Here is a 72,089-nt window from a genome sequence, read left to right on the forward strand (position 1 = left end):
GCTACCATCATGTTCACAAGTAAAATGGTGTAATACACATAAGCTTAAGCTTTGAAGTTGTGAGGTACTTGTGAGATGCTTAGTGCGCTGGAACGTGAAGATAAGGACCCTGGCATGGTCATCTTGGAAGGGAGGCCAACATTGCTAAATTAATTTTTCTGCTGTCTAGTTCTTCATGTATAGTTTATCAGAGCTGTATATGTTAATAAATGTGCTTAACATGAGCCATCAGGTTATGCTAGACATATTGATCTTAACCCTTCTATCCCTGTCTTCTCACCCCAGGTCCTTACACTGGTCACTCCACTTTGGGGGAAGGAGTGGCTAATTGTTGGTATTTGGTGTCATAGACCAAGCTGCTTTTGTGTGTGTGTGTTTCCTTGTCTGTCCTGAGACTCTCTGTAGATTGGGTTTAAACTTTTGATGTCTTGTTTTCACCTCCCAAATGCTGGCATGATAGGCCTCTGTCACAATAGAAAGCTGGGGAAATGTTAATAATGTCTTGGCTACCAATATGCAGGGGAGAGAGGTGTGATCAATCCTAGGTGTGCCTTACTGAAGTTGCCGATGCTTGATGAATAGCAAATTTTATATCCAATATTAAATTTGATCTAGGTGGGCTAGGTATCCTTAGCTGTAAGGCATGTGAATCACTCCACTGCACATTGTTTAATAATCCTTGTATTGTATCCTAGAAATCCTAAGCCTACAAGGAGACGTGCCTACTGAGTGCAGGGACAATGCAGGGGACAAGTTCTACTGCAATGTAAGTCTCTGCAGGTCTGGGACAATTCTGTGCTTAAGATGGAAGCTGGAGCACATCACATGCTTCCCTCCCTCCCTCCCCTTCTTCTCTCCTTCCTTCTTTCCTTTCCTCCTTTCTTCCTCTTTCCTTCCTTTCTTTTAATGTGGCTATGATTTTTGAAAATTATTATTCATTTTGTCTATAAGAGTGTTTTACCTGCATGTATGTCTGTGCACCACCTGTGCATTTGGTGTCTTTGGAGACCAGAAAAGGACATCAGATCACCTGGCACTGGAGTTAAAAATGGCCGTGAGTCTCTCTGTGGGTGTGGAAATCAAACCTGGGTTCTTTGAGAGAGCAGCCAGTGCTCTTAATTGCTGGGCCATCTCTCCAGCTCCATCTAGAAGGTCAGTTTAGAAAGGGCTTTCATAGATGATCCTTGTGATGGTGTCATGAGAACCACTGGGCTGTTAGACTTAAGAGAACTGTGTCGCTAAGGTAGCTGCTCCTGTCACTCAGCTCTCACCATCCAATCAGGACCTCTAGAAGGACCGTCACTTAGAATGGGGAGGGTACTTCCGGTCCGCCATGCTGGAGGCTAGGATACAGTGCTGAGAAAGGGGCTCCTGGTCTTGCGTGCTACACTGCTACCCATTGGCGGGAGCTGAAAAGAGAGTGGGGAGAGCTCGGAATCTGCGCCATGGTGAGAGGGGCCGCCATCCCCATACGGGGAGGAGTCGCGGGAGCCCGCATGGCGTTCGTTCAGGGGTGCGCGAACCGGCAGCGAGTCGGTGCCCGGTGAGGTCCCGTGAGTTCCGTGGGGTCCCTGCACCTCCCAGACCAGAGCAGATCCTGAACGACTTCGATCAGCTGCCTGCGCCTGCGCAAAGAATGGGGAGCGGCGCCTTTGTGTGAAAACATCCTTGTTGACGTCACCGTGCAGCCAGTGCCTCTGCTGCTTTTATTATTGCAAGGGAAGGTAGATTTGCTAACAGGCAGAGCCCTAGTTCATCTAGCATCTTCTAGAAGTTCTGCACTTGGCACTTGACATTCGGGTGTAGGATCCGTCTGCAGTTAACTCTGCGCCGGTGTAAAGTCTATGCTATTAACACATTCGCATGTAGATGGTTCACAGTAGTCCATCCCAGGGGTTCCTTCCTGTGGCATAGAATCCCATTCTACAGTTTTTCCTGTTTCCCCAGGGCCAGAATCTCTTTAAAGGAAGTTTTCTGTAAGCCCCAGTTTTAGAACCTACCCCTCCCCTTTAAATGGAAACTCCCTTCTTTTTGGCAACTAGGGGGCTCAGCTGCAGGGCATACATAGAATTATAAACTCTTATGTCCCTATGACAAAAGACAAACCTCCATATCTTTCCTTTCTATAATACAGCTATACATTTAAAGTGGGCATCAGCGAGCAAAGGTCAAAATGAATATTGGTTGCTGGTCTGTAGGTATATTAGGTAATACCTTCCCTGTATCTGTCTTAGTTCCCAGGTTGGGGAACTAAGCCTGAGGGGTTGGACCTGAGTTAGGGTTGGACCATGACTCTTATATTCATATCAAACATAAGACTTGGGTGGAGGGGCAAGGAGTGGAAGGTACTGGAGAACAGATGAAACTTTAATTTTAATGGGTCCACACTCAAGAGACAGTCATTTGGCAGCATTTGTGGCATCCAGATTTTGGTCTGGATGTGGTGGATCCATGGTGTAATACCAGCTACCTTCATGGCCACCTCTTAGGGTTCGCCCAGGTTAGTTCCAGTGTCCCTTTGGCTGCTCACTTGACTCAGTATCGTTGGACTGCAACAAGGGCAAACTGGTGGTGGATACGGAGGTCGGCTGTTTCTCTCAGGTAGTCCCGTAGTCTTTATGGAGGACTGGGGTGCCTGCAGGGATTTGAGAAAGACTGGTTGGGAGAGTTCTGCCACCTGCAGTCTCTGAGCCTGTAAAAGAATGTAGAATGTATTATGAACAAAGTCTCATAGTGGAGTACATCCCCCGTTACACGGGGTGCAGCTGACTAAAGCAAAGGAAGAAGGCCTGTCCATACTTTGGAAGACTCTAATGAGAGTTTTTCGGTTTTTTTTTTTGTTTTGTTTTGTTTTTGTTTTGTTTTGTTTTGTTTTTTGTTTTTTAGTGTCCTGTTTATTCTTTTTAGCTGGCCAGAACTCTGAGGTCTATATGCAGAATGAAGTTTCAGTCTGTGTCTAAAGCTTTAGCTGTTAATTGAGAGATTTTGACTGGGTCATTGCTGGATCCCATTTCTGGGGGAGGCCAAATCAGGGGACCAGTTCCTGGGGGAGTTTTTAAAGGAACCATGTGAGTAGTTTTAGTGCAGGTGGGAGACATTTTTACTGGAAAAGGTATGTATAAAAACTAGCAAGTACTTTTATCCTCCCCGGTCAGTCCAGATCTTGGTTAAGTCAGTTTTCCCAGGGCTCTTTGGGACTTTTCCCCTCATTTGGACCCTTTTCTGGGTAAGGGCTCTTTGATTTTGATTCATCTGAGCACAAACCAGGCATCTGGCTGAGACATCCCATGCCAGGCTGTCCGGTATAATATACCTTGGTCTGGTCAGGATCCCAGATGGGTCGTTCGCGGTGAAGGTTAGTTGCCGGCAGTCCTGTCAGTAGTTTTTGTGAGAATGGCCTTTTGATGTGGTTTCCTCCATCAACCTGTGGGTTTGAGCTGTGCATTTCTTCTTTATCATGGAGTCTCAGGCAGGAAGGGGTCCTGGCATATCATCCGAATATCAACAGGCTCCATTGGTCTTAGGCCCTTTTGTGTGGCAGCTAGGTCAGAAGTCCAGGAGTGGAGGACAGCAATTTGTAAGGGAAGCCAAATAGCCTGTAGGAGGGCCATGGTTTTTAAATTTCCTTTTCCTCAGTGCTGAGAAGCCCTTTTTCTCTATAGACCATACTGTGGACATGTGTGATAGTAAAAGCATCGTGCATTTGGTGGTGGACTTTCCTTTTCCCACCTGAGAGCCTGGGTCAGACTGCTCAGACCTGCTTGCTGGGATGAGTTGCCTGGCTTGGACCCAAATTATTTGAGTTCTAGTAACTGCTGCAGTTCCTGCTTACTTGGTTTCATCTTTTATTGCCGGACCGTCATGGACTAGCACCTCTGATACTAGACAACAGGGTAGCAGAATTTTTGGCTGTGGGATTCTTAAACTATACTGTAGTGTGTGCCAGAAGTAAGACCTGGTATTGGGTCACACAGCCATTGACAGGCCGTGTCTGGTGATTCCTGGGGAGGGGCTCACCAGGTCACGTGGTGCTATAAGATCCTGACCTGGTTTGTTTTCTTAAGTATAAATGTGTCTCATCAGAGAAGGTAATGGTGGCTTTGAGTTATGCAAAAGGTCTTGTCCCGATAATCAGTTTCTTTTGTTAAATAGCTCTCGAGCCACCTCCAGCAGCTCGTCTTTTTTTCTTTTTTAACTCTTTAATCTTTTTTCTAATATCCAGAGAGCCAATTGGTGACAAAACAAAACAAAACAAAACAAAAAAACAAAACTTTTTTAGCAACTGTGTTTAATCTTTCTAAAAAGTACTTAGTGAACTTGCTTAAAGTCTCCTTGGTCAGTGTTGGACAGACGGGAACATTTGTTCTGTCCAGGCTGTGTTGCCTGGCAGCAGTTTCCCTGCCCAGAGCAAGGGCAGAGGAGATTTTACCTTTTTCAGAGAATGGTGGGTTTTATGGATCACTTGTTGAAAAGGAGACATAAATTAGGAAAGTGAATGGCTTACCTCAGAAGAGCAATTTCCCCTCCCTAGGACTCTGAGAGTGAGCAGAATGGAGGGAATGACTTCTTGGGGAAACTATTTCCCTCTCCCTGTGTTAACTGAAGTATATGAACCCAAAACATAGTTTGGGGGCTTAAAAACTCACCCTGAGAAAGGCTCAGCACTACGTTGTAGAAAGATTTTCTAGTGGCTTAAACCCATGCCCTAGCAATCTTCTCTCGATAAAAAGCCACAACATTTGTGGAATTCCAGCTAATACCCAAAGACTAGCCCTGGTATCTCTTAGAGGGCAGAATGATACAAAGGTCAGGAGACTCCTAAGGGATACACAACCTGAGCTATTCAAGGTCCTCAGGACTTCCTTTGATAATTGGCTACAAATGCTCCAGAGGGATCTGAGGCCCCTACCGGAAAGGGGAAAATTAGAAAGTCACCTGTTCCATTGGTAACTCTGTTTGAGGTGCCTTCTGTTTGGACACATAGGAGACAAATAGGACAGTGGCTGATCCAGTGTCCTGGAACCATGTGAGATGTCAGTGGATGTCTGTCTGGTTCAGGTGTATGAATGTGTGACGACCATATCTGTCTCTCTCTCTCTGTGTCTCTATCTTTTTACATGTTTCTATCAGTTTTGTTTTCTGTGTTGATATGTGGTATTCTCTGGTGTGAAACCCTCCTCCACGTGGTCCCTCCTCCATGTGGTTTAACACCTATGTTCCCTCCTGTTTGGACTCAAATCCTACTGGCTCTGCCAGGTCACCCAAAGGAAGAGAAGGGGAAAGGAGTAGAGGGGAGGGGAAGGAAGAGGAGGGAATTAAAGAGAAGGGAAAAAAAGGAAAGGAGAAGAAAACTGTCCATCTGTTCCACTTCAAGAGCAGGGTCACTTGCTTTTTGTTGTTGTTGTTTCTAGACTCCTGCTCACACTCAGGGTTGGTCCCTGTGTGGAGGTGAGGAGAGGCCAGGCCTCTTATCCAGGCCAAACCCAGTACCCTACCCCCCAGGCATGTATCAATACACCAGTCTTGTCTTTCTGGGTCTAGATGACCTCACTCAGGATGACCTTTTTCAGTTCCATTCACTAACCTGCATATTTCATGATACTATTGATTTTAGTGAACTGAGTAATTCCTATTGTGTAAATTTACATTTTCTTTATCCATTTTTTAGTTGAACGATATCTAGATTGTTTCTCGTTTCTAGCAATTATGAATAAATGAACATAGTTAAGCAAATGTCCTTAAGGTATGGTAGAGCATTCTTTGGCTCTATGCCCAGGAGTGGTATGGCTGTGTCATGAGGTAGACCTGCTCCCAGTTTTCTGAGAAACCACAAATCGATTTCTGAAGTGACTTTGCCAGTTTGCACTCCGACCAGCCTTGGAGGTGTGTTCCCCTTGCTCTACAGTCTTGCCAGCAGGAATTGTCACTTGAGGGGTTTTTGTTTTTTGTTTTTAATCTATTTTTTTTGTCTTAGCCATTCTGAAGGGTATAAGGTGGGATCTCGGAGTTGTTTTGATTTGTAGTTCCCAGATCGTGAAGGGTGTAGAACATCTCTTTAAGGGCTTTTCAGCCATAAGAGAGTCCTTCTTCGAGAATTCTCTGTTTAAGTCTGTATCCCATTTTTAAATTTGGTTATATGGTTTGTTCACGTCTAGTCTTTTGAGTTCCTTCTATAATTTTGACATTAGCCCTTTATTGGATGTGGGGTTGGAGAAGATCTTTTTCCATTCTGTATGCTGCCATTTGACAGTGTCCTTTGCCTCACAGAAGGTTTTCAGTTACATGAGGTCCCATTTATTAATTGTTGACCTTAGTATTTGCCTGGTTGGTGTTTTGTTCAGAAAGTTTTTTTCTGTGCCAATGTGTTCAAGGCTATTTCCCATTTTCTCTTTTATCAGGTAAAGTGTAGCTGGTTTTATGTTGCGGTCTTGATCCATTTGGACTTTAGTTTTTACAGGCTGATGGATGTGGCTTCATTTGCATTCTTCCACCTGTAGACATCCTATTGGACCAGTACCATCTTTTGAAGATGCTCTCTTTTTTCCAGTGTATAAATTTGCTTCTTCCTCAAAAATCACGTGTCCATAGATGTGTGGATTCACTTTTGGATTTACTTCAACTCAATTCCATTTATCAACGTACCCCTTTTTATGCCAATAGTATGTGTTTTTTATTACTGTTGCTGTGTAGTGCAACTTGAAATCAGGGATGGTGATACCTGTTGAAGTTGTTTTATTGTACAGGATTGTTTTAGGTATCCTAAGTTTTTTTGTTTTTGTTTTTTGTTTTTTTTTTTTTTCCTATAAAGTTGAATATTGTTCTTTCGAGATCTGTAAAGAATTGTGTTGGAATTTAATGGGATTTAATTCATTGCATTGAATCTCTAGATTGCTTTTGGTAAGATGGCCATTTTTACTGTATTAATTCTACCAATCCATGAGCATGGGGGATCTTTCTATCTTCTGAAATCTTCAGTTTGTTTTTTTTTTCTTCAAAGACTTGAAGTCCTTGTCATACTAGTCTTTCACTTTCTTGGTTAGAGTTACACCAAGATAGTTTATATTATTTTTCTGACTATTATAAAGGTTATTGTTTTTCTAATTTCATTCTCAATCTGTTTATTATTTGTATATAGGAGTGCTACTGATTTTTTTTTTTTTATGAATTAAGTTTGTATCCAGCCACTTCACAGAAAGAGTTTATAAGCTGTAGGAGTTCCCTGAAAGAATTTTTGAGGTTGCTTATGTATACTATCTTATCGTCTGTGAATAGTGATCCTTTGACTTCTTTCCAATTTGTATTCCCTTGATCTCTTTGTTGTCTTATTGCTGTAGCTAAACCTCAAGTACTATATTGAATAGATACAGTGAAAGTGGGCAGCCTTGTCTTGTCTCTGATGTTAGTGGAGTTGCTTTTAGTTTCTCTTCATTTAAATTTGATGTTGGCTATGGGCTTGCTGTATATTGCCTTTCTTATATTTAGCTATGTGCCCTTTATCACTGATCTGTCCAAACCTTGTCATTAAGGGTTTTTGGATTATGTCAAAAGCTTATTCAGGATCTGATTATATGACTGTTTTTTCCTTTCCATTTGTTTCCAGGATGGTTTACATTTATTTGTATGTTGAACCATCCACACATGCTGCATCTATTTTCAGGCTTGCTCCTGAGAACACCTGGAGCTACTGCTCTTGTTCCACTGACAGACCACTGGGTGACGCTCTCGGGGAAATTGCCAGCCAGCAACATGGCGGCAGTTGTTCTCGGAGCATAGCCAGGAACTCGGGGCTCCCAAGAAAGAATAATCATGTTTTTGAAATTACACACAACACGTGCATCTCTGGCCGGATGCCTCCTTGATCATGGTAGATGATCTTTTTCATGTGTTCTTGGATTTGGTTTGCAAGTATTCTATTGAGTATTTTTCATTATATGTACTTACATAATTTTTTAATCCCAATTGCAGCCCACTCCTCTCCTCAAAGTATCACCCTTACAAATCTCTCCCTCCATTACCTCCTTCCATTCTCCTCAGAGAAGGGAATGTCTCCCTTGGGTACAACCCGCCTTTGGACATCTAGCTTTAGCAGGACTAAGCACTGAAGCAGTCCAGGTAGAGGAAGTGGATCTAATGCAAGCAACAGAGTCAGAGACAGTCCCCCCCCCCCCCCCCGCACTGCAATTGTTAGGGGACACATATGAAGACCATACTGCGCATCTTCCACAGATGTGGGAGGAGGGGCTAGCTCCAGCCTCTTCATGCTCTTTGGTTTATGGTTCAAGTCTCTTTGAATCTCCATGGCCCCAGATTAGTTGATGCTCTAGGTGTTCTTGTGGTGTCCTTGCCACCTCCTGTTCACTCAGTTTTGTCACCCACTCCTCAGCCCCAATCTCCACCTGCCATTTGGCTATGGGTCTGCATCTGTTTCCATCTGCGGCTGGATTAGTCCTCTCAGGAGACTAACTAGATTCCTGGGTGCAAGCACAGCTGACTATCATTAATAGTGTCAGGGCTTGACTCTCTCCCATGGGATAGATCATATGTTAGGCCAGTCATTGATTGGCCGTTCCCTCAGTCTCTGCTCCATATTTATCCTTGCACATCTTGTCAGCAGGAAAAATTTGGGTTGAAGATTTTGTGGGTGGGTTGATGTTTTTTTATTGTATTTTATTGAGTATTTTTAGTTTATAAGGGAAATTGGTCTGTATTTTTTTTTTTTTTTGAATCTTTGTGTCTTTTGGGTATAATGTTTTCTGAGATTCCATAAAATGAGTTTTGTAATGTTCTTTCTGTTTCTATTTTGGGTAATAATTTGAGGAGTATTGGTATTAGCTCTTTGAAATTCTGATAGAATTCTGTATAAAAATCATTTTGCCTTGGGCTTTTCTTGATTGGGAGATTTTTTTTCCCCTTTTGAGTTTTTTTAAATTTTTTTATTAGATATTTTCTTTATTTACATTTCAAATGTTATCCCCTTTCCTAGTTTCCCCTCCAAAAATCCCCTATTCCCTCCCCCTTCCCCCTGCTCCCCGACCCACCCACTCCCATTCCTGGTTCTGGCATTCCCCTATATTGGGGTGTAGAGCCTTCACAGGACCAAGGACCTCTCCTTCCATTGATGACCAACTAGGCCATCCTCTGCTACAAATATAACTAGAGCCACAAGTTCCACCATGTGTTTTCTATGACTGGTGGTATAGTTCCAAGGAGCTCTAAGGGTACTGGTTAGTTCATATTGATGTTCCTTCTATGGGGGGCTTCAGTCCCCTTCAGCTCCCTTACAGCTATATCAGGCTCCTGTCAGCAGGCTCTTGATGGCATCTGCCTAGTGTCTGGGTTTGGTGGTTGCTTATGGGGTGGATCCCCAAGTGAGGCAGTCTCTGGATGGTCATTCCTTCAGGCTCTGCTTTGAACTTTGTCTCTGTAACTCCATCCATGGGTATTTTGTTTGGTTGGGAGATTTTTAATGACTTCTCTTTTCCTTGGGTGTTAATAGGTCTATTTCAATTGTTTATCTGGTCTTGTGTTAAGTTTAGTAAATATTGTCTATCAAGAAAATAATTTTGTTTTAGATTTACCACTTTTGTGGAGTACAGGTTTTTAAAGTATGACCTAATGATTCTTTGGATTTCCTCACTGTCTGTTGTTATGTCCTCCCCCCTTTTGCTTTTAAAAGTGAGATAGGGTCATGTGATGGTGGTGCACACCTTTAATCTCAGCACTTGAAAGGTGCATAGGTGGAGTTCCATGCCAGTCTTGTCTACAGAGAGATTTCCAGGACACAGAAATCTTGTCTTAGGAAAAAAAAAAAAAAAGAGAGAGAGAAACTAAAGAAGAAAACAAACAAACAAAAACCCCCAAAACCAAAAATGGGACAAGAGGTGTAACATTGTTTCTCTACTCATTCAGGCGCAGTGATGTCCTGGTGTCTTTCCCTGTGCTATGGATGCAGAACTGATGTTGTGTTTCTTTTCTTAAGGGTGTAAATATCACTAAGGTTTGTGGGTATTTTCCTGCACGTATGTGTGCATATGCCATATGTGTGCAGTATCCTGAAGAAGCCAGTGCTCTGAACACGATAAAAATCCCTCCACCCCTTTATTCAGATACTTAATATGTAATTTTGTTCCTAGGGTAACTTGGGAGCTAAAGTTATGAAAAAAAAACCATTTAATTTCAGGCTGGTTTGAAAACTTAACTTCTACCAGGCCTGGAGAGATGGCTCAGCAGTTGAAAGCACTGGGTGTTCTTCCACAGGTTTGGGGTTTAATTCCCAGCACCCATATGGTGAATGTCAGCTGTTTTTAGTTCTGTCCCAGGAGATCCAACAAGCCTTTTCCGATGTCCAGAAGCACTTCAGAGATGGGGAGGAAGGATGCACATGCAGGCACAGTACTCATGAAGAAACACTCCCCTTCCCTACTCAGTGCTCTTAGTTTCCAGATGTCAAAGGAGCAGGGCTACGAGTACAGCAGGCCTGGGGAGAAGGCAAGGTATCACTTCACCTACCAGGCAGGAGAGGCACCCCTATTTGACTTACCTGCAGAGCCCTCAGGAAGGGGTGGCTGGTCTTGGGCTTTACAAGTCCAAAATCTGGAATCTGTAAGACAGCACTACATGATGATGGTGGTAGGGGGTGAGACTCAGAACTGCAGAGTAGGGTCCTTGTCAGATAGAAAGCATGAAGGCAAACCCTCTGACACTTGTGCCACATCTATGGAATACCATGTAGGAGGGTAGATGTGTTTGGTAGTAATCTACCAAGCACCTACCTATGTGGAGATCTTAGTAGCATGTATAAGTGACCCAGGACAGCAGTGTGAAGCACTTCTAGCACCTTAGCCTCTGGTCAGAGTCACTACCCAGATGTTTGGTGAACTGCCCTCGCTTGTGGACCCAGATTCTCAGAGAGGCCCACAATAAACTGTTCCTGTCACAAAAGAGCTCAGTAATGAGCTGATAGTTGTGGAGGAGACTCAATCTTCAATCTGGATACTGTGTATGCACTGTCTTAGCAGACCTGAAATAAAGTCTAGACCACACAGGCAGACCTTGGTTCATATTGATAATAATTTGATTGGGCAGACCCTATTTCATAATTCTTACTCATTTTATCACAAATTTCTTTGCTTTCTGCTCTGTTTCTCCTTTCTTCCTCTGCTTTTGTTTTTCTTTGCCATCTGAGAGTACAGTTAGCTGTTTGATCCAAAAGAAAGTGCTTAGGAGATAATCATTTCCATGAAAAAACTTGTTAATTGTGCCTGTTTTAGTCTAAGGAAGCTGTGTGGAGATACCTTTTGGTAGGAGGTAAACTGAATGCTTTGCTTCCTGTTGTCATCTTGGCAGTGTGGTGAAAGGAGATCTATTTTGGTCAATGGTTGTACTACCACATAGCTAGCTAACTTGTTGAATTTTTAGGTTTGGGTGAGTTTATGTTTTCCTTATTGTTTTTCATCTTCTTTATAACATTCTGAATTTGAGCCTTTGAGATATTTGTGAAGGCATACCAGAGCACATCCTTGAAGGTCAAAGTTCAAGTTGGAGGAGTGGATTCTCTCCGGGGTGATGACCACAGACTCCCAGAGTTGGTTCCAAGTGCATTTACTCACACAGACATGTAGCCCGCTCTTTACTGCTTTCCCTTCTAATCCTTCTATTTCAGTACATTGGTTGTATATACTAGATATACAGTGTGTGCCTCAGACCTGCTCAGGCAGTGTTTACACAGCATTCAGCCTGAAGACTGTGTCTGCCTTATGGTCATCATCTATCTTATTGCCGATCTCTCTTGCTATAGGAAGTTTATTGTGGCCACTTTTCACTTGTGAGAATCTGGGAACACAAGAGTGGTTCACCTCACATGTGCCATTCAATTTTCATTTTGGGGGTTTGATACTTGGCACATCTTTGTGTAGCAGACATCTGTCCACTGAGCCTTAATCAGATAGTTATTTTCAGGCAGGGTGTGCTTATGAGCCCAGGATTTTTGTCAACTCAGAAGCTGTACCCTAGTGAGTGAGAGGCCACAGTCTCCTCATGAGGAAAAGCCACGGGAGAAAATATGGGTTCCTTTTTAGGACAGGTGGGAAGAGTCAGATATACTGCATTTCAGCAGTCCCGTGAGGTCTCATGCAATGCCTGGAGGTCTGCTGAGGTCCTGTGAGAGGTGTCTGTAGCTCCCAGGCAGAAGCAGGACCTGTGAATGACTCTGCTCAGCTGTCTGTGTCTGTGCAGAGCACTGGGAGCAGGAGCTCTTGTGTGGAATCATCTTGGTTGCTGATATCAACATGCAGTGACCACACTTCAGAGCCTTTCATTGCCCCCATTGAAGTACTTGTCAAGCTTTAGCAGAGGGTGTTATTCTTCAGACCATGATGGCTTGCATCCATAACCCTAGTACTGATCTCCTGATTCACTGAGTTGCAGTTATGTAATATTCTCCCTATATTTGTGTATATTTCTACTAATTTTTAATTTCTGAGATGTGTATGGCACTTTTGCATCTATGTGTTTATGGATCTGTACCACTTATGTACTGCTGTTTACTGAAGGCCGAAGAGAGCACTAGATTTCTTTGACCTGGAATTGGGAATGGTTAGAGCCTCCAGGTGAGTGCTGGAGATTGAGCCAGGTCTTCTTCAAAAGCATTAGGTGATCTGATCTGTTGATGCATCTTTAGGATACATATTTCCCATACTAATAATTTTGAGAACCCTTTGATCTATAACTTATTAAAAATAGATTCCTTTGTAGGAATATCAGATTAACTTTACAGTTTAAAAGGGATAACTCCAGGTTTTGATAAATGAGTACAGAATTAGAGGGAATGTTTTAAATCATTGGAGGAAATTCAAGTGAGCCCCTGTTACTCCCTATCTTTTTTGCTTTGTTTGTTTGAGGCAGGGTCTCATTATGAACATGGCTATCCAGGAAATCTCTACATAGATCAGGCTGTCCTGGAAATCACAGTTTTACTTTTTATTTTCTCCTGCAGTTTGGGATTAAAGGCATGTACCACTGAGTCCAAACTGTCCATTCCTTTTTGAAGTTAATAATTTTGATTCAGTTTTGCTGATGTTTACTAGATAGTGTTGCTCTGTTTGTATGTCTCTATGCATATGTTATTATGCATTTCTCCTGCAATGCTAAATCCTATTCCGTTGGCATAGACAGCACCATCCTCAGTTTTTATTTTATTATATACTTATGAGTTGGTGACTGCATTTGAAATTCTATTACATGGAATTAATATGGCTAGAAGGTAGAATTATGTAAACTTTTCTCAATGAACTATACTTTTACAACACACTAAGACACCATTTCTATTAAGTATTTGTATGGCATATTTTAGGATCTAGTAACCTATGAAGATGTGCGTGTGAACTTTACTCGAGAGGAATGGGCTTTGCTGGATCCTTCCCAGAAGAGTCTCTACAGAGATGTGATGCTGGAAATCTGCTGGAACCTCACGGCTATAGGTAAGAACGTGAGTTTTCACCTGCTTTTTTACCTTAAGGAGACAAGCCTTTCTTGGAGATTGGTACTCTTGTATGGTTTTAACCTTGAAAAAGGAAGAGTTTGATAAATTAATCAGGAATTGATCCGAGGTTCATTGAAGAGAGTAATTTCAGTTTTGCATAATTTTCATTAATATACATTTTCTGGTACTGTATTTTAGGCTATAAATGGGAAGACTTCAATATTGAAGAACATTGTAAATGTCCTGAAAGACATGAAAGGTAATTTTTATATGTAAGCTGATATGTATATATGTATGTGTGTGTGTGTGTGTATGCCCTGAAGTTTTTAAAATTTATTTTGTCATGAAAAATGGTTCTTGAAGTGATCATAATTTTTTACTAAATTATTTTACTTATTTATAGTCCAAATATTGTCTCCCTTCCCTGTCTCCCCTCCCAGAGTTCTTCACCCCATTCCCCCTCCCCTTTGCTTCTGAGAGAGTGCTCACACTCCAAACACCCACACCTACCTCACCCTCCCCAGCATCCTCTTTCCCTGGGGCATCAAGTCTCTACAGGATTAGGCACATTCTCTCCCACTGAGGCCAGACAAGGCAGTCCTCTGCTACAAATGTGCTGGGGGCCACTGACCAGTCCTCTTTGGTTGGTGGCTTAGTCTCTGGGAGCTCTGAGGGCTCCTAGTTAGTTGATACTTTCGTTCTTCCTATGGGGTTGCCATCCTCTTCAGCTCCTTCAATCCTTCCCCTGTCTTCAGTAGGGGTCCCGACCTCCGTCAAATGGTTGCCTGTAAGTATCTGTAACTGTCTCAGTCAGCTGCTAATAGAGCCTTTCAGGACAGCCATGTTAGGTTCCTGTCTGCAAGCACAACATGGTATCATTAATAGTGTCAGCATTTGGTACGTGCATATGGGATGGATCCCAAGTTGAGCCGGTCACTGGATGACATTTCCTTAAGTCTCTGCTCCATTTATATATTTTCTGTATTTCCTTCAGACAGGAACAATTCTGGGTCAAAAAATTTGAAGGAAGGTAGGTGGTCCTATTCCTCTGGGCCTTTGTCTGTCTTTTCAAGTTCCATCTCCTAACTGTTCACCATTTTGGCTAAGGTCAACCCTATTGAGTCCTGGAAGCCTCTCATATCCCAGGTCTCTGAGACTTTCTAGAGGTTGCCTTTGTGTGCCCACCTCCCCCACCCCCACCTCCCATCAACTGCATATTTCCATTCATTCTCCTGGCCCTCTGGGCTTCTCTCCTGTCTCTCTCCATATGTGATCCTCCTCTTCCTCCCTCTGCCTCTCATGATTGTTTTGTTCCCCTTTTGAAGTGAGATTGAGGCATTCTCACTTTGGACTTCTTTCTTGTTAAACTTTATACAGTTATACAGTCTGTGAGTTGTGTTGTAAGTATTCTGTACATTTTGGCTAATATCTACTTATCAGTGAGTACATACTACGCATATCCTTTTTGGTATGGGTTACCTCACTCAGGATTATATTTTCTAGTTCCATCCATTTGCCTGCAAAATTCATGATGTCCTTGTTCTTCATGGCCGAATAATATTCGATTGTGTAAATAAACTACATTTTCTGTATCCATTGTTCAGTTGAGAGACATCTGGGTTGTTTTTAGCTTCTGACTATTGTAAATAAAGCTGCTATAGACATAACAGTGGGACATTTTCCTCTCCTTTGTGTTTTGTGGAGCATAGTTCAGGTAGAACTATTTCCAATTTTCCAATTCTGAGGAATGGCCAGATTGATTTCCAGACTGTTTGTACCCAGTGCAATCCCACCAGCAAAGTGTTCCTCTTTCTCCACATCCTCACCAGCATGTTCTGTCACTTGAGTTTTTGATGTTAGTCATTCTGATTGGTGATGTAAGGTGGAATCTCAGGGTCATTTTGATTTGTAGTTCCCTGATGACTAAGCATGTTGAACATTTCTTTAAGTGCATCTTGACCACTAGAGATTCCTCTGCTGTGAATTATCTGTTTAGCTCTGTACCCCATTTTTAATTGGTTTATTTGGTTTTTGGAGTCTAACTTCTTTAGTTCTTTATATATTTTGGATACTAGCCCTCTGTTGGGTGTAGGGTTAGTGAAGATCTTTTCCCTATCTGTAGGTTGCCATTTTGTCCTATTTTGTGTATTTGACAGTATACTTTGCCTTACAGAAGTTTTATAGTTTCACGAAATCCCATTTATCAATTGTTGATCTTAGAGCCTGAGCCATTGGTGTTCTGTTCAGGAAAATTTCCCACATGCCAATTCGTTCAAGTCTATTTCCCACTTTCTCTTCTATTAGATTCAGTGTATCTGGTATTATGTTGAGGTCCTTGATCCACTTGGATTTGAACTTTGTATAAAGTGATAAATATGGATTAATTTGCACTCTTCTGCATGTAGACCACCAGTTAGTCCAGCACCATTGGTTAAAGATGCTTTCATTTTGCTACTGTATGGTTTTGGCTTCTTTGTCAAAGATCAAATGTCTCTAGGTATGTGGGTTTATTTCTGGGTTGTCAATTCTATTCTATTGATCGACTTGTAGGACTCTGTACCAATACCATGAGATACAGCTTGATGTGAGTGATAGAGATTCTCCCAGAAGTTCTTTTATTTTTTAGGATTGTTTTGGCTATCTTGGGCTTTTTGCTTTTCCATATGAAGTTGAGAATTGTTCTTTCCATGTCTTTGAAGAATTGTGTTGGAATTGTGATAGGGATTGCATGAAATCTGTAGATTGTTTTTTGTAAGATGGACATTTTTCCAACTTCTGATGTCTTCTTCAATTTCTCTGGGACTTGTAGTTCTCGTCATACAGACCTTTCACTTGCTTGGTTAGAGTTACATGAAGATATTTTATATTATTTGTGGCTACTGTGAAGGGTGTTGTTCCTCTAATTTCTTTCTCAGCCTGTTTATCATTTGTATTGAGGAAGGCTACTGATTTGTTTGAGTTAATCTTATATCCAGCCACATTGCTGAAGTTGTTTATCATCTGTAGGAGTTCTCAGCTTCTTTTTTGGGTCACCCATGTATACTATTATATCATCTACAAAAAGTAGTACCTTGACTTCATTCTTTCAAATTTGTATACCCTTGATCTCTTTTTGTTGTCTAATTGCTCTAGCTTGAGTTTCAGGTACTATATTGAATAGATAGGGCAGCCTGCCTTATGCCTGGTTATACTGGGATTGCTTCTGTTTTCTCTCCATTTAACTTGATGCTGGCTATTAGTTTGCTGTGTGTTGCTTTTACTATGTTTAGTTGTGTGTTATGAACTCCTGATCTCTCCAAGATTTATAAAATGAAGAGAGGTCAAAGGCTTTTTCAGCATCTAATGACATGATCATATGATTTTTTTCCTTTGAGTTTGTTTATATACTGGATTACATGGATGGAATTTTGTATATTGCACCATCCTTGCATCCCTGAGATGAAGCCTACTTGATTGTGGTGAAAGATGGTTTGGGGGTGATCTTATATTCGGTTTCCAAGAATTTTTAAAGTATTTTTGCATCTGTATTTATTACATCTGTAAGCAAAATTGGTCTGAAGTTCTCTTTCTTTGTTGGGTCTTTGTGTGGTTTAGGTGACACAGTAACAGTGGCTCTATAGAAGGAAGTAGGTAGCATTCCTTCTGTTTCTGTTTTGTTGAATAGTTTGAGGAGTATTGTTATTAGCTTCTCTTTGAAGGTGTGATTACATTCTGCAATGATCATTGGCTGGATTTGGTTGAGAGATTTGTAATGGGTGCTTCTATTTCCTTAGGAGTTTTGGGACTGTTTAGATTGTTTACCTGATCCTAATTTAACTTTGGTATGTGGTATCTGTCTAGAAAATCATGCATTTTATCTAGATTTTCCGGTTTTGTCTGGTATATATAGACGTCTGTAGTAAGATCTGCTGATTTTTTTTCAGTTTCCTCAATTTCTGTTGTTATGTCTCCCTTTTCTGATTTTGTTCGTTTGGATACTGTCTCAGTGCCTTTTATTTAGTTTAGCTAAGGGTTTATCTATCTTTTTTATTCTTTTTCTCAAAGAACCAGCACTTGGCTTTGTTGATTCTTGGTATTGTTAACTTTGTTTCTAATTGGTTGATTTCAGCACTGAGTTTAATTATTTCCTGCCATCTTTCTCTTGGGAGTGTTTGCTTCTTTTTGTTCTAGAGCTTTCAGGTGTGCTGTTAACTTACTAGTGAAGGATCTCTCCAGTTTCTTTATGAAGGCACTTAATGCTTTGAATTTTCCTCTTAGCACTGCTTTCATTATATCCCATACGTTTGGGGGTGCTGTGCCTTCATTTACAGTGAATTCTAGAGCGTCTTTAATTTCTTTATTCCTTCCCTTATCAAGTTATTGTTGAGTTGAGGGTTGTTCAGTTTCATGAGTATGTGGGCTTTCTGTTGTTTTGTTGTTATTGAAATCCAACCTTAATCCGTGGTGGTTTGATAGAATATGTTGGATTATTTCAATCTTCTTGTATCTGTTGTGGCTTGTTTTGTGTCCAGTTATATGGTCAGTTTTAGAGATGGGTCCATGAAGTGCTGAAAAGAAGGAACATTTTCTTTTTAGTGGGTGGGATGTTCTGTAGATATCTGTGAAATCTATTTGGTTCATAACTTCTGTGAGTTTCACTGTGTCTCTATTTAGTTTCTGTTTCCATAACCTGTCCGTTGGTAAGAGTGGAGTGTTGAAGTCTCCCAGTATTATTGTGTGAGGGTCAATGTGTGTTTTGAGCTTTAGTAATGTTTCTTTTATAAATGTGGGTGCCCTTAGATGTTCAGAATTCAGACTTCATTTTGGTGTTTTTTTTTTTTTCTTTTGATGAGTATGAAGTATCCCACCCCATCTCTTTTGATAACTTTTGGTTGAAAGTATTTTATTAGATCTTATAATGGCAACTGCAGCTTGTTTCTTGGGACTATTTGCTTAGAGAGCATTTTTTTTTTCTGCCCTTCACTCTGAGGAGTGTCTGTCTTTGTTGCTGAGATGTGTTTCTTGCATACAGCAAGCTCCTTTTTCCTTTTCAAGTCTGTTAGCCTGTTTCTGTTTATTGGGGAATTGAGTCTGCCGATATTGAGAGATATTAAAGACCAATGATTGTTAGTTTCTGTTATTTTTGTTGTTGGAGATGGTATTAGGTGTCTGTGATTCTCTTCTTTTGGGTTTGTTGTGAGATAAGTAATTTCTTATGGTTTCTTGGGTGTAATGTTTCCTTCTGTTGAAGATTTGCTTTTAGTATCCTCTGTAGGGCTGGATTAGTAGAAAGGAATTGCTTAAATTTGGTTTTGTCATGGAATATCTGGGTTTCTCCATCTGTGATCTTAATGGTTTGTATATGCATGGCTCAGGGAATGGCACTATTAGGAGGTGTGACCTTGTTGGAGTAAGTGTGCCACTGTGGGCGTGGGCTTAAGGCCCTCACTCTAGCTGCCTGGAAGTGAGAATTTTCCTAGCAGTCTCCAGATGAAGATACAGAACTCTCAGCTCCTCCTGCACCAAGCGTACATGGTAGGATGCTGCCGCGCTCCTACCTTGATGATCATGGACTAAACCTCTGAACCTGTAAGCCAGCCCTAATTAAGTGTTGTCATTTATAAGACTTTCATTGGTCATGGTGTCTGTTCACAGCAGTAAAACCCTAACTAAGACAATGATTGAGAGTTTTGCTGGGTATAGTATCCTGGGCTGGCATTTGTGTTCTCTTAGTGTCTAGATGACATCTGTCCAGGGTCTTCTGGCTTTTAGAGTCTTTGTTGAGAAGTCTGGTGTAATTCTAATAGGTCTGCTTTCATATGTTACTTTTAATATCCTTTCTTTGTTCTGTGCATTTAGTGTTTAGGTTAGGGAAGTTTTCTTCTATGATTTTTTTGAAGATGTTTGCTTGCCCTTTGAATTGGGAATCTTCATCTTTTATTCCTATTATTTTTAGGTTTGGTCTTTTCATTGTGTCCCAAATTTCCTGGATGTTTTGGACTAGGAACTTTTTACCCTTTCTATTTACTTTGACAGATGTGTTGATATCTTTTCTTGTATCTTCTATGCCTGAGATTCTCTCTTCCATATCGTGTAGTCTGTTGGTAATGCTATCATCTGCAGATCCTGATCTCTTTCCTAAATATTCTGTCGCCATGGTTACCTTCATTTGTGATTTCTTTATTTTTTCTATTCCCATTTTATGTCTTGTATTATTTTGTTCAATTCGTTCATCTGTTTGATTGTATTTTCCTGTATTTCTTTAATGGATCCATTTATTTCCTCTTTAAAGGCTTCTATCTATTTGCCTGTGTTTTTCTGTATTTCTTTAATGTAGTTATTTATATCCTCCTTAAAGGCCTCTTTCATCTTCATGAAATGGAATCTTAGGTCAGAATCCTGCTCTTCAGGTATCTAGGGCTTGCTGTAGTAAGAGAACTGGGTTGTTGATGGTTCCATATTTTACTGGCTTCTGTTGCTTATGTTCTTATGCTTGCCTTTTGCCATCTGTTTATCTCTGGTTTTAACTGGCCTGGGTTTCTCATGTAGCAGGCCTCCTTGGAGGCAGGTAGAGCTGTGTGACTTGGGTTAGAGCAGAGCTCCTGTGTCCCTGGTTAAAGCAGCCCTCCTGTTTCCTTGTGTCCTTATGACCCTAGTTAGGACAGACCTCCTGGGAGACAGGCTGGCTCTGGGGTCTGTGAGCAGGCATGTTAGTGTTCCTGGTTATGACAGAAAGACCTTCTGGGAGACAGGTGGGCTGTTTTTCTGGTTTTTACAGACCTCCTGGGAGACATGTATGCTGTGCTCTGAATTATGGGAGAAAGGTAACTTATGGGGTCAGGGAGTGGACCAGGCTGTCTGACTTGCCATAGATAGGTTCAGGTGGTACTCTGAAGTTGTAATGAAAAGTAAAAAAGTGTAAATAAGCACAGCTTTGTGCTGATTATGAAAATCTTGCAATGGCCCATAGTGATTGATACTATTAGGAGGTATGGCCTTGTTGGAGTAGGTATGGCCTTGTTGGAGGAAGTTTGTTACTGTGGAGGTGGGCTTTGAGGTCTTCTATGCTCAAGCTATGCCCAGTGATATAGTATCGCCTTCTGTTGCCTCAGGATTAAGATGTAGACCTCTTGACTTTTGTTTCCAGCAACATACCTGCCTGTATGGCACCATTTTCCCCTCTACGACAATAATGGACTAAACTTAAGAGTTACTGTGGTCATGGTGTCTCTTTATAGTAATGGAAACCCTAACAAAGACAGAAGCAAAACAAGAAGCTGGCATTGGTGGCAGATACCTTTAATCCCAGCATTCAGGAGGGAGAGGCAGGCCAGTCTCTAAGAGATGGATGCTAGTCTGGTCTACAGAGTGAGTTCCAGGACAGCCAGGAAGGTTTCTCTTTCTATGAAGAGAAACCTGGTCTCAACTCTGCACCCCCCCCCAAAAAAAAAGAATGAATTGAGACTAGGAAACGATGTGGTAACTAATGTCACAATTTTAGTCATATATATGTGAGACCATTATGTACAGCTGTCTATCCACTTAGTTTCTTATTACCTAATTACTGTAAAAGGCATATACATTGGTAAGGAGATTAATGTATATCTAAGATCTTTTATAAGCAAATCATGCATATTAAAGCTAGTGTCCCTCATATACTTATATTGACTTTTCCTAGTTTAGTTAGAGGAACAGTTCATGAAAGAAAAGAAGGCTGTTGTGGTTGACAAGCCTGAATCCTATTTGTATCTGTGAGACAAATGATTAGATTATTTATGCAGTGTAAAAATCTTTTATTTGTTATCCTTCATTTAATAGGTATATCATCTGTCACTCTGGATTCAAGCCATGTGAGGATAAGAAATATAAAAAGAAGCAATGTACCCCTGTCTCTCCCAGAACAATTAGACAATATGTAGTAGTCCCTACTATGAGAAGACATGATGACAGTGATACAGATTTACAGTTAACTGGTTTTCCAACTTCCATGGCAGCCCATCACCAAACTAACACTGGAGAGAAACCTTATGAGTACAAGGAATGCAGAAATTCATCTGACTATACTGGTTCACTTTGCACCTGTCATGTGGCTCACAAAATAGGGAAATATTATGCATATAACCAGTGTGATAAAACCCTGAGTTCTTCCAGTTCTCTTCTAGGATGTGAAAAAATTTTGATGGGAAAAGGAAATGATAAGTCTGAGCCATGTACTAAAGGCTTTAACCATCATAGGTATCTTCAAACACATAAAAGAACCAATAGTGAAGATCTCTATGAATATAATCAATATGATAAAGACTTTAGATCTAATTCATCTGCAAAATTACACGAAAGAACTCATTTGGAAATTGAACTTTATGAAGATAATCAAAGTGAAAAAGCCTTTGTAACTCATAGTCTTCATCAAGTACCTAGATCTCATACTAGAGAGAAAAGGTATGGATATGATCAATGTGGTAACACCTTTGCCTGTCTTAGTTATCTTCAAATACATGAAAGAATTAGTTTGGAGAAACCCTTTGAATGTAATCAATGTAGTAAAGCTTTTGCATATAAAAGACATCTTCACAGGCATGAAAAGATTCATACTGGAGAGAAACCCTATGGATGCAATCAGTGTGGTAAGGCCTTTGTATATAACAGTTATCTACAAAGGCATAAAAGAAGTCACACTGGAGAGAAACCCTATGAATGTCATCAATGTGGTAAAGCCTTTTCACGGAACAGTCATCTTTACCGGCATGAAAGAAGTCATACTGGAGAGAAACCATATGGATGTAATAAATGTGGTAAAGCCTTTGGGCGCAACAGTACTCTTCAAAGGCATGAAAGAAGTCATAATGGAGAGAAACCATATGGATGTAATAAATGTGGTAAAGCCTTTGGGCGCAACAGTACTCTTCAAAGGCATGAAAGAAGTCATACTGGAGAGAAACCTCATGAACATAAACAATGTGATAAAGACTTTGCACAGAAGAGTAATCTTCACAGTCATGAAAGAAATCTTATTGGACAAAAGCCCTGTGAATATAATCAAAGTGGTAAAGCCTTTGCACAGAATAGCCATCTTTCCCATCATGAAGTAAACTGTACTCAAGAAAAATCCTATGGATGTAGTCAATGTGGTAAAGCCTTTGCATATAACAGTCATCTTCAAAGGCATGAAAGAAGTCATACTGGAGAGAAACCTTATGAATGTAATAAATGTGGTAAAGCCTTTTCACAAAACAGTCATCTTCATAAGCATGAAAGAAGTCATACGGGGGAGAAACCTTATGGACGTAAACAATGTGATAAAGCCTTTGCACAGAATAATCATCTTTTCCATCATGAAATAAACTGTACTCGAGAAAAATCCTATGGATGTAGTCAGTGTGGTAAAGCCTTTGCATATAACAGTCAACTTCAAAGGCATGAAAGAAGTCATACTGGAGAGAAACCATATGGATGTAATAAATGTGGTAAAGCCTTTGGGCATTATAGTAATCTTCAAAGGCATGAAAGAAATCACACTGGAGAGAAACCTTATGAATGTAAGAAATGTGGTAAAGCCTTTTCACAAAACAGTCATCTTCAGAAGCATGAAAGAAGTCATACCGGGGAGAAACCTTATGGACGTAAACAATGTGATAAAGACTTTGCACAGAAGAGTCATCTTCACAGTCATGAAAGAAATCTTACTGGGCAGAAGCCCTGTGAATATAACCAAAGTGGTAAAGCCTTTGCACAGAATAGCCATCTTTTCCATCATGAAATAAACCATACTCGAGAAAAATCCTATGGATGTAGTCAGTGTGGTAAAGCCTTTGCATATAACAGTCAACTTCAAAGGCATGAAAGAAGTCATACTGGAGAGAAACCATATGGATGTAATAAATGTGGTAAAGCCTTTGCACAGAAGAATAATCTTCACAGTCATGAAAGAAGTCACACTGGAGAGAAACCTTATGAATGTAAGAAATGTGGTAAAGCCTTTTCACAAAACAGTCATCTTCAGAAGCATGAAAGAAGTCATACCGGGGAGAAACCTTATGGACGTAAACAATGTGATAAAGACTTTGCACAGAAGAGTCATCTTCACAGTCACGAAAGAAATCTTACTGGGCAAAAGCCCTGTGAATATAATCAAAGTGGTAAAGCCTTTGCACAGAATAGCCATCTTTTCCATCATGAAATAAACTGTACTCAAGAAAAATCCTATGGATGTAGTCAGTGTGGTAAAGCCTTTGGGCGTTACAGTAATCTTCAAAGGCATGAAAGAAGTCATACTGGAGAGAAACCTTACGAATGTAATAAATGTGGTAAAGCCTTTTCACAAAACAGTCATCTTCATAAGCATGAAAGAAGTCATACCGGGGAGAAACCCTATGAATGTAATCAATGTTTGAAAGCCTTTGCGTGCAAAAGTAACCTTTACAGGCATGAAAGAAGACATACTTGAGAGAAACACTATGGATGTAAACAGTGTGGTGAGGTCTTTTTACAGAATAGTCATCTTCATAGGCGTGAAAAAGTCATACTGAGCCAAAAGCTTATGCATTTAATCAATGTGATAAAGCCTTTGCATGTTGTAGCAACTTTCAGAAGCATGACAGCATTCATGCTTGTAAAAAGTCATAAACCTAATGAGTGAGGTAAAGCCTTGCATTCCACATACATTTTCCCCATTGAGCTATCTCTCTGGGGCCTGAGTAAGGTTTGTAGAAACAGTTCATCATTAAAGTAATGTCTCATTTACAAATTGTAAACATATTGTCATCCAAGGATTTAGGAACAAACAATTTGAATAATAAAATTAGTTACAAGTGAAACTGATATTTATGTTGTCATCCATTATGTTTCGGGTTGTGGGTCTCCCCTTCCTTGGAGGTCATTAGCCACCAGGCCACGATGGTGTGGTGAACAAGATTTGGAATGTCATGGAGAGAGGCAGGTGGATTTCTGAGTTTGAGACCAGCCTGGTCTACAGAGTTCCAGGACAGCCAGGGCTACACAGAGAAACCCTGTCTCAAAAAACAAAAACCAAAACAAAAAAATAGAAAAAGGAATGTTGTGGATATGCTGGATGATTTTTGGGATCAGCTACAGGGAGGCAATTCCACTTTATTCAGGGTGAGAAAGGATTATGTAGATCTTAGTGAGTGGGTAGGGATTTCCAAGGGGGGTGGTGGTAGTGTACATTACTGTCTAGGGCTGAAGTGCTCGGAATGCTTTATTTACATGAAGAGAAATTTCAAGAACTTTATTGGTATAAAAGAAGTCGAACAATGTATCATGTGGCCATAGACTATGTAACTGTCCTCAGAAGTGGGAAAAGTAGAGATTATGTGTCAGGGCTTGTATGTAGGCTATGGGCAGGGAGAGAGCAGTCCTAACTCCTGCCAGTCTAAGGCTAAGATTTTTGGGTTTTGGAGCATGTCTCAATCTCACTCTTGTTTCAGGTCAGGTTCCCATACATTCTCACAGCTCATGTTAGTTTATTCTGAGGACTAAATGTTTGTTAGGACTTAACATTTTTTCAGAAACAAAAATGAATGCCAGAGAATTGTTTCTGGGAGTAAAAGTCATTGCAACAAAGTTTGATGATCTTTTTCAAAATTTTCTCTGATTACGCTTGGATTGTATGCACCATTATACACTAGAATTTCATACATATTTTTGAAATGGAAACAAGGAGCAGTGAACTCCCTCAGTGCATTTCGATGCTTGCTGCCAAGCTTGATGAGCTTGGTTTTCCTTAGTGAGAACAGAGGAGCTATACAATAAATACCTGTGAACTGCCCTTGGATTGGCACATGTGCATCATAGCACATGCTTATACATTTAAATAGTTTTTAAAGATTTATTTATATTATATATATGTCAGTATACTGTCACTGTCTTCAGACATACCAGAAGAGGGCATTAGATCTCATTACAGATGGTTGTGAGCCACCATGTGGTTACTGGGAATTAAACTGAGGACCTTTGGAAGAGCAACCAGGTTCTTAACCGCTGAGCCATCTCTCCAGCCCAAAATTTTTTAAAGAAATAAAATTTGCAAAGCAATCAAAATATCGAGAGTGTAGGAAACAGTTTACCAGTTGAAATTATTAATACATTGAAAAATTCCAAATAGTATTACTGTTCAATAAAATATGATGTTTTATTCCTGTTTAAGTCTTACATTGTCCTTTTATTGTTCGATTCAAAGATAGGTTATTTAAAAAGTATATTTTACCTGGTTGAAATTAATACATTGAAAAATTCCTGCTGGGCAGTGGTGGCGCATGCACGCCTTTAATCCCAGCACTTGGGAGGCAGAGGCAGGCACATTTCTGAGTTCGAGGCCAGCCTGGTCTACAAAGTGAGTTCTAGGACAGCCAGGACTATACAGAGAAACCCTGTTTCAAAAAAAAAAAAAAAAAAAAAAGAAAAATTAATGTTTATCAAAATATAAAGTTCTGTTTAAATCTTACATTGTCCTTTTATTGTTTGATTTAAAGATAGGTTATATATATATATATATATATATATATATATATATAAATATATTATATATATATATATATATATAATCTATCTTACCTAGTCATAGTATTGTATCCTAGTTAGGATTTTACTGTTGTAAATAGACACCATGACCAAGGCAACTCTTATAAGGACAACATTTCATTGGGGATAGCTTACAAGTTCAGAGGTTCAGTCCATTATCATCAAGGCAGAAGCAAGAAGCATGTCAGCATCCAGGCAGGCATGGTGTAGGAGGAGGCAAGAGTTCTACATCTTGTTCTGAAGGCAAATGAGAATACTGGTCTTCACATGGTTAGGAGGGGATGGTCTTAAGGCCCATGTCCACAGTGACACACTTCCTCCAACAAGGGCATACTGCCAAATAGTGCCACTCTCAGGGCTAAGCATATCAAAACTACCACATGTTATACACTTGTAATTTCATCCCAATCAACAATCTGGCCCATATAGTGAGTTTTAGGATGTCCATAATTATGTAGAAAGATCCTGTCTCAAAAAAATCCAAAAATGGTGTTTGGAAAGACTGTTGCTTACACACATGGGAATGCACAACTGTCTATAAGTCCAGATTTGGGATATCTAACACTCAAGATATATATGCAGGCAAAACAGCTATGCATGCAAAATAATCATTTCTTATATACCATTGTGCAACTTTTCCTAATATAATCTGAACTCATCTCAACACAAAATCTTTCATTGTCTTTACTCACATCTAGAGAACTGTGTTAACAAATACAATAAGCACCAATATGCAGTCTCCATTCACCAACAGTGAATCCCATTCAGTTCTTCAGTGCCTAAACAGCAAGGACTTTTATCACCTACAAGTGGGATAAGGCAGAATGAGTAAAGGGGCATTTTCATTTTCTGCATTATAATGACATGTTTGGGAGCTGGAGAGTTGAGTCAATGGTATTTCTGCTGTTGAGTATCCAAGTTTGGTTCCTAGCACTCACATCAACTGGCACAGAAGTATCTAATTCCTGGTCCATGACATCTGATGAACTTTTCTGCCTTCCTTGGGAATCTGGTATTATGTCGTATAAATAAATAAATAAATAAATAAATAAATAAATAAATAAATAACCATATATGTTTGTGTGTGTGTATATGTGTGTGTGTGTACATATTTGTGTGTTACTCTATTTTAAAAGGGTTTTTCATGTGTATTTTTACTTTTTAATTAAAATTAAACACATTTAATTAATGTATATTGGAGCACTGTACTGGAATGGTGGCAAGAGGAGAGTTTTGAGTGCTTGTGTGAACACTCAAAGAAAATGACTGTTTTGAGCTAGATTTCTTAAAAAGACAGTATTGAGCCAGGCATGATGGCACATGCCTTTTGTAGCAGCACTTGGGAGGCAGAGGCGGGTGGATTTCTGAGTTCAAAGCCAGCCTGGTCTACAGAGTGAGTTCCAGGACAGCCAGGGCTACACAGAGAAACCCTGTTTTGAAAAACAAACAAACAAACAAAGACAGTATTGTTCCTGGATTGTGTTGTAAATGTATGGGCTTTTCTATGCCTGTTCTAGCTCCCAAATAATGAAATGGAAACTTTTGAGTTTTATTATGAACTTCTGACACTATAGCTGAGCTGATTCTCCATTAGTTCAATCTAAATTTACCCACCTAATCCTGACACTGGCCTACTTCCCAGGCTCATGGCCTGTTACCTACCATCTTAGTGGTGGTGTGGCTGTTCCTGCTCTATCCATGTCCTCATGGAAAGTCCCTCATCATCAGTCCTCTCTCCCTGCTTCTTCACTGGAATCAGAAGTACCACCTTACACTCACTTGCCTACAAATTTGGGTGTTTAGCTTTTAATCACAAGTGATGGAGAACAATTTTTACACAACATTGAGACAGGAGATGCGTCATAGAAATGGCAACGTCCTGAATGCAAGACTTCAACCAAATTTCCTGGTACAGAAACAAGCATTTGAATATGCATTGCACAAAACGTTTTTGTTTGTTTGTTTGATTGATTGTTCTTTTTGTTTGTTTTTTGTTTTGTTTCCTCCAGTATACCAGTTAGAGCTGAATTTAATCCCTATTAATCATATTGGTTAAACTATCCTTTATATACTTATGTGGAACAATATTTTTGTTCCACATGACTAGTCTTTGTGATTTGTTTTGTGATCTAACTTGAACACATGAGATCTTTTTCTTTTTTTTTCTTTTTTCTTTCTCGAGACAGGGTTTCTCTGTGTAGCCCTGGCTGTCCTGGAACTCACTTTGTAGACCAGGCTGGCCTTGAACTCAGAAATCCGCCTGCCTCTGCCTCCCAAGTGCTGGGATTAAAGGTGTGCGCCACCACGCTCAGCTTCAAATGACCTTTCTTAAACATCAAAGTTTAAAGTCTGGGCCTTTAATAAAGCTGGCTATTACATGAAACTTTAATCTTCCTAACTTAGTGACTCCATCATTCTTCCAGGTCTCACCATCTCTAGAAGAGGCTTTGAACAGGAACCAGAAGACAGGTAGAACATAAGAGAATGAGAGCCTCAGGGAAGGAGGTGAGTGAGAAGAATGGAACAGATCTAGGAAAGTCTTTAAGCTAGTAACTTATTTTTTTTAAGTAGGAATACAATTATTAAAACTACAACTGTTAGATTACTTGTAAATTGTTTAGAACTCCTGGTTTCCAGAAGATGGAACTTTAGATGAAGAAGTATTGAAAAGATATTGAAAGGACATATAAATTAGAGGAAAAGACCCCTGTTCAAGTTTGGACCACTTATTAATGTGCACTGTTAACAGAACAATTAAGGAAGATAAGGATATCAATCATGAAGACATCATAGAGAATTTCATGAATAAATATAAATGTTATTATCAAACTTTAAAATTGGCAGAAGAAGCAAATAAGATGAATTTCTTTATACAGGCAAAATCTATTCAGGTGATGGCTCCTTCACCTTCCTAACTAGAGTTTCTTTTAGATACATATCCATTTTCTGGAAAAAAACAAAAACCAAAACCAAAAAAAAAAAAAAAAAAAAAAACCCAAAAAACTAAACCCTGGGAACATGTATTTGTTGAGTATTTTACTAATCAATATAATTTTTAATTCTCTCCATTTTGATGAGAATGTAGTGTGTGTGAAAAAGCTAACTTCATTTCCCAATTCCTTTATGGCCTCATGATCTGAGACTGGTATTTCCAGTACAAATTAAGCAAAATCAAAAATAAATTAACATTTAATTATGCAGTAACCAATCTATTTAAAACTATAGAAGGAGAGACAGCATTGGATAGTTCCTGCACATTTTTTTTTTGAGAGTCAAAAATAGTTATAGGTATTTGAATTCAGACCAAAATAGGCCTTTGTGTGTCATGTGGATTCATCATTGAGTCTAAAATTACTTATTTTTCTACTAAAATGTGTCCTACAAGAATTATAGCACAAAAGAATGAAGTTTTGGAATGAATTTATTTACACCATAGTGGTTAGAAAATATGAACCGGACAATGAGAGCTTTACAGACTTGTTTACCTTAATCCATAGCTATTCCTAAATCTAAATATTGAATAGTATTAGTTCTGAGGAACCGCCAGATTGATTTCCAGAGTAACCACTCTGTACCAGTTTGCAATCCCACCAGCAATGGAGTAGTGTCCTTCTTTCTTGACATCCTTGACAGCTTGTGTTGTCACTTGAGTTTTTGATCTCAGCCATCCTGATTGGAGTAAGGTGGACTCTCAGAATTGTTTTGATTTCCATTTCTCAGATGATTGAGGACTTTGAACATTTCTTTAAGTGCTTCTCTGCCATTCAAGATTCCTCTGTTGTGAATTCTCTGTTTAGCTCTATACCCCATTTCTTGATTAGGTTGCTTGGTTTTTTGGAGGTAGGTTCTTGAGTTCTTTATATATTTTGGACACTAGCCTTCTATCAGATATAGGGTTAGTGAAGGTTTTTTCCCCGATCTGAAGGTTGCTGATTTGTCTTTTGCTTTAACAGAAGAATTTGAGTTTCATAATGTTCCATTTATCAATTGTTGATCTTAGAGCCTGAGCCATTGGGATTCTGTTTAGGAAATTTCTACCCATGTCGATGTGTTTGAGGCTCTTTTTTACTTTCTCTTCTATTATATTCAGTGTATCTGGGTTTCAGCTGACATCCTTGATCCACTTGGACTTGAGGTCCCTATACCCTCCCCCGCCCTGCTCTCCTACCCACCCTCTCCCACTTCTTGGCCCTGGCATTCCCCAGTACTGGGGCATATAAAGTTTGCAAGACCAAGGGGTCTCTTTTCCCAATGATGGCCAACTAGGCCATCTTCTGCTATATATGCAGCTAGAGACACGAGCTCTGGGGATACTAGTTAGTTCATATTGTTGTTCCTCCTATAGGGTTGCAGACCCCTTCAGCTCCTTGGGTACTTTCTCTAGCTCCTCCATTGGGGGTCCTGTGTTCCATCCAATAGATGACTGTGAGCATCCACTTCTGTATTTTCCAGGCACTGGCACAGCCTCACAGGAGACAGCTATATCAGAGTCCTTTCAGCAAAATCTTGCTGGCATATGCAATAGTGTCTGGGTTTGGTGGCTGATTATGGGATGGATCCTTGGGTGGGGTAGTCTCTGGATGGTCCATTCTTTTGTCTTAGCTCCAAACTTTGTCTCTGTAACTCCTTCCATGTTTTGTTCCCTATTCTAAGGAGGAATGAAGTATCCACACTTTGGTCTTCCTTCTTGATTTTCTTCTGTTTTGCAAATAGTGTCTTGGGTATTCTAAGTTTCTGGACTAATATCCACTTATCAGTGAGTGCATATCAAGTGACTTCTTTTGTGATTGGGTTACCTCACTCAGGATGATATCATCCAGATACATCCTTTTGCCCAAGAATTTCATAAATTCATTGTTTTTAATAGCTCAGTAGTACTCCATTGTGTAAATGTACCACATTTTCTGTATCCATTCCTCTGTTGAGGGACATCTGGGTTCTTTCCAGCTTCTGGCTATTATAAATAGTGTCCCGTCCAGCAGGACCTAGTTATTCGTGGGTGCAAGGGGGACCACAAACCTGGGAGAAAATGGGAGGGAGAGAAAGGAGAAGCGGAGACCACGAAGGGGGTCCTATAAAGGTCTCAGTTTATTAGGCTGAAACGCCGGGTTTTTAAGCATACAGCAAGGGGAATAGGGAAGGGTTGAGGGGGAATTAACAAAGAACAAAGAAGTGGGCATCTGGGGACATGAAGGCCGAAGTCAGGCTCCAGGCGGCGGGCACTCTGCGTCTTATCTCCAGAATTTGGATCCTCCTTAACAGCCTTGGGTGTCAGGCTGGGCTCAGCATGTAACTCATGTCCTTGGAAGTCTTGGGAGTCAGGAAGAGATAGGGAAGAGGGAGTGTCGACCGGCTCCTTAGCACAAGGCCATTTGGCTTGTTAGGGTGGGAGACTGTGAAAGGCTTGCTTTCTCATGGTATGGTCTCCAACAAAATAGGGCTGCTATGAACATAGTGGAGCATGTTTCCTTATTACCAGTTGGAACATCTTCTGGGTATATGCCCAGAGAGGTATTGCTGGATCTTCCGGTAGTACTATGTCCAATTTTCTGAGGAACTGCCAGACTGACTTCCAAAGTAGTTGTACAAGCCTGCAATCCCACCAGCAATGGAGGAATGTTCCTCTTTCTCCACATCCTTGCCAGCATCTGCTGTCCCCTGAATTTTTGATCTTAGCCATTCAGACATGTGTGAGGTGGAATCTCATTGTTGTTTTGATTTGCATTTCTTTGATGATTAAGGATGTTGAACAAATTTTTCAGGTGTTTCTCAGCCCTTTGGCATTCCTCAGTTGAGAGTTCTTTGTTTAGCTCTGTACCCCATTTTTTAATGGGGTTCTTTGAATCTCTGGAGTCCAGCTTCTTGAGCTCTTTGTATTTTTTGGATATTAGTCCCCTATCAGATTTAGGATTGGTAAATGTCCTTTCCCAATCTGTTGGTGTGCTTTTTTGTCTTATTAACAGTGTCTTTTGCCTTACAGGAGCTTTGCAATTTTATGAGATCCCATTTGTCAATTCTTGATCTTATAGCACAAGCCAAGCAATGGCTGTATTTAAAGGAAACAAAATTTACTTCCCATAAGCAAGTATCCACCACTATTTGGCAGAATTCTGACCCACAAATTATCTGATTCCTTCCTGTACTTCAACACATTGTGTGTGTGTGTGTGTACATGTGTGTTTGACATAGGATGTTTTTGTTGCTCTGGATGGCCAGAAACTCACAATTTGGCCAAGGTTAGTGAAGTGTAAATTTCTGGTTTGTTTGGAGACTTACTTGTGTCATGTGATTTTTTTTCTGGAAGCTCTTATGAGAGGATGTTTTGGTTAAACAGATGCAGATGAGTAGCATTGCAAAAATCACTACCAATCAGGTCTTGTTTCAGTATCAAACTATTCCCAACATAGGAGACAGCTGTTCTGGCAACACCTCTCCCTTATAAAGAAAAAGGGGGAGTTGTGGGGTGGTGAGCTGTGCACAGGCAGCCTGGTCCCTGGTCAAGTGCAGGCTTTGAACCCCAGAGACCCAGTAGGTGACTTTCACCTGCAAGGAATGGCAAGTGTTTGGCCATGGCCCTTGGGCCCTAGCTACAGCCTTCCACAGCTCCCTGCAGAGAGGTGTGTGGCCATCAGTCTTGTAGGAGCAACACCAAATCCTCCCACATGCAAATAAGGTTTCCCCAAGCTCTCAGACCAAGCCAATGAGAAGTAACCATTGTCAGACCCTAACCCACCCCAAAACTGTATAAAAGAATCCTATCCAGAAGGATTAAAGGTGTGGGAGAGAAGCAAGCAGGAAGCAAGAGCAAAGAGTAAGAGAGCATGAGAGGGAGAAGTGAGTCAAACACCCCCTTTTATAGTGGACTGGGCCTTTCTACATGGCTGTTGCCAGGTAACTGTGGGGGTGGAGTCCAGATGGAATACCAGGGACTTGGGCTGTTGCCTTATGTGACTGAGGGCCACAGAATTATGGAGCTGGGGCCTAGTGTTTTGAGCCTGGTGTCTGGGAGCTTGGCAAACTTACTTCCATTCCTTGCAGAGTTATCTGCTAGGTTTCTGGGGTTTAAACCTAGATCAACCAGAAAACAGGCTGCCTTTCACAGTACCACAAGAACCCTTGTGAGAGAATGCTCTTGCATTGCTACCCCTTACAATGCTTTGCTGGTCTTCTCTGATCTTCTCTTGTCCTGACTTCATAGAAACACACCAGTGAACTTCTCATGGTATTCTGGTTGCTATTTGCCAATTCTGACTTGTGCTGATTTGGCAGAGCCTTCCAGTTTCTGCTCGATCCAGCTGGTGCTATTGATTGATGTTTGGTGTTTGCTGTTGGACTGGAATGCTATATCCTGACAATGAAGATTGGAATCACCCCAAAGAACTACTTCTAAACAGGTTCATAATGCCCTTGTCCTATTAACCATTTTTCTTCCCATCTTTGGTTGATGGGCTAGAAGAGAGGTTGAAGCATTAAAGAACCCTAATTAAAGTAGGTTTTGAGAAATCTAAGCTTACAGGTTAGTCTTGAAATTCCAGTGTTTTTCTTGAAAGGGGTAAGATCAAAGTGCGTTGAATATATTTATTATGTCAAAGTATAAAATCAAGATATATGGCAAGTTCCTCAAAAAGGGGAAAAATAAAGGGCAAGTGATCAATCCATGGTCTTTATATCAATTCTTGCCTTCAAATTCCAGGACTTGTTTTTCTGTCCAGTCTGTTTTTGATGGTGAACAGTGATATGGAAGAATAAACCAGACTACCCCTCCCCCACTCCCTTTTTATTCAATTTATGATTTGAATTTATGTGTAAACTTGTGGTCAACTTTTCACCATGTGATCATGTATTCTGAAAAATGTGTAAGTGATAAGAACAAAGAGAGAGAGGGAGAACTGTACAGAAATGAACTGAACTGAACTCAGGAAGAATTTAGAAGTAAGGGCATAGCACTGGGAATAAAGGGATTGAGAGTAAGGAGATTAGGATTTATTGTTACATCAGAGCAGAAGGAAAGAGCAAGATTAGGAAAAGAAGAGAGCAGGGTGAACTTTTTGGAGGACTTTTATAGAATCTTTTTGGAGAACTAAGAACTTAGAAATAAAATCTAAAACCACTGTTCAACGTGTCCCTCTTTCTTCCTGTGACTTCAACCAGCAGACTTGGCTATTTTACTCCCAGAAACTGTGCAGCTCTATCTTACTTAATCATTCCCTGCTCTTTTATAATGAGGTGCTAAGTGTCAGAGACTGTAGTTTCTCACCCAAAAGAACCCAGGAAGGTCAGCTACAATAGCAAAGTGACTTAGACTTAAGATAGGTAAATGTTTTATTATTAAACAGCAACCCTAAATATCTCATAAGACTAAGTCTTACCCCCAACAACACTCTTCCACCCCCCTCTGCCTCAAGAAGAACCAAAAAGAACAGCCTGGCTGGGCCCTGGCAATTCACCATTGACACTACCTTATATAGGCATCACTGTTGTAATTCACTAAACATCATTTGGTTATGTGAGACTTTTTTTTTTTTTTTTTTGAAAAGCAATTGTCCTAGGGTTTTACTGCTGCAAACAGACATCAAGACCAAGTCTTATAAGGACAACATTTAATTGACACTGGCTTACAGGTTCAGAGGTTCAGTCCATTATCACCAAGGTGGGAACATGGCAGCATCCAGGCAGGCATGGTGCAGGATTTAGCAGGAATGTGTGTTGGGAAGGAATCTAAAATGTATGTTTCTGTTTTGGCAGGTTTGATGAGGTTGGCTAAGAGGTGGTAGGACTATGCCTTGAAGTAATATGGTCCTTTGACATCAGAAATAAGTTTCTCTGTGAGTGAGTGAGGCAAGATTGGATTTTCCAATGCCATGTCTTCTTCTATAGTTTTAAATACATCAACTAGTATATACTTATATGCTAAACATTTTTATTTTTCTGAAGTTTCACTGAGAATATTAATCATATCTGATGAGTCCAAGAAGGAATAGATAAATGAAGTTAGCTTTTTAATATGTCAGTCTTGCTGTGGCTGCTCCAACTACCCCGATTTCATGCCTTACAGCCATGTCGGGTAGTGTTGGCCCTGTAAGGATCAGTGCTAACAGGTGGCATATACCAAGAAGAGGGATCTAAAACATAGTGATTTAAGGGATGAGGGAGATTAATGGCAAGGGACTCTTTGCAATCCTATGGAGGCAAGCATAAAAAGGCAGAAGTGTACACTGAAAGTAAGTTTAGGGGAGACAGGATCAAAGGATCAACATTTGTTTTTAGAAGTTCTGTGAACTCCATTACTGGAGGAAGGAGTTAAAGTGGGACATTATTACTTGATAAAATACCTGGAATTCATCAGTGAACGTCAGTCTTCTTTCCCTGTAGTGGGAATCTCTGGATCACAGAGGTTGACCCAGTTAAGATGAACAATTCAGTAAGAATTAGGTACAAGATGATCAGAAAAAAACTCCTAGTGATGATTTTTAGCTTGTGAAAAAAATAAAGACAGTAATAGATAAAAATGACACAATTAAAATTTAAAAGGAAAAAGCAGAACACTGGAATGGAAGAGAAACTAGAAGCTGAAAATACATTATATAATGTCTCTCCCAGTAATGAGGCTGAGGGTTTTGCTCCCTAACCACTGGGTCCAATTTCCTCTGCTCCTAAAACCTACCCATCAAGTACACTTCCTGATAGCAGAGAAACTTCTTTGCTGCTTTAGTGCATCTCTTAGTGAGGCTATTAAACATGTTTCTTATCCTACAATAAAATAATTAAATTCTTCTAAGTCAGAGTACAAGTCTCCAAATCAGGAAGCACGGCATGGTGTCCAGGAAGTGGAAGATGACAGCAGTGAGTGAAACACTTCACTATGATAACCAGAGGCAATGAGTAGAAACTATATATCCATTTAACTTAAGACTATTGAGCGACAAAAGCAGACTTCTGTTCAATGTAGACTACCTTTTTACATTGGCTGTCCTTGATTGTATTTCTGGGGAAGCTTTTCTTCCCTCTGACTGGAAGATCTTACTTAACGTGGTGAAGACTGATTAATTCAGAAAGATGCCAGGACCAAGCTACCAGAAACCATCCAAATAATGTCCAGAGCTTTTGATGCTCAGTTATAGACTATATGTTCTCCTGGGGTATATGGACAAATCGATGCTTTGGCTTTATAAGTAGGGCATAATTTCTGGATTCTGGAAAAGACAGAGAAACTTTCTAAAGTTACCCAGTGGCCTGATGAGCAATATCAAGATTTTGTTTCCCATCTTTTGTAGGCAGCCAATCACCTGGTGGTTGATGAAGAGACAAGAATAACTGTAAAACAACATATGAGAATGCTGATGCTACATGCCAGAATCCCATCACTCTTAGAAAAAAGAAACAAAAAGAGGATTACATCTTCTTCTCTGTTCATATTGGATTTCATATGCTAAAGAGTTCTCTCTGCTGCTGCCCTCCAAGGCCAAAGGGTGTTTCAATTATCACTAGACATCCAAGAAGCAAAATAATGGTAATGTATGTTTTACATGTGGTCATCTTGTACATTTTAAATGACAATGTCTGCAAAGACAACAGAATGCTCTTCAGGTCATGATGGCTAAGATTCCAAGTTTATGCTCTCACTATAAACAAAGAAATCATTCGGTAAAAGAGTTATGATGCCTGAGTGGTTGTGAAGAATGATGCTTGTCTCAGGGAGAATGGGTGACAGCCCAAGGCACCACCAAAATTTGGAGTGCATCCAATAATAACTCAGAAGTATCCTCAGGAGTAAATGTATATCCAACAGCCCTCATTAGTTCATAATATTCCCATGCACCCAAACATTCCAGGTCAACCTCGGATAGTCCCAGATATTACTCCAGTGCTGCCTCCAGATTGATGCTAACACCAGAAACTAGCTCTGAACCATACCTACTGATAAATTTGGGCATTTGCCACAGGAAGTAGCTCAAATGATTACAGGCAAAAGTAGTGTGACCATGAAGGGATTGCAGATTTTTCTAGGAGTTATGGATTGGAATTATATTGGTCAGATTAACCTGATGGCTTCTGCTCCTGCTTACCTTTAAACTTTAGGAAAAGGCCACTGGATTGCTCAAATGTTATTTATTCCAGTGCCATTGTTTAGCTGGGTAATGTCTGCTTAGGAACAGGGCTCAGAATGTTTTGGGTCCTCAGACATGTGCTGAATGGAATTACTAAAGAGGGACCCACCATGCTTCTGTGGATAATTGGCAAGAAATTTGAGGGATTGCTGGATCCTGGAACCAATATTTTAGTTCTTTCTTATCAATCTTGGCCCTCCCACTGGTCTCTTCAGTGCACTCAAGCAAAGATCTAAGTAGTAGAACTTTCCCATGGGCTTCAACAAAGTTTAAAAATCATTAATTAGGAAACTGATGAGGGTCAATCAGGTTCTTTCCACATTATAAGTAAGGATGTCAGCCCCATAATCTTCTTAGTGGGGAGGTCGCCCCAAAAGCCTCCTATCCCAGCTGTGATGTGAGGGGGGCTTAGCTATTCACCAAAGGGTCCTGCATATGAGCTGCAGTGCTGGCAGTTAATTTATGTATTTCTGGAAATGGTATGTGAAAAGATGCAGGAAAACACTGAAATTTTAAATCCCATCTATAATCTAATAGACAAGATTTGGCGTATTTCTCCCAGATCTGCCACAAAATGTCATACTGACCTGACCCTATAACCTGGCTTTCTGAGGATCCCATGTGAGTGAATGAACAGACCCTTAAAAAAGAAAAGAGTAGCGACCCAGTCATTATTCTTGGAACAACCGTCTATGAAATTCTCCCATTTTGGTGATTAGAAAAATGACATTTGCTGCAGAATCTAGGTGCCACCCCCTTCCCCTGTGGATCATCAGCTGATGTTGGTCCATGAGGGCAAAGGGAGCAGAGACAATGGCTGGGGAGTTTGGAAACACTGGCGGTATGTATGGAAATGGTGACACCAGGACCAGTTATGCAAAGGAAGATCAACTTTACTTGGGGTGATTCAAGGCATAAACAATTTTGGGGACAGGAGTGAGAATATCTAGGATTTGCATAGGTCATTGGCTGAAGGTTTACAGGACCAAAATGTGTCATGAACATAGAGATGTATTCTAAGAATCTCAGATACTAGCTTAACTGCTATTTATCAGGAGAGAGTTGAACTTGTAATCTAAGGCTGTGTTAGACTCTGCATGTATAAGTATGTGGGTTTTTTAACACCTCAAACAAGGTCAGAGAAAGGGGAGTGCCATCAATGTAGGCAGTCTGCCATATTGCACAGAGCTCAGAACACTTGGTAGCATTCAACTTTAATAAGCAGGGTTTTCCCACAGATCTATGTTGAGTAAACGTCAACATGGCCCCTTAGAAGAAAAACATATTTGCCACCCAGGAGTTACTCTTGGAACACTTGGAAAAAGAGCATACTGTGACAGTCCATGGAATTCACCTATTTTGTGATTAAGAGTGGTCAGAAAAATGGCATATTCTGCAGGATCCATGTTCAGTAAATGCCACCATGAAGTTAATGGGACCTTTACAACCAAGCCTTCCAACAACTGTTACTATTTCCTAAGGAGCAGTCCTCTTATAATGTTAGACTTAATGGACTGTTTCTACACTATACCATTGTATCCTAAAGATTGTTCAAAAAATGCTTTTAGTTTACCTTCTCTTAACTTGTCTGAAACAATAAAACGAAATCATTTGGAAATTTTACCTTAAAGAATGACAAGTATCCCAATTTTGTGTCAAAAATTTCTGCCAGGCAGTGGTGGCTCATACCTTTAATCCCAGCATTTGGGAGGCAGAGGCAGGCAGATTTCAGAGTTTGAGGCCAGCCTGGTCTACAGAGTGAGTTCCAGGACAACTAGGGCTACACAGAGAAACCCTGTCTCGAAAAACCAAATCCAAAACCAAAAACAAAAACACCTTCCTGCTTGCAAACTTCAATAAAATTCAACACACTACTCCAATCTTAAATCTAGGAGAATTGATAGTCTTCAGCAATCATTCTTCAAGGTGTAGAGATCTTACACTAAATGGTTTTCAAAAACTGCTAAGAGATGGGAATTGAGTTAGTTGTATGTTAAAAATTCTGACATTAAACTCCAACCTTTATTTGGTGTGCTTTAAGGGAATATTGATCCTTCGTCTCCTAGAGAATGCATTGATTGTGCATATTTAGCATTGGAGCAAGGGGAGGTGCACTTGAAAAGGCTCCATTTCTGCATATCTCATTTCTCGTTACTCTTCCTATGTTGTTAGTTATTTTTTCTCCCAGCATCTTTATGGAATTATTCTGGGATAATGAGCCAATTTATGATTCCATGCTGGTTTATGGTTTTGGAACTGTCTAGGTACGTCTCAGAACAAACAAGGATTTGGTCAAGAGCAACTATAAATTTGTATTCCTTATGATAAAAACAACTGGAAATATTAATGTTTGTGTCAGATAACTTAGCACTGGCTTTTGCAACATATCCTGCCCCGACCTTCAGGGATAATCAGTGGGGACCCAGGGCAAGGGAGTGAGAGAGTGGGAGGAAAGGAGACAGGAAGAATGAGAGCAAGTCAATCATACTGATCAAGCTCTAAAAATGTTATTCAAGAGTGGCAATATAAGCATAAGCAAGATGAGGCTCCAAGAGAGGGGGGAAGAGCCCGGGGACTCTCTGAAAGTCAGGTGGCAATCTTCAGTTCCTGGAACCATCAGTCACAGTGTTCTCTTTTCCCATAAACATTCTTACTGCTATGACCACGAATGTTCTCTCAGGATTGTTTATGTAAGCTAGGAAATACCCACAAGGCCATGGCTGAGGCTATGTCTCCCGGCAATATCCCTTTCAAATTGATAGTCATCCTTTTTCCAGTAAACTTACTTATTTTAATCAAAATGTAATATTCTATTTTCTAACAGAGCCCAACATCAGCAGATACCCTCTGCACAAGTAGTGTATACAGATGCCACAAAACATGGTAAGGGTACCCTTATCTCTAAAGACGCTTCACATAGTTTTACCTGCACAGATTATTCAGTACAACAGTTGGAATTACACATGATTTACATTACTTTACAATGTTAACCATTACAGCCTCAAGAGAATCCAGTTGATTTTGTCCATATTAGGACACATTCTAATCTTCCAGGACCTTTGTTTGAGGGAAATACAAAGGCAGTTCCCTATCCTTTTTCATAGGAAATAACAACCTAAAGGAAGTAAGAATCTTATGCAAGCTTTCCCCCAAAATGCTTTAGCACTGAACAAATGGCTTTCACTACCCAAAAAGCAGATTGAATTGACAGTTAAGGAATGCCATTCACATGTAAAATAACATATCATCCCTTTACTCTCTTGTGACTTACCCAGGATAATTGCCAAATCATATTTGGTAAATGGATGTTACTTGTGCCCCCAGTTTTGAGAAGCTGAAGTATGTTCATGTCTATGTGGGCACTTCTTCATTGCTCATTTTTGCTAATCCCCTACCAGAAGAAGCAGTTAAGAATGTTTTTACATTTTTGCTCAGAGCTTTTGCTCTTTTAGGGCCCTGAAAAATATTAAAAACTGACAAATATCCTGTATACATTGAGAAGCCCATTAGGGCACATTGCCAAGAGTTTGATATACCCCACGTTACAGGCATTCCATATAACCCTCAGGGTCAATCTTTAGTGGAAAGTGCTAATTGTCAACTTAAACATTATTGAAAAATAAAGAATGGGGAGAAGAGAAATATGTATTTCTCACAATATTTTATCATGTATATATTCTTTGATTTAAAAAAAAATTTGGGCACAAATGACATCAGAACTAAAGAATGCTTTGGGAGTTATCTGAAAAAACTCAAGGTCATGTTCATTCGAAAAGATGTAATGCCAAGTCAAAGGAAGGACCCAGTTTTAGAAAGTCACTGGAGCTGAGGCTACACTTCTGTTTTTCTTTAGGACACTAAAAAACCCTTTGTGGACACCTGATAGTCTGAATTCACCTGATAGATGCATGAAGAGCTTCCAAAATATCTGCAGAGACTATACCTAAAGGAAAGGAAGAGAGCAGTGTTATGAGATTGTCAAGCCGTAAGACAATACTACAGTTCTAATTAGGTCAAGGTATATACAGTGAAAAAAATGGGCCTCATGGTACAGAAACATGTGTTGGTTTTTTTTTTTGTTTGTTTGTTTTGCATAGAAACACATGAAGGATACTTAACTGAATAACAACATCAAGTAATAATGAGTAATAAGCAGTGAATATAACTCCTATGTGCAACACCTGGGAGGAGCACAGAAATACAGTCCAAGAATGATCATTTGCTTCAAAGAAACTGAGGTCAAAAGAATTCTGTCTTGTTTTTTTGGAGTGTTCTCACAAGCACTCAGAATTCTTCTCACATGACTGAATTCCAAAACCATGTTCTGACAATGCACACCAATTTATTTAATTTAAAACAACTAACATTGAGATAAAGAAAGGTATTTTTAATATATGGACTTAAACAAACTACACACACACACACATACACACACACACACTAATTACAACTGGTAATCATATTCTATGTTCTCAATATTTTGGTTCATTTCTTTGCTTTGTTAGTTTCATCTCTTTAAAACTTTCTAACTGTATGTATACGCCTGTGACATAGTGTTCATGTGCCATAACTCATTGTCCCTTATTTTGAATTCAACAATACTTATATTATGTGTTGGTATGTCAGTGTGCATACAACCAAACTGTAGTATGCAGAGAAAAACTTGCATGAGTAAGGTGGGTATTCAAGAAAAGGAACTCAGGTCATGAAGCTTAGAACCAACAACTTTTACTCACGGAGACAATTCTCTGGCATTCATTTGTGTTTCTGAGAAATTGTTAAGAGCAAATACTTGTCAGAATAAAGTAATATAGTATAAAAAAATGACAGCATGAATATCATTTTCATTTGTAAATAGATTTTATTATTCAAATAGTCCTGTATTCCTTTATTTTTGGATGACAATATGTCTACAATTTGACAAGGAAATAATGTTTTAATGATGGAACTGTTCTAATCTTACTCATGTGCCAGTGAGAGCTCAGTGAGGAAAATTAATATGGTATGCAGAACTATACCTCATTTATTAATTTTCTGGGAAACATTTTGTCAGTATGAACCTTTTCATGCTTTTGAAGAGTACTAAGACATGCAAAGGCTTTACCTCATGGATTACATTCACAGGCTTTCTATCCAGTATGACTTCTTTCATGCCTGTGTAGAAGATTGTTACGTGCAAAGGTTTTACCACATTGACTGCATTCATATCATTTCTCTCCAGCATGATTTTTTTCTATGCAAGTCAAGACTCCTGCAATATGCAAAAGTTTTTCCACACTGACTACATTCATGGGGTTTCTCTCCAGTATGAATTCTTTCATGGTTCCCAAGATGACTGTTACTTCCAAAGACTTTACCACAATGAATACATTCATAGGGTTTCTCTCCAGTATGAATTCTTTCATGCTTCTTAAGCTGACTGCTACTTGCAAAGGCTTTACCACATTCAGTACATTCATATGACTTCTCTCCAGTATGAGTTCTTTCATGTATTTTAAGATACCTCTTACATGCAAACGCTTTACCGCATTGACAATATTCATAAGGTTTCTCTCCAGTATGATGTCTTTCATGCTTGTCAAGAGAACCTTTATGTGCAAAGGCTTTACTTCATTGATTACATTTATATGGTTTCTCTCCAGTATGAATCCTTTCATGTACTTGAGAGTATTATGATGTGCAAAGACTTCACCACATTGAGTACATTTATATGGTTTCTCTCCAGTATGAATTTTTTCCGTGTAAAGACTTTACCACATTGAGCACATTCCTAGGGTGACCCTCCAGTATGAATACATGAATACTTTCATGTATTTGAAGAGCACTGTTATTTGCATAGGCTTTACTGCATTGATTACATTTATACAGCTTCCTTCCAGTATGAAATTTTTTATGTATTTGGAGAGTACGGAAACATGTAAAAGCTTTACCACACTGATCACATTCATAGAGTTTGGAGTTCTTTCATGTATTTGAAGATGACTGGGACATGCAAGAGATTTACCACATTGGTGACATTTATACTTTTTCTCCCTAGTATTAGGACTACCTACTTGATGACTGTGACATGCAAAGACTTTATCTTCTTGGTTATATTCATTTGATTTCGTTTCCAAATGAGTTCTTTGCTGTAATTCTAAAGAGGCTTCATCACATTCATTACATTCATGAGATACTCCTCGTTATAGGTTTTCTTGTATATTTGAAGGTACCTGTGATGGGTAACGATTTTACAACTAGGCTTACATTTTACAGTTCCTTTTCCCATATGATATTTTTCATGTCTTTGAAGAGAATTCAGAGCTTTCCCATATTGATTGCATTCATATTTTGCTACTCTGTGATTCATAATATATGTGCAAAGTAAACCAGAACACATAGAAGATTTTCCACATTCCTCATATTCATAGGGCTTTTCTCCAATGACAGCATTTTGATGAATTCCCACTGAAGCTGTAAAACCAATTACTTGTAAACTTGTATCACATTAACCCCATCTTCTCATAGTTGGGTTGACTAAATATCTTCCAAGTGCTTTTGGAAAGAGAGAGGTATACTTCTTCTTTCCATATCCCTTAGGATCATGTGGCTTATACACAGAAAGATTCTTGATATACCTATTAAAGGAAGAATAACAAAGAAAAGTTGTATACAATGCATTCACAGTTTAACTTCTTGTTTCTCGCACATGTGGTATAGGGATTCAAGTTTCTTGACAACAACAGCCTTCCTGACACTCATAAACTGCCCCTCTGACTAAACTATGAATGATTTGCTTATAACAGGTCTTGGAGATGCACTAAAACCCCAATCAATGTGTATACTGGAATGGTGTAAACCTAAGTGAATGAGAGTTAAAAACATAGTTCTCATGTGGCTATGATTAAAATTATAATATCTGCTAATGCCTCATTCCCTTTCTTTGTCTCTTAGTAGAATACTCTGCAATACTCAAGTAGAATACTCAGACATTGAAGTGTAAAGTGGTGTGAGAATTTAATAATCCTCACAAAACTGTGCTTGTTTGCATAATTTTTTTTTCATTAAAACTTCAGGGTACATTAAAATATCCTCAGAAGCACACATGAATTGGCTTGTACATTAAAATTACCGCCCATGTCTTCTAGAACTTTCACAATGATCTTCAATACTGTGGTCTTCCCAATTGTAGCCTAAAATACAGCACCAGAAAATGTATATTACTGGAAATTATGCAAAATTTACATTATTACCTTCAGAGAACCTTAGAGCAATACCTGATGTATTCAATACATTCTTGCACTTTCATAATCAAAGTCACAAAAGAGCATCTAGCTTTAAGAAAGGCTTGATCCCTTGAGTTCAAAAGTGAAAGAAAATTCTCATAATTACCTTTACAAGAAGGGTTCCAGTAGGTTTCCAGCATCACATCCTTATAGAGAGTCTTCTGAGAAGAATCCAGTAAAGCCCACTCTTCCCAAGAGAAGTTCACATGCACATCCTCATAGGTCACCGCATCCTAAAGTATACCACATGTATGTATACTTATATATTTTTTACTGTATTTAAACTTTCTATATATTATACTTTATGTAAAGTTTCTATATTTGTAATAGAAATTGTAAGTGATAGTATTGTAAATATACACTTCATTGAAAATATATTTACATAATTTTGTGTGCTGAACATATTAATTCATAGAGATAAAAACACAATCACCAACTTATTTTAGAAGGAATTGGAAAAGGAGACTAATTCCTCTAATTTCTATACATACTAAATATGATATGGCATTGTAGGAGAAATGCCTAGTAACATACAAAGAGACATGCAAGCAGAGCAGCATTATTGAAGATGGATCAGCAAAATTGTATCAAAATTATTAACTTCAAAAATGGATTGAGAAATGGGTGTGGTGACGCTCACCTGTAATTCCAGAACTCAGGAGGCAGAGACTGTAGAATCTCTATGATTTCAAGGTCAACTTCTCCAAAGATTTAAACATTCACTCCAGAAACATACTTATCTATCAGAAAACTGGAGTGATTCTGTACAAACTCTAAGGATAAAATATTCTTATGAAAATCATATTTTAATATGCTACTGATAATAACTGCTAATAAGTTACTGATTGACAGATCAAAGAGTTCTCAAAACTTCTCAATTAGTAAATGATGGTTGTAATTAAAAAAAAACAAAACCAACAACACCAGCAGCAAAGACAATAGGCTATATAAAGATGATGCTACAATGGAGAAGACTTATTGCTTTTGCAGAGGACCTACATCAATTCCCAGCCCTGACTTTGAGGCTCCCAATCATTCCTATGTCCAAGCCAAGATAATCCAATGCTCTCTTTTGACTTCAGTGAACACCAGCCTTTCACATGGTTCACATCCATAATACAGGCAAAAGGCTCACGTATATAGTTTAAAAAAATTTTTTAAGAACCAAAAACATACATTATAGTAGGGAGAATGTTACACACATGCAGTTCAATCAGAGATCAATATCAATATCGTGCATACATGCTAACCTGGTGTAAAACATAATATTCTCTACCAAAGATCAAATGTGAATATGTAGGTAAAGCTCAAAACAATAGCAAATGGTCAATGTGTAGAAAAATCTAATTCTATAAGACAAAAATATAAATATAAAAGTATCAGGTTACTGAAATGGTTTCTGAAGAAAAACTGCTTGTATTTTACTGGATATTATTTAGGGATGGAGTCTACAATGGTGGTAACTGTATGGTTGCATGAGAAGGAAGTGCTCTGCTAAATTTTAACCACACAAAAAAAGACAATGTGATGAGAGTATTAACACTGAAAGCCCATCTACAGAGACCAAATTCCTCCAGGAAACATCCACCCCCTAAAGGTACCTTATCCACCCCCAATGAATGCTACAAACCAGAGACAAATGTGCAGATGCATCATCTTACCTGGGAGACATTTCATTCAGTCACCACATTTTCACACAGGTCATGACAGATTCACACTAACACATAATGCAAAATGCATTTATTCTAACTTCAGAGATTTCCATATTATGGCACAGTTTCAACACGAAGGAAAGTCCAGTGCCTCTTTTAACACTAAAGACAGCCTCTTAACTTTGACATCTTATAAAATTAAAACACAAATTGTATCGTCCCAATAGATAAAGGCACAGAATACACATTTTCTTTGTGAAGAAGGAAAGACTGGACCTAGGTAACCCTGAAACACTGCTGGGCAAACACCTATTTGTGTAGTTTGGTGCCTGACACCTGGGGATTATGTTTCAAAAGGCTCAGATAGCTGCTTCTGTCTGCAGCTTCTCACACACCTCATTCTGTGCCTCCTTCCACAGCTCACATGCAGATGTTCATGGGAGTTTTTTCAGAGCTTGGGTATATTAACATCTTGTGGTCTCAAAATGCAACTCAAAATGAATCATCATTGATTCATTTTAATAAAATATCCCAGCCTCCCCATTGGGGATTAGATTCTGGCAGATACGGATCAAACCATGCTGACACACACAGGAAGAATCCATGACCCTTAAAATATGTATATTTCTTCTTTCAAGGGAGAATAGCACATAGATGATAACAATAAATTAGGTTCTAGCTTGGGATAGATCCTGCCTCACTGGGGGTGGGGGGGGGCAGTAGCAGCAGGTTCTGTATGAATTGCTATCTGGGACTAGAAATCATCCTGTCCTTTCCTTCCATAGTTAAAAGCTTTGCTGGGTGGTGCAGTACCCTCACAACACATTTTCTATATATCCAAAGAAGGGCAGGTGTCTTCTCTTTAAGGACCCTAATCTCCCTGATAATTGATCAATCTGTTTCAGCACATGATTGCCATCTGAATTTACCTACACCTCCTTTTCTTCCTAAACCACATAGGTTACATTAATTTCTGTCCCTGTTGTTGCTTTTACCCCATGGACCTGCATGAGTCATGAGTAGTAAGTGTGCCACACAACTGAATATATATTTAACTGTACTGTTTATATCCTGGCACAATGAACTGGACTGCTGGTATCCTGAGAAACAGAAATTAGGAATGTCCCAAAGAACTACTTTTTAACACATCTACATCCCCTTGTCCTATTTACCATCTTTTCTCCCCTACCTTTAAACAGTGGTCTAGAAGTGGTGGAGTCAAAGAGTTTGAGAATCCTTATTAAAATAGGTTTTGAAAAATCTAAGCCTATATGGCTCTTCTAAATTTCTTGTCCAAATGGAGCAAGATAGTCTTACTGTCTAAAGTGCAGCTGTCCATCCCTCAGATCACCTACTTTGGACTACTACCCCAACCCACAAAACCATTACCTTGCACAGAAAACACATAATCCAGGCATCCTGTTGTCCTTTTCCATAAAGGAGATTTTATCATTCCTATGAATAGCTGCCTTCTTACATTCCTGAATCTTCTTTTTTTTTTTTTTTTTCCCTCTTTGCCTAACCACAAGCAGCCCTTGGTCCCTCACTTGAACCTCTTCTCACATCCATTACCAAGCCCCTTGAGAAGTTCCACCATGCCTTTCTTCAGACACAAAGCCTACATCTCCACTTGCTTTTCCGTCTACCTAAGAGAAAAAGAGGTATATATGCCCTCGGGGTCCTAGGAACTTCCTCTGCACCCAAGGTGTACCTGTCAAAAAAATTAGACATTAGGACTTGGCGATGGGTACCTTGTACACATGCTTTTCACCGAAAAGCTCCTTATCCCGAAAACTAACATTTGGTTCACCTACCACTATAGTCAATATCAACATCTTGTCCACCTCTTAACATATAAAGGCTTATAAACTCTATCTTCCTCGTGAGCTCTCTCTCTCTCCTGGTAGCACTAGCAGAAGATATCATACTTTCTAATCATGCCTACCCCTCAATATCTCAAATCTTCACTGGCAAAACAAACTTCTCATCTCATTTTTAAATTGAGACTATAGAAAAAATACTACCCCATCCCTCACACATATAGGATGGCACATTGCCTCAAACCGTCTATAGTTAGCACAACAACTTCAGCTCCCTTTTACACAAGGAGTGCTAAAAAACAGGATATGCCATACTGAGGCAGCTAAAACCCAGTTCCTCCTTTCCCATGTCACTAATCAACAGGCTGCACTTCTAGCCCTCATTGTGCCTTCCAATTACCACTAGGACAATCCCTAACTCTACACAGACTCCAAATAAGTGTTTCCCATCCTCCCGTTACACACTGGTATATGAAAAGAGTACAGACTACTTACTACAAAAGGAGAATCAATAACTACCTCAGACCAAAGTATGGCCATGATAAAAGTCACTCATCTCCCCATGGCTACAGGAATTGTTTATTGGCGATCCCACCAGACTGCTCATTCTATCATCTCTAAGGGAAATAACCAAACTGATGTGGAGGCTAGGGCTGAAGCCCTTGAAGGCCCAGGCCCATCTTTCCCACTGCAGTATGTCCTTGTATTACCACTCACGTCCCCACTATCATCCCTCAACATTCAACAAATTTTGTTTTATCTACACCAGCTTATACCAGCCTTTTCCTTCTAATAGCCAAACCTTGTCACTGCATTAAGGCCCACTGCAGCACACCCCTAAGGATTTGTGTTTCTTTTTGTTTTTCATTTACATCCCCAATGCTGTCCTCTCCCAGTCCCCCGTCATAGAGTCCCTCCTCCATCTTTCTCCTCTTCCTTGAGAGGGTGCCACCCCTGGGATATCCCCCCACCCTGTCACATCAAGTCTCTGCAGCATTAGGTACAGTCTATCCCATCGAGGCCAGAAAAGGTATCCCTGTTGGGGAATAGATTCAATAGCTTTACAACAGCCCTTGTTCCAGTTGTTGGGGGGGATCCAAACGAAGACTTAACTGCATGTCTACTGCATATGTGCGAAGGGCCTCCATCCAACTTGTGTTGGTGGGTCTCAGGGGTCTAGGTTATTTTACTCTGTTGGTCTTCCTGAAGCATTCTTATGCCCTTCAGGACTTTCATTTCTTCCCCCAACTCTTTCTTAAGAGTCTCTGACTTCCATCCAACATTTGGCTGTGGTTACCTGCATCTGTTTCAGCCAGTCGCTTGGTAGAGCCTGTCAGAGGACAGTTATGCTAAGGCTAGTACTTCAGAGACTAGCTAGAGCAATAAGACAAGGAAAGGAGACCAAGAGAATACGAATTGTTAAGAAATCAAGGTATCACGATTGGTGCATGATATGATAATATACATAAATCACTCCTAAAATTCTACCAGAGAATTCCTACAGCTGATTAACAACTTTCAGCAAAGTTGCTGGGTACAAAATTAAGTCAAAGAAATCAGTTGCCTTCCTTTATACAAATGATAAGTGGGCTGAGAAAGAAATTTGGGAGACAAACCTTTCACGATAGCCACTAATGATATAAAATGTCTAGGATTTGTAAATCTTAAGGGCTATTACTGCCACTTGTAAAATCTGCCAAATGTCAGCCCCCTAACCCCCACAACTTGTTATTGTGGTCCTACTTTTCCAACTCACTAGGCCAGAGGCTTTCTTCCAGAACTGACTGACAACTTCATTTTACCCATTTGCTTATAGTTGAATGTTAATTTTCTCCTGGTCTTGGTGGACATTTTCACAGGTGTGGGGGTGGGGTGGGGATAGTGGGGGTTAGGAGAGGCACTGCCAACCACATGAAAAAGAGCTCAACACAGTCTCTGACCTTTTTCTTTGGGAGATGAATCACCACCTCCCCCCAGTCAGACAATGCCCTATATTCATCTCCAACGGTTTTATCAGAACTCTTACAAGAACTTCACCTCAACTGCATAAAACTTCTACTGCTGGCTCTTCTTAGGCTGAGGGCCTTAATGACCTTATTCTATCTTGTCATCTGTTCTCATGCATGGACAAATGGTTCTGACTCCATCTTTCATCAAAAGCCTCACCTTTCCCTGATCACCTATTGACTCCCTCACTCTACCCCAAGTGACCTCTTTCCATCTTGCCATCTGTGCTCATGCAGGGAAATGGGTTTTATCAGTAAACACTACCATTTTCTCAACTGCAGGCACCTGTAAAGCATGATTAAAACCAAGAGAAAATATATCCTCAACCACTCGACCCTTGAGAGTAGAGGAGGTGATTCAATATTCCTCCAAGGCCACAAGCTCTTTAACATCTCCTCTCCTAACTAATACAAACCTGTCATTTCATCTTCTGCTTCAGACTGCTCTTGGCCTAATGGATCTTTAATATCATCTAACCTGGCTGCTTTGGGGATTGTTGGCAGTTGTTCCTCCTGGTATTAGCTCACTACTTCTGCTTACAGCTTGTCCTATAATTTTGACAAATAATCTTACCTCACCAGTCACCAACAGCCCAAGTTTAGTGTTGTCAAAATTCCCTACCTTTCCAATAGCACCATATTTGGCATGGCAAACTGTAAAACTTAAAAAGGCATCCAGGGCACATTTTATAGAGGTGTTACATTTCTTAGATTGGAACAAAACCTTAACCCTTGACAACCTATCTTATCCCCAGTGCCTACCATCACCTACTTGCTTTTTGCACACTTGTATTTCTCGTCCTCAAGTTGGGGTGATACATGGAAAAGAGCCCTAATGATTCCAATTGTTAACTCATTTGCTGCTGTAATAAAAGGGTAGTTGAAATCTTACCCTTTCTGTCTCTTACAGGAATAACTCTGGAAGTCACCAGTGGGACAGATGGAATAACAATATCCCTGAACTTGTATCATCAGTTTTCTTCCTGGTTCATCCTGGACTTACAATGTGTGCCTCAAACCATTTTCAGCCTTCAAGGACAAATCGTACATCTCAAAAAGGTGGCCTTTACCTCTTCGTCCAAGAAGAATGCTGCTTCTATGCCAACCAATTGGGTATAGTAAAAAACAAAATTCAACAACTTCAGACCTCCAAAAGCATTAAGGAACAACTCGATGCCTCTAGTACCTAGGCTTTCGAGAACCACATTTGGAAGTAGATTCTTGTCTTCCTGTTCCACTCCTTCTCATTTTCCTACTTTAACTACTTTACCCTGCTTTATCAATTTATTCTCTATGTTTCTCCAATGACAAGTTCAAAAATCTCTAATCAATTTATAAGTTATTCTTACAGGATCACCTACTGCTAGCCACAGAGCCAGAGACTCATGATGACCAATGACTATGTTGAGGAGGATCAACAGTGTCCCAAAGATATTGCTACCCCCAGGCAAGCAGGTAGCAGTCCAAAGAGCAAAGTGTCCCCATTCCTGCCTCCTAAGTCATGCCTAAATATTCCCATACATTTTACAATGAATGAGGGGAGGGATTTTGTAAATACATCCAAGTTCACCTTCAGTAACCCACCAAGAGCAGCTACATCATCACCAGCCATCAAAACACATTTCTATTGTCACCACAAGTAATGTATTTTCTGGATGCATAGGTGCTATATTATTTTGTAAAAACCCAGTTCCTTCATGGCCCAACACTTATTTTTCCTTTCAACCCAACTCAAAGACAGCCTTTGTATACAACCACCAATAAACCGCTTCCTTGAGGCCTATTGCATGGTGTGACTTTGTGGTGTTTCTTTGCTCAATCAACTCCAAGTCACCCTTCCTTCATCAGCTAAACCCTAAAACCCATGATACACCGACTGGGATATCAATGCAAGAGAACTGGTAGTTCAAGGCCGGCTTTAGCCACTTGAGAACCTAACTCAAAAAAATAAAACGAAGTCTCCCTATAGTGACACATAAAGGTGCCAGTTGATTAAAAGAATCTCTTGGAGAAATAGTGTGGCATAAAAACACTTCATATTCATTCTAAGAATTATCTATTTAATAATACCTATACATCAGTCGACTTGACATTTTGATCCCATCACAATGGTTCAGTATAAACCATGACCAAAAAGTATTCTTTGTTTCTATTCAGACAACTAAAAAATTAGTATTGTGTGCATCCATGGAATGTATGTCAGTGATTGTCAGAACAGGCACAAAAGTATGAATATCAGAGAAAAACACTCAGAAGATGGTTTCCCCTTCCACCAAGTGTTTCTGAAACCAAACTCAGGTCATCTGGATTGCATACCAAGCATGTTTCCTACTGAGACATCTCACCACCACTATTTGGTCAAATTCTGACCACAGATGGTTTCATCCGTATACTTACACACATTACAACTCGTGTGTGTGTGTGTGTGTGTGTGTGTGTGTGTGTGTGTGTTGAGACAGGATCTCTTTATAGCTCTAGCTGTCCTGAAATTCAGTAGTTTTACCAGGTTAATCTTGAACATCCTGGGTCTCCCTCCAAAGTACTAGGATGACAGGTGTGAGACCCATGTTCAGCTAAATGTATTGACTAAATCAAAATATGATATAGATACATATATGGCAACTACTTGAGGAATGGCAAAAATAAAGTGACAGTGAATGATCAGTGTTAAGTCTTTTCACTTTTTGCCATTGCAAAGTCCAACCATGGCACAGGTGTCACCACTTCGTTTCCTATTGGCCTAGGAAACATTTGCATTTTATTTCTCAATGACACAATGTAGAATTTTCACAACTTATGCCCTGGAGAGATCTTGGTCTTCTAATGAGGTAATCGTTTTGTGTTTTTGGAGAGAGGTCTCATTCTATGCTCTGGTCTGGCCTCAAGCCTCAAGGTGATCATCCTGCTTCAGCTTTTCAAGTTCTGGGATCACAGATGTGAGTCACCATCCATGAATGAAAAAAAATCTGTAAAAAAGCTGGCTCAGTCTCAGACTATTTGCCCATCACATGTGAAATGTTTGAGTTCATTCCTTAGCTCTAGGGGAAAAAAACCAATAATTTATCTGGCCCCATTCTTCATCCAGTTTCCCCATAAACATATAAAATACATGTGAACTTCTTCCAACCAAAATTAATCAAAAGGGGTGGGGAAGAACACTACATATTCAAAGGTAAAATTCTCCAAGATGACATTTCAATTCCAAACATCTATCCCTGCCCCAAAATGCCACCAACGTTTGTAAAAGAAACAGTTCTACAGCTTAAATCACATACTGACCCTTACACACTGATAGTACAAGACTTCAATACTCCACCCTCATCTATGAACAGATCATCAGGCAAAAACTAAACAGAGAAAGACTTGAGCTAATAGATATTATATACTAAAAAGGACCACACAGGTATTTACAGAATATTTCACCCAAACACAAAAGAATAAACCTTCTTTTTAGCATAGTAACAGGGCCCCAGACCTAAGCACAACTGACTCTGTGATGAAGTGCCATTCAGGCTGTTAAGTACAGCTTGACGGACAACACCACCTGCCAAAAATAAAAACAAATGACTAATCCATCAAATTCATAGTATGGGACATCTAGTCATGTACTACTCTTGCTTTTTAGATTTTGTAGTCTCATTTTTGGCTAACTTGTTATCTGAAGTATGTCAACCTAGAACATGGGTTTTGTGCTGAAAAGCTTACCTTGAGAAAGTGTCTCGATGATATTGGAATCCCAAATACAAGATAAGACTTTATATTGACTCAAACCCATGTCTCAGCAGTCTTCTCTGGTGAATATCCCACAACCTTTCTGGAGGTCTCACTGAGATTCCAGATATCAGATTTGAAGATACAAGGTACCTCTGAGCCCCTTGTAGGGGGCAAAATTGCAATGATCAGGCAACTCCTAGGGGATATACAACCTGAGATATTCCATGTCCCCAGACCTCCCTTTGATCACTGGCTGCCTAATGCTTCAGAGGTATCTAACACGCCCACCCAAAAAGGAAAAAAGAGAAAGTCATCTGCTCTGTCACCTCTAGTTGAGGGGCCTTCTGTTTAGATACATAAGGGAGGTTAGACATGGCAGTTGGCCCAGTGTCCTAGAACCATGTTAGATATCACTAGGTTCCTCTGTCAGTTCAGGTATATGAATGTATGATGGCCACCCCAGCCAATTGCTTGTTCTGCATGTCTGACTCTCTGTGTGTTTTTCTATAAGTCTATCAGTTTTGTTTTCTTTATTGACCAGTGGCTTTCTCTGCTATGAAACCCTTTTCCACCTGATTTAAGACCCATGCTTCCTTCTGGTGGGGACTTGAAAACTACTAGTTCTGCCAGGCCACCCAGAGACAACAACAAAACAAAAGAAAACAAAACACCCTCTACCTGTCCCACTGCAGGCACAGGACCACTTGCTTGCCTTGTTGCTTGACTCTTGCTCACACCTCTGTGGCCTGTGTGGAGGTGAGGAGGAGCCAGGCCTCTTATCCAGGCCCCACTCCTTCCCCATTTAAGCAGAATGTACAGAGGGAGGGGGAAACGGTTTACTCAGGTGAGTATCCCCTCCACTCTGTGCCTACTCTGAGTAGTTCTGGGAAGGGGAAATGGTCCCCTGTGCTGAGCCCAAAGGAAGGGAGAAAGCTCCACCACACCTTTGTCTTTAATAATTTATGTCACTTTTTCAACCAGTGGCCCCTAATACCCACCATTTTCTGAAAAACAAAAGCACTGTCCCTGGCCTAGGCAGGAAAATTACTGCCAGGCAACACAACCTGGACAGAACAGATTTTCCCTTCTGTCCAACACTGAGCAAGGAGACTTCAAACAATTTCATTAAGTACTTTTAAGAAAGATTAAAGATGGCTGCTACACAGATTTCCTGTTATCCAAGTGGCCTCCCATATTTAAATAAAAAATTAAAAGTTAAAAAAAGATTAAAGTAGGTTTCAGTTGCTGGAGGTAGGTAAAAAGCTGTTTAAAACAACAATCAATCAATCAATCAATCTAGCAAGATCTCTTTTATAACCTGAAAGACACTCTTCACCTTCTTAGTTAATCAGACAGAGTAAGACTGACAGAAACCCAATACAATTTTGGTATCTCACTCTCTGCCAGAAGAATATCTAGCTGAAAGTTCTGCCTTCAATGAAAAGATAAACAATACCCAATGACTTTAGAAACAAAAGAGTAAATTACAGTCCATATTGCCTGACTTGAAGAGACAAGTTCTGGTGCCCTGCGAGTCACCCCAGAATGTCTCTTCTATGAAAAACCTTGTAACTTTGGAGTTGCTTAAAACTGATTCTTCCCGGATCAGCGCCGGGGTAGCGGGAGCGCAGGGTTGCCTGACACCTGCCAGCTACCCACAACACCCGCCACAGGATCTTAAGACTTCTGGTGAGTGGAGCACAGCTTCTGCTCCAGTCCAATTGCGCGGGACCTGAGACTGCATTAGTTAGGGAAGCAGAAACCGGCCTGAGTAGGACCAGAGGCCTCATCCGGCTGGATCAGCGCCGGGGTAGCGGGAGCGCAGGGTTGCCTGACACCCGCCAGCTACCCACGACCCCCGCCCAGGATTTTGGGACTGCTGGTGAGTGGAACACAGCTTCTGCTCCAGTCCAATCACGCGGGACCTGAGACTGCTCTGGTTGGGGAGAGAGATATCCGGCCTACATAGGGCCACAACCCTCATCCAGTCAGAAAAGCACCTGGGCAGCTGGGGCGCAGGGTCGGCTGACACTCACCAGCTACCCACAACACCCACCACAGGATCTTAAGACTTCTGGAGAGTGGAACACAGCTTCTGCTCCAATCCAATTGCACGCGGGACCAGAGACTGCATTAGTTAGGGAAGCAGAAAAACGGCCTGAGTAGGACCACAGGCCTCTTCCGGCTGGACCAGCACCGGGGTACCGTCAGCTACCCACGACCCCCGCCATAGGATTTTGAGACTGCTGGTGAGTGGAACACAGCTTCTGCTCCAATCTTTAAACAGTGACAACGATAACAACTAACCCCAGAGATTACCAGATGGCGAAAGGTAAACGTAATAATCTTACTAACAGAAACCAAGACCACTCACCATCATCAGAACCCAGCACCCCCACTTCGCCCAGTCCAGGGCACCCCAACACACCGGAAAAGCTAGACACGGATTTAAAAGCATATCTCCTGATGATGATAGAGGACTTCAAGAAGGACTTTAATAACACACTTAAAGAAATGCAGGAGAACACTGCTAAACAGGCAGAAGACAATAAAGAGGAAGCACAAAAATCCCTTAAAGAATTGCAGGAGAACACTGCTAAAGAGTTACAAATCCTTAAAGAAAAACAGGATAACATAATCAAACAGGTAGAAGTCCTTACAGAAAAACAGGAAAACACATCCAAACAGATGATGGAAATGAACAAAACCATACTAGACCTAAAAAGGGAAGTAGACACAATAAAGAAAACCCAAAATGAGGCAACACTGGAGATAGAAACCCTAGGAAAGAAATCTGGAACCATAGATACGAGCATCAGCAACAGAATACAAGAGATGGAAGAGAGAATCTCAGGTGCAGAAGATTCCATAGAGAACATCGGCACAACAATCAAGGAAAATGTAAAATGCAAAAAGATCCTAACTCAAAACATCCAAGAAATACAGGACACAATGAGAAGACCAAACCTACGGATAATAGGAGTGGATGAGAATGAAGATTTTCAACTCAAAGGACCAGCAAACATCTTCAACAAAATTATAGAAGAAAACTTCCCAAATTTAAAGAAAGAGATGCCCATGAACATACAAGAAGCCTACAGAACTCCAAATAGGCTGGACCAGAAAAGAAATACCTCCCGACACATAATAATCAGAGCAACAAATGCTCTAAATAAAGATAGAATACTAAAAGCAGTAAGAGAAAAAGGCCTAGTAACATATAAAGGCAAGCCTATCAGAATTACACCAGATTTTTCACCAGAGACTATGAAAGCCAGAAGATCCTGGACGGATGTTATACAGACACTAAAAGAACACAAATTCCAGCCCAGGCTACTATACCCAGCCAAACTCTCAATTAACATAGATGGAGAAACCAAAGTATTCCACGACAAAACCAAATTCACACATTATCTCTCCAAGAATCCAGCCCTTCAAAGGATAATAACAGAAAAAAACCAATACAAGGACAGGAACCACGCCCTAGAAACAACAAGAAGGTAATCCCTCAACAAACCTAAAAGAAGACAGCCACAACAACAAAATGCCAACTTTAACAACAAAAATAACAGGAAACAACAATTACTTTTCCTTAATATCTCTTAATATCAATGGACTCAACTCCCCGATAAAAAGACATAGACTAACAAACTGGCTACACAAACAAGACCCAACATTTTGCTGCTTACAGGAAACTCATCTCAGAGAAAAGGATAGACACTACCTCAGAATGAAAGGCTGGAAAACAATTTTCCAAGCAAATGGCATGAAGAAACAAGCTGGAGTAGCCATTCTAATATCTGATAAGATTGACTTCCAACCCAAAGTCATTAAAAAAGACAGGGAGGGACACTTCATACTCATCAAAGGTAAAATCCTCCAAGAGGAACTATCAATCCTGAATATCTATGCTCCAAATACAAAGGCAGCCACATTCATTAAAGAAACTTTAGTAAAGCTCAAAGCACACATTGCACCTCATACAATAATAGTGGGAGACTTCAACACACCACTTTCACCAATGGACAGATCATGGAAACAGAAACTAAACAGGGACACAGTGAAACTAAGAGAAATTATGAATCAAATGGATCTGGCAGATATCTACAGAACATTCTATCCTAAAACAAAAGGATATACCTTCTTCTCAGCACCTCATGGTACCTTCTCCAAAATTGACCACATAATTGGTCACAAAGCAGGCCTCAACAGATATAAAAATATTGAAATTGTCCCATGCATCCTATCAGATCACCATGGACTAAGGCTGATCTTCAATAACAAAATAAATAATAGAAAGCCAACCTTCACGTGGAAACTGAACAACACTCTTCTCAATGATACCTGGGTCAAGGAAGGAATAAAGAAAGAAATTAAGGACTTTTTAGAGTTCAATGAAAATGAAGCCAAAACATACCCAAACTTATGGGACGCAATGAAAGCATTTCTAAGAGGAAAACTCATAGCTCTGAGTGCCTCCAAAAGGAAACTAGAGAGAGCACACATTAGCAGCTTGACAACACACCTAAAAGCACTAGAACAAAAGGAAGCAAATTCACCCAAGAGGAGTAGACGGCAGGAAATAATCAAACTCAGGGGTGAAATCTACCAAGTGGAAACAAGAAAAACTATTCAAAGAATCAACCAATCAAGGAGCTGGTTCTTTGAGAAAATCAACAAGATAGATAAACCCTTAGCCAGACTCACTAGAGGGCACAGGGAAAGCATCCTAATTAACAAAATCAGAAATGAAAAAGGAGACATAACAACAGATCCTGAAGACATCCAAAACACCATCAGATCCTTCTACCAAAGGCTATACTCAACAAAACTGGAGAACCTGGATGAAATGGAGAAGTTCCTAGACAGATACCAGGTACCAAAGTTGAATCAAGATCAGGTTAATGATCTAAACAGCCCTATATCCCCCAAAGAAATAGAAGCAGTCATTAATAGTCTCCCAACTAAAAAAAGCCCAGGACCAGATGGGTTTAGTGCAGAGTTCTATCAGACCTTCAAAGAAGATCTAATCCCAGTTCTTCACAAACTATTCCACAAAATAGAAACAGAAGGTACTCTACCCAACTCATTCTATGAAGCCACAATTACTCTGATACCTAAACCACAAAAAGACCCAACAAAGATAGAAAACTTCAGACCAATATCCCTTATGAATATTGATGCAAAAATCCTCAATAAAGTTCTTGCTAACCGAATCCAAGAACACATCAAAACAATCATCCATCCTGACCAAGTAGGTTTCATCCCAGGGATGCAGGGATGGTTCAATATACGGAAATCCATCAACGAAATCCAGTATATAAACAAACTCAAAGACAAAAACCACATGGTCATCTCCTTAGATGCGGAAAAAGCATTTGACAAGATCCAACACCCATTCATGATAAAAGTCTTGGAAAGATCAGGAATTCAAGGCCCATACCTAAACATGATAAAAGCAATCTACAGCAAACCAGTAGCCAACATCAAAGTAAATGGTGAGAAGCTTGAAGCAATCCCTCTAAAATCAGGGACTAGACAAGGCTGTCCACTTTCTCCATACCTATTCAACATTGTACTTGAAGTCCTAGCCAGAGCAATTCGACAACAAAAGGAGATCAAAGGGATACAAATTGGAAAAGATGAAGTCAAAATATCACTTTTTGCAGATGATATGATAGTATATATAAGTGACCCTAAAAATTCCACCAGAGAACTCCTAAGCCTGATAAACAGCTTCGGTGAAGTAGCTGGATATAAAATTAACTCAAACAAATCAATGGCCTTTCTCTACACAAAGAATAAACAGGCTGAGAAAGAAATTAGGGAAACAACACCCTTCTCAATAGTCACAAATAATATAAAATATCTTGGCGTGACTCTAACTAAGGAAGTGAAAGATCTGTATAATAAAAACTTCAAGTCTCTGAAGAAAGAAATTATAGAAGATCTCAGAAGATGGAAAGATCTCCCATGCTCATGGATTGGCAGGATCAACATTGTAAAAATGGCTATCTTGCCAAAAGCAATCTACAGATTCAATGCAATCCCCATCAAAATTCCAAATCAATTCTTCAACGAATTAGAAAGTGCAATCTGCAAATTCATCTGGAATAACAAAAAAACCTAGGATAGCAAAAACTCTTCTCAAGGATAAAAGAACCTCTGGTGGAATCACCATGCCGGACCTAAAGCTCTACTACAGAGCAATTGTGATAAAAACTGCATGGTACTGGTATAGTGACAGACAAATAGACCAATGGAATAGAATTGAAGACCCAGAAATGAACCCACACACCTATGGTCACTTGATCTTCGACAAGGGAGCTAAAAACATCCAGTGGAAGAAAGACAGCATTTTCAACAAATGGTGCTGGCACAACTGGTTGTTAACATGTAGAAGAATGCGAATCGATCCATTCCTATCTCCTTGTACTAAGGTCAAGTCTAAGTGGATCAAGGAACTTCACATAAAACCAGAGACACTGAAACTTATAGAGGAGAAAGTGGGGAAAAGCCTTGAAGATATGGGCACAGGGGAAAAATTCCTGAATAGAACAGTAATGGCTTGTGCTGTAAGATCGAGAATTGACAAGTGGGACCTCATGAAACTACAAAGCTTCTGCAAGGCTAAAGACACCATCAATAAGACAAAAAAACCACCAACAGATTGGGAAAGGATCTTCACCTACCCTAAATCAGATAAGGGACTAATATCCAATATATATAAAGAACTCAAGAAGGTGGACTCCAGAAAGTCAAATAACCCCATTAAAAAATGGGGCTCAGAACTGAACAAAGAATTCTCACCTGAGGAATACCGAATGGCAGAGAAGCACCTGAAAAAATGTTCAACATCCTTAATCATCAGGGAAATGCAAATCAAAACAACCCTGAGATTCCACCTCACACCAGTCAGAATGGCTAAGATCAAAAATTCAGGTGACAGCAGATGCTGGCGAGGATGTGGAGAAAGAGGAACACTCCTCCATTGTTGGTGCGATTGCAAGCTTGTACAACCACTCTGGAAATCAGTCTGGCGGTTCCTCAGAAAATTGGACATAGTACTACCGGAGGATCCAGCAATACCTCTCCTGGGCATATATCCAGAAGATGTCCCAACCGGTAAAAAGGACACATGCTCCACTATGTTCAAGGCAGCCCTATTTATAATAGCCAGAAGCTGGAAAGAACCCAGATGTCCCTCAACAGAGGAATGGATACAGAAATTATGGTACATTTACACAATGGAGTACTACTCAGTTATTAAAAAGAATGAATTTATGAAATTCCTAGCCAAATGGATGGACCTGGAGGGCATCATCTTGAGTGAAGTAACACAATCACAAAAGAACTCACACAATATGTATTCATTGATAAGTGGATATTAGCCCAAAACTTAGGATACCCAAGATATAAGATACAATTTGATAAACGCATGAAACTCAAGAAGAATGAAGACCAAAGTGTGGACACTGTGCACCTTCTTAGAATTGGGAACAAAATACCCAGGGAAGGAGTTACAGAGACAAAGTTCGTAGCTGTGATGAAAGGATGGACCATTTAGAGACTGCTGTATCCAGGGATCCATCCCATAATCAGCTTCTAAACGCTGACACCATTGCATACACTAGCAAGATTTTGCTGAAAGGACCCAAATATAGCTGTCTCTTGTGAGATGATGCCGGGGCCTAGCAAACACAGGAGTGGATGTTCACAGTCAGCTATTGGATGTATCACAGGGCTCCCAATGGAGAAGCTAGAGAAAGTACCCAAGGAGCTAAAGGGATCTGCAACCCTATTGTTGGAACAACAGGATGTACTAACCAGAACCCTGGAGCTCTTGTCTCTAGCTGCATATGTATCGAAAGATGGCCTAGTCGGCCATCAATGGAAAGAGAGGCCCATTGGACTTGCAAACTTTATATGCCCCAATATAGGGGAATGCCAGGGCCAAAAGAATGGGAATGGGTGGGTAGGGAAGTGGGGGGCGCTATGGGGGACTTTTGGGATAGTATTGGAAATGTAATTGAGGAAAATATGTAATAAAAATATTAAAAAAAAAACTGATTCTTCCAGAAAAAGAGGAGTGTATACCATCTTAGAACCAAAACATGCATTTTTCAGCCTCCCATTGGCAGAGGTGAGTTTTTGCTTTTAAATGGACAAACACTGTGTCAGGTTACATGGGCAATTACCAGGACCAGGTTGCCCCAGAATTTAAATCTCTGTCCTTTCCTTTTTTTTTTTTTTTTGTGTGTGTGTGTGTGTGTGTGTGTGTGTGTGTGTGTTTTGGAGACAGGGTTTCTCTGAATAGCCCTTGCTGTCCTGGAACTCACTTCGTAGACCAGGCTGTCCTCGAACTCAGAAATCTGCCTGCCTCTGCCTCCCGAGTGCTGGGATTAAAGGCGTGCGCCACCACACCCGGCTTATCTCTGTCCTTCTTTCAGAGGTTTCCTGGAAAATAGATTTTATAAAAGAGGCATTGAGGAACTCTGAATTATAGACCTTGGGCTACAAAATGTTGGCTAAGAAAGACCAATTTTTAGAAGGCAACCTACCTTGACAACCAACTAAAGGAAAACAAAAGGAACCTGTTTCAGAGTATGATTGCTGCTATCCTTCAGATCCCAAATCCAAAGAAAACGAGACAGGGTCAAGAGTTCCTAAGTACAGTTGGATACTGCTGCCCCTGGATACCAGAGTTTGTGGAAATAGCAACATCTTTATGCTTTAAGGGCACTAAGCCCTTAATCTAGACTTGAGACTAAACCAAAAGCATTTGAGGTGTTGAAATCAGCTCTGACTTCTGCTCCACCCCTATCAACTTCAGATGTCTCAGAACCTTTGATTGTCTGTGAAACAAAAGACGAAAGGGATTTTACCCCAAACTCTGGGGCCATAGAAATGTCCTGGGTCATAACTGCCCAAATGACTGAATACTGTAGCCACAGTACATCCCACCTGCTTATGGCAGTTACTACAAGTTTAATGAAGGAAAACAATCAAGGTAACTCTGGGCCAAGATTAGATACTCACAGCACCATATGACATGGTTGAAGCCCTTCTCTAAGAAACAATAAAATATTAGCTGTCTAATGCCTTTTTGACCCAATAACAGGTACACCTTCCAGTCTGGATTGAGAAACCCACTACAAACAATTTAGCTCTCCTCTTGTCTGATGACACAGATGCTAGTTCATGACTATCAGGAGATGAAAAGATGAAACCAGGTATGTGGGAGCTGCAACAGTTTATTTAACTGAAACAATTTGGGCCCATCCAGGTACCTCAGTCCAGAAAGCAGGACTGATCAATCTGATCCAGGCTCTCAGGTGGGAAGAGGTGGGAAGTTCACCACCAAACACGTGGAAGGGTCACTATGCTTTTACTACCAGGCATGTCCATAGTATGATATGGAGAAAGAGGGCCTGTTGAGGAAAAAGACGTTTAAAAACAACAGCAACAAAACCTGGCTCTCCTAGAGCCTATTTAGATTCTCTCTACAAATTGCTGTCCTCCATCGCTGGGCTGCTGACCTGGCTTCCAGAAAAAGGACCTTAAGAACAACGGGCCTACTGATATTCTGATGACATACCAGGACTCCTTCCTGACTGAGACTCCATGAATACGCACAGCTCAAACCCACAGGTTGATGTAGGTCACCAGAGGAAAGATCATTCTCCCCCAAACAACTGACAAGACAGTTGGTAACTGACCTTCACCAGCTTACTCATCTGGGGTCCACACAATTTTCTAAGTTGCTCAGTCCAAGGTATGTTATTCCTAGACTAGACAGCCTCACATAGCATGTTTCAGCCAGATGCCTGTTTTTGTGTTCAAGTGAATCCCAAACAGAGAGCTGTTAGCCAGGAAAGAGTCCAAAATGTGGGAGCAAGATCCCCCCAAATTCTAGGAAAACTGACTTCACCAAGATCTGGCCTGACTGATGAGTGGTTCCCACATGGTCTAAAGCTTTGGACATGGATTGAGAATTTCATTGTCTATACAGAACTCAAGTTCTGGCCAGGTAAAAAGAATAAACAGGACATTTAAAAAGAATGAATGAACAAAACCTTTAACAAAACTCTCACTAGAAGCTACCAAAGAATGGATATGTGCCACACCCACTCCAGTGAAGTCTGTGTGGCAAGCCCAAAAGCTTGGATGCAGTTCTGAGGCAAAAAGTTTCAGGGAAACTTAGTCTCTTGGCATCCTGTAGCACGAATGCTCCAGATTTGTCCTTGCGATAGTCAGTGTTATATTATAGGTAATGCCTCAGACGAAAAGCCTCCAGTGTTGATAGACAGTGAAAGAAATCAGACATTGCAGTTTCCTAAGAGCTAGAAATCTCAGGGCTAGTTCAACAAAGTAAACTTAGAATTCTCATTACAGTCATGTGCGGCAGACTACATTACATATTAGAAAGTTGGTGGGTTCCTCTGATAAATGGAGGTTTCCTACAGATACGTAAAGTAACAACTAAGTCACTCTCATGTGCAGGAATTTACAATGGCCTAGGAAGAAGGAAGCTTTTGGTCTAAGAAGGAACTAGAGTAAATACTTAGAATAACAGCTGAGTCACTCCCATACACAGGAATTTACAATGGCTTAGGGAGAAGGTGGATTAACTATGGTAAGGGCATAAGGCTCCCCCCCCCCCAGTGGCTTCTAAGATTAAGCTGACCTTAGGTGGGATTTTTTTTTTATCCCAGTTGTGTTACAACAAGGAAAAATATTAGAATTTATCTATTGAGATGGATATACAGACCTTAAAACTCCACACACCCACTGCAGTTGAGCCCCCTAGTTGCCAGAAACAAGGGAGTTTCCATTGTAAAACTAGGGTTTGTGAAACTGATGCGCCCTGGAAACTTCCTTTAAAGATAGTTGAGCCTTGAAGAAACAGGAATAACTGGAAAACCAGTCTATGCCACAGGAAGGGACCCTAGGAATAGAGAAAAATTCTCCAAGCCAGAATTCAGGCATGATTGTTGGTTATGTTCAGACATCGGGGCCCCCTTTATACTACATATGGATAGGACCTTATCAGACTTTCAGCCCATTGACTGACCAAACTCACTGTGACTAGGGGAAGCCCACATTCATGCTTTGCTTTACAATACAAGTTAATTCATCTGGAGAGCAATAATGTTCTCAAGACCCCCAGACTACTCTGTGGGCATATACTAATTGTTTGATTAAATATATCTATTTTGATGCTTTCCAAACTAAGTAGACAGGCTGATCAGCACCTAATGTTATTAGAAGTTTCTGGATTAAAACAACACTTAGATTCTCTTACAAAAATGATCCTACAAATGGAAAAGGCTTAGACTTAATTCTCATGATACAAAAGAAACTATGGCTTTGGAAAGAGACTTGCTGTTCCTATGCTAATTGTTCATTACTAGTTTTACAAACCTTGCCATGATGGCTTAGCAGTTAAGAGCACTGACTGTTCTCCCAGAGGTACTGAGTTCAATTCCCTGCAACCACATAGTGGCTCACAACCATCTGTAATGGGATCCCAAGAATGGCCCCTTTTGGTGTGTCTTGAGACAGATACATTGTACCTATATATAAATAAATCTTAAAACAAAAACAGCAGAAAACATTTGTCATGGTCTGGGAAATAACTGATACTAGTCTCTGTTCTCTTAGTCCTCTGGCTAACTGCTTCAGCACTGACTAGGCTTTAATTTTCATTCTGATTGGATTAATGGTGGGGCCCTACATCTTAAACTAAAATAGGACAAAGCCATCATTTAATTCATTCATTAGGACCAATGGGGAATGTAACATGGCTTTGGGCCTTAGCACAACTGATGCCATGATGGCACTACAATTCAGGCTGTAAACTCAGCACATAGCACCACCTGCCAAAAATAAAAACAAAGGTCTAATCCATCAAAGTCTATAGTTATGGAATAGTCCCTACATGGACTAACCTTGCTCTTTGGCTCCTATTGATCCATTGCTGGCTTACTGGGGTTTTCTTTTTGTTGTTGCTGTTTGTTTTTTTCCGAGACAGGGTTTCTCTGTATAGCCCTAGCTGTCCTGGCACTCACTTTGTAGAGCAGGCTGGCCTGGAACTCAGAAATCCACCTGCCTCTGCCTCCCAAGTGCTGGGATTAAAGGCGTGCGCCACCACCGCCCGGCTACTGTTCTTGTTAACTGAAATTCATCAACCCAGAACATGGTGGTTTTTGCAGTTAGAGGCTCATCCTCAGAGGACACACCGAAACGGGCTCACCTTAACAGGGAGCTGAGCTAACCCTGAGTACAAAGCAACCCATATGGTTGCTGCCATCTTGGATAGAATGTCAATATCCTATTATGGCAATACAGATTTTGAGGTTTAGATTCAGCAAAGGTCCACTGAAAATTCTGATAATTTATGCTCCAACAACAGAAAAGTGATGAGAAATGGTAATCATGAATGGAAAATGATCAACTGTATAGTACTGTCCGGGAAAATATAAAGAGATCAGTAGAAAATGAGAACACGGAAGCTGGGACTCGGCGGTGGGCGCCACGGAGCTACGGGCGGCAGGGCTGCGGGGCTCCCGGCTGAAGGACGCTGCGCGGGCTGGAGGGTGGGCGCAGCACCCCGGGCGCCGCGGGGGATCATGTCGACAGCCTCCGCCACCTCATCTTCTTCACTTGCCTCCTCATCTCACTCACTTGCCAGTGAGATGATCGAAGCGCTGTTGCGGGTCCTGAACTTCGAAGAGATCGACTACAAGGAGATCGAGGTGGAAGAGGTTGTTGGAAGAGGAGCTTTTGGAGTAGTTTGCAAAGCTAAGTGGAGAGCAAAAGATGTTGCTATTAAACAGATAGAAAGTGAATCAGAGAGGAAGGCTTTCATTGTGGAGCTCCGGCAGTTGTCCCGTGTGAACCATCCTAATATTGTAAAGTTGTATGGAGCCTGCCTGAATCCAGTATGTCTTGTGATGGAATATGCATAGGGGGGCTCATTGTATAATGTGCTGCATGCTGCTGAACCATTGCCTTACTACACTGCTGCTCATGCTAGGAGCTGGTGTTTACAGCTTACCTGCACAACATGCAGTCCAAAGCACTAATTCACAGGAACCTCAAGCCTCCAAACTTGCTGCTGGTTGCAGGAGGGACAGTTCTAAAAATCTGCGATTTTGATACAGCTTGTGACATCCAGACACACATGACCAATAATAAAGGGTGTGCTGCTTGGATGGTCCCCGAAGTGTTTGAAGGTAGCAATTACAGTGAAAAGTGTGATGTCTTCAGCCGGGGTATTATCTGGGAAGTGATAACACGCCGGAAACCCATCGATGAGATCGGTGGCCCAGCTTTCAGATTCATGTGGACTGTTCATAATGGCACTCGACCACCACTGATCAAAAATTTACCTAAGCCCATTGAGAGCTTGGTTGGTCTAAGGACCCTTCTCAACGCCCTTCAATGGAGGAAATTGTGAAAATAATGACTCACTTGCTACGGTACTTCCTAGGAGCGGATGAGCCATTACAGTATCCTTGTCAATACTCTGATGAAGGGCAGAGCAACTCAGCCACCAGCACAGGCTCATTCATGGACATTGCTTCTACAAATACCAGTAATAAAAGAAACACAAATATGGAACAGGTTCCTGACACAAACAACACTATTAAACGCTTGGAGTCAAAACTGTTGAAAACCAGGCAAAGCAACAGAGTGAATCTGGACTCCTGAGCTTGGGAGCCTCTCATGGGAGCAGTGTGGAGAGCTTGCCCCCCACTTCTGAGGGCAAGAGGATGAGTGCTGACATGTCTGAAATAGAAGCCAGGATTGTGGCAACTGCAGGTAATGGGCAACCAAGGCGTAGATCCATCCAAGACTTGACTGTTACTGGGACAGAACCTGGTCAGGTGAGCAGTCGGTCATCCAGCCCTAGAGTCGGAATGATCACTATCTCAGGACCAACCTCAGAGAAGCCAGCTCGAAGTCACCCGTGGACCCCTGATGATTCCACAGATACCAATGGCTCAGATAACTCCATCCCAATGGCATATCTTACACTGGATCACCAGCTACAGCCTCTAGCGCCGTGCCCAAACTCCAAAGAATCCATGGCAGTGTTTGAACAACATTGTAAAATGGCACAGGAGTATATGAAAGTTCAAACCGAAATCGCATTGTTACTACAGAGAAAGCAAGAAGTAGTTGCAGAATTGGACCAGGATGAAAAGGACCAGCAAAATACACCTCGTCTGGTACAGGAACATAAAAAGCTTTTAGATGAAAACAAAAGCCTTTCTACTTATTACCAGCAATGCAAAAAACAACTAGAGGTCATCAGAAGCCAACAGCAGAAACGACAAGGCACTTCATGATTCTCCAGGACTGTTACGTTTTAAAATATGCAAAGACCTTTTTTAAGAGAAGACAAACCATTATAACAGTTCATGAGTGTTAGCTTTTTGGTGTGCTCTGAATGCCAAATGCCTCTCTTTGCTGCATTTATTTTGTCAGTTACTTTTCTTCTTATGGTGGATATAAAATCCACTTGGCATCAGTAATGTTAGCATTTCCTATAGGCTATAAAAAGGCTGTCCAGGCTTTTTCCTCTCTCCCTCTCCCTCTATGCCCCCTCCCTCTGTCCTCTCCCTCTCCGGAGCTCTGTCCTCTGTCCTCTGCCTCTCCCTCTGTCCTCTCCCCTCTCCCTCTGTTCTCTCCCCTCTGTCCTTTCCCTCTGTCCTCTCCCCTCTCCCTCTGTCCTCTCCCCTCTCCCTCTGTTCTCTCCCCTCTGTCCTCTCCCCTCTCCCTCTGTCCTCTCCCCTCTCCCTCTGTCCTCTCCCTCTGTCCTCTCCCCTCTCCCTCTGTCCTCTCCCTCTGTCTTCTGTCCTCTCCCTCTTGCTCCAGGTGTTCCTGACTAACTTCCCTTCTTTCACTCCCCTCTCTTTCTGTCCATCTCTGTCCCCTTTCTTTGTCTGCCAACATTCTTTTTTTTTTTTGTTTTCACACTTCCCTTCCTACATCCCAAATAAGCTTCATTTTATACTAGACCTGTCACATGGCTGATACCTCAGGGGATGCCTTAGCATGGGCCTGCTACATGTATGCCACATAGCCTCTCTGGCCCATTAACTCTCAGTCCTAGTGCCCATCTGACTTCCTCTGTGTCTAGCTCATGATTCACACACCCCCCCCTCTCAATTCTTCCCCAGAAATTCTATCTCTGCCAAGAGGTTCTACCTACCCTCTCCTGTTTATCTATTGACTGTCAGATCATTAAATCAATTAAAAGGTGAAGGAGGTGTATGTTTACAAAATACTGAGGCAGATGATGCTTCGTAAAAAGAATAATACCAAAGTCTGGTTAGCATTCAGCTATTTGGTAGTACAGCAATTAACAAATGAATACTACAAGGACAACCTTCACACAGTGCACTAAAAGATCATCCTATCATCTCCCCACTTTGTCCAATAAAAGGCTCTTTCTCTAACATTTATAAACTATATACAATAATAACAATCATGAGAACTATCAGGTAAGAATTACACTCACCATGTCCAATCCCATTGTATTTGAGCAACTTTGGAGAACGTACTCCACTATCTGTCCTATCTTGGTGAGTCCATCTTTCTGTACCCAAATCACTTTTTATTATAACTTGCATTGATCAACCTAAAATATCTTTTTAGAACTAAACATTTTCTTAAATCCTAAACAACTTAAGCTTACTATAAGACTATAAATATTTAGCATTCAACTCAATTAGAGACCAAAGAAAGACGAATATTACCTGTGTAAACAGGAAGGGCAGAGGAAGCAGCTTCCAAAACTATAGAAATGACAGAGACTGCTGGTTGCCTGAACAGTCACCACCCAAGGTTCCTCTGCAACTTTGCGGTATTTATTTTTGGCCATAGGCCCCAGCCATCTGATGGGATACTTTGTAAAACAGAAATTATGAAGGACTGGCCCACCTTGTCTTGGCAAAGTTGGTCAGCTGACATTCCAGTGTCTTGCTTGTTCACACACAGTTTAGACAGCATGTTGTCAGCAACCAAAGTAAAGACAATTTTAGCCGTTGGCTAGCTTTACCAGTTTTGAAGCAAACTCCATATGAAGTTTTTTTAAAAAATATTTTTATTAGGTATTTTCCTCTTTTACATTTCCAATGCTATTCCAAAAGCCCCCCATACCCTCCCCCCCAATCCCCTACCCACCTACTCCCACTTTTTGGCCCTGGCGTTCCCCTGTACTGGGGCATATAAAGTTTGCAAGTCCAATGGGCCTCTCTTTCCAGTGATGGCCTACTAGGCCATCTTTTGATACATATGCAGCTAGAGTCAAGAGCTCCAAGGTACTGGTTAGTTCATAATGTTGTTCTACCTATAGGGTTGCAGATCCCTTTAGCTCCTTGGGTACTTTCTCTAGGTTTGTTTTTTTTGTTTTTTGCTTTTTTTCTTTCTTTTTTTTTTCCTTTTTTTTTTTTTTTTTTTTTTTTTGGATGTAGACTGCGGGTGTTTCCAGGAGAAGTGTGGCTTACTGTCATAAAAAGTCTTGGTATTAAAATATCTTAAATGCCATTTTCTGTAGATCTCTGAAGGGTTTAAAGACCATCTATTTATATAAAGTATATCTGAATAGACAAATGTTGCTTGGTTTTAGCTATTTACTATTTGCTTAACCTTGAAAATATATACAGGTGGCTAAATAAGGTTTATTCCTGTAAACCTTATTTATGGAGTTTTCTGCATCTTTTGCAGGCCCTAAAAATTGGGAAAGTGGTCAAGTCCTAGGAAAGCTAGCTGTATCATTTCCTGTCCAGTATCTGTATAATAGGAAAGTTCGGGGTTTAATTTAATTTAGCTAATTAAATTTAATTTATTCATGTAATTAAACTAGTACCTAATATGCCTACACATTTGAATGACTGACTGCTAACTTGTATTTTTAATTATCTGAAACAGCTTGTAATGGTAGCTTTTAAGGACTAGAACTTCACATTACAGTTGTAAATGAGTTGCATAGGTACAATACCTTAAACAAGATTGAAATATAAATTACCTCAAATATGTATCAATATATAGAACTCCATACCAATGTGAAATGTTTGAGACTAGTATTTGCTCTTTGGTTCAAAAGTAGATTTAGTAATCTACCTATCCACCTATCCTTTTTTTTAAAATCATTTTTCAGGAGATGTAATAGTCTATCTATAACCCCCCATCCTTTTGTTTATTCATCCATTGCTGCCCTCTCTTTCCCCTAACAGTAGATAGGAGAGAAAGAATGATAGAGGAAAGAAAAAGAAAGAGATCACTGAATCTCACTTCATTTATGTTGTTTCCTCCCGGACCAAAACCATTAAAAATTTGTGACCAATCCACCATAAAGATGACAAACATCCATCACCCACTGAATGATCTAAACCTACCCACCCCACCTCGCAGGAATGTGGGTGTGTGTTCTTAGATTGCTTCCTGGTATCTGGAGTTGACTGCAGCTTTTGGGAGACCTAAAAATTGGGAAAGCTAGCTTTATCATTTCCTGTCCAGTCTCTGTATAATAGGAAAGTTAAAGGCTTAATTTAACTCTTGACTGAAAGTGTCTGTGAGTCTAGATCACATTAGATACTTGTCTTGTCTTTATTGGTGTTTGTTCTTTTTCTAAAATCACACAAGCGTTTAAAGGTAATATACATTTCTTACTTGACACATATAAGGAGTGTGCAGTGCGCAAAAAAAAGTAACTAAAAATTCACTGCTCTATATTTGAACAGGTCAAAGGCATCTGCCAACTTTATAAGTCCATTTATACTGCATGAACAAGCTGTAATATGACTCACCATTTATACACTCTGAAGGGCATGGGATGTAACAAGTCCTAAGGTCTCTAGTGCCAACAAGGTTTATTGGCTATCCAGAGACATTCATGTCTCAGTCAGTTTTAGAGCTGTTTCAATACAGAGGGATCAGCTACCAACATTATCTGTTTTGCTGTTATTCTTGGTTTCTTTCTTCATGTTTCATATTGAAGTAAGCATCTATGTAGGCTGATTGCACTCAAATTTCTTTCTAAAATTCAGTGAGTTTTAGCAGCAGTTATGCTACTTGCCTTGTTGACATTTTAAAAATTTAAACTCTATAAAGCATTATTGGACCTATCTCTTGGAAATCCCATGTCCCCATTATGTCTCATAAGCATTTCTTTTAATGTGTGGTTAGATTTTTTTCACAATTGCCTCACCTGTAGGATTATAAGATATACCAGTATCATGATTTATGTCACAGTATCTAAAAACATTGTTTCACTCTACTGTATATATGAGGAAGCCTCATGAGCTTTCCAATAAAGGCATTTCCAATAAAGTCATCATCTCTAATAAATGTGCAGTACCAGAATCATCCTTTTCAGAATGCAAGGTGAAAGTATATTAAAATCCTGAGTAGGTATTAATTCTATCATGTATTTACACAACGACATACTTTAATTTTCCAAACTCTAAAATATGAAATATATGCTATTGTGTGGCATTTCTTTCAGGTAGCATA

At 40.3% G+C, this 72,089-nt stretch overlaps 1 protein-coding gene, 1 long non-coding RNA gene and 2 pseudogenes across 2 annotated transcripts; 3 read left to right on the forward strand and 1 right to left on the reverse strand.

Annotated features, from left to right (window-relative positions):
• The first annotated feature begins 1,328 nt into the window (after window positions 1-1,328).
• On the forward strand, window positions 1,329-25,178 carry LOC110303100 (uncharacterized). The gene is made up of 4 exons (XM_085843052.1): window positions 1,329-1,448; window positions 13,352-13,478; window positions 13,679-13,739; window positions 21,278-25,178. The coding sequence occupies exons 1-4, from the start codon at window positions 1,446-1,448 to the stop codon at window positions 23,901-23,903; spliced, it is 2,817 nt and encodes a 938-aa protein (XP_085699178.1). The 5' UTR covers window positions 1,329-1,445; the 3' UTR covers window positions 23,904-25,178.
• Window positions 25,179-28,433: 3,255 nt separating this feature from the next.
• LOC147002693 (uncharacterized) lies at window positions 28,434-41,118 on the forward strand. The gene is made up of 4 exons (XR_015048444.1): window positions 28,434-28,501; window positions 36,271-36,506; window positions 39,929-39,987; window positions 40,958-41,118. It is a non-coding gene; the product is annotated as an uncharacterized LOC147002693 (long non-coding RNA).
• Window positions 41,119-42,217: 1,099 nt separating this feature from the next.
• On the reverse strand, window positions 42,218-44,524 carry LOC110303101 (uncharacterized; annotated as a pseudogene).
• A 21,669-nt stretch (window positions 44,525-66,193) lies between these two features.
• On the forward strand, window positions 66,194-67,956 carry LOC110288033 (mitogen-activated protein kinase kinase kinase 7 pseudogene; annotated as a pseudogene).
• Window positions 67,957-72,089: the final 4,133 nt, after the last annotated feature.

Source organism: Mus caroli, unplaced genomic scaffold (assembly GCF_978045245.1).
Source record: "Mus caroli unplaced genomic scaffold, Mus_caroli_1 scaffold_9, whole genome shotgun sequence".
Taxonomy (NCBI): Eukaryota; Metazoa; Chordata; class Mammalia; order Rodentia; family Muridae; genus Mus; species Mus caroli.

Coding starts and splice junctions, on each gene's coding strand:
- LOC110303100 (XM_085843052.1), top strand. Junction 13,479..13,678: donor CTGGAACCTCACGGCTATAG/GTAAGAACGTGA, acceptor ACTGTATTTTAG/GCTATAAATGGGAAGACTTC. Junction 13,740..21,277: donor TGTCCTGAAAGACATGAAAG/GTAATTTTTATA, acceptor TTCATTTAATAG/GTATATCATCTGTCACTCTG.